Here is a 72,089-nt window from a genome sequence, read left to right as displayed (position 1 = left end):
GAAGCAAGCTCCGAGGCAGTGGTATAAAAAGTTTACTTCCGTTATGAGTAAGCATGGGTACAAGAAGACTTCTTCGGACCACTGTGCTTTTGTAAACAGATTCTCTGATGATGACTTTGTTATATTGTTGCTTTATGTTGATGATATGTTGATTGTTGGTCGCAACGTTTCAAGAATTCAACAATTGAAACAAGAGTTGAGTAAGTCTTTTTCTATGAAGGACATGGGACCAGCAAAGCAAATTCTTGGGATGAAGATCATTCGTGACAGGCAGAACAAGAAGTTGTGGTTATCTCAAGAGAAGTATATAGAGAAAGTACTTGAGAGATTTAATATGGATAAAGCTAAGTCAGTGAATACACCTCTTGGTATGCATTTCAAGTTAAGTAAGAAGCAATGTGCCTCTAGTGAGAAAGAGAATGAAGAAATGCAAAGAGTTCCCTATTCTTCAGTTGTTGGTAGTTTGATGTATGCCATGGTATGTACGAGACCAGATATTGCTCATGCAGTGGGTGTTGTTAGCAGATTTCTCTCAAATCCAGGGAGAGAACATTGGGATGCTGTGAAGTGGGTTCTGAGATATCTTCGGGGTACTTCAAGTCTGAGTTTGTGTTTTGGTACAGAGAAACCTATTCTTGTCGGGTACACTGATTCAGATATGGCCGGGGACATTGACACCAGGAAATCTACTTCAGGTTATCTAATTACCTATGCAGGGGGAGCAGTTTCATGGCAATCAAGATTGCAAAAGTGTGTTGCTTTGTCTACCACTGAAGCTGAGTTCATAGCATCTGTTGAGGCCAGTAAAGAAATGCTATGGATGAAGAAGTTTGTTCAAGAGCTCGGGTTTGTTCAAGACAGGTATGTGCTCTATTGTGATAGTCAAAGTGCAGTTCATCTTGCAAAGAACTCCACGTTCCATTACAGGTCAAAACATATTGACACGAGATATCATTGGATTAGAGATATCTTGGAGTGCAAGATGCTTGAACTTGAAAAGATTCATACTGATGATAATGGGTCTGACATGATGACTAAAGCATTGCCGAGAGGGAAGTTTGAGGATTGTTGCTCTATCGCCGGGATGGCGATATCTTCCACATAGTCGGGAGGGGGAGATTTGTTGGGTTGGGCTTCCCTCCTATGTGGTAAATAGCTCATGTTTGGACCAAGCCAATTTGTATCCACTATATTTTGTTGGACTTCCTCTCATATTGAACCCTAATTATTATTATTATTATATTTATATAATATAATAATATTTAATTAGGAATATATGGATGAATTATGGAATGGTGCGGCAATTTGCTTACCAAAATTATGAAAAGGAAACTTCTCCTTTTTTTTTTTGGTTCATTCCCCATTATATATATAATGTAATATATATGTGATTTGGGTTGTTGGTGAATTGAAGACAAAACAAAATAAAAAACGTGAGAGGGAGGAGGGCAGCAGTTCGGCGGCAGCAGAGGAAGAAATTATCTTCATCTTGTTTCTTCATCCTTTGACTCAAGTGTGATGAATTTTAGCCGTGAATTTGTCTAACTTCTTGGGTGGTTTCTTCATCAAATATTATTGGAGGTCAGCTTGTTTGTTCCAGGCATCTTTTGGGTATTCTCGTACTATTTGTATTCTTTTCATCTTGCTTGTGGTGGTTGAATATTTTAAGTACGAGTTGGTATTCTGTTTAGGCCTGTGGAATATAATAGAAGTCTTTGGCCTATAATTATTTCATTTGATGATTTGTGGATGTTTGGCTCGTGTGGTAGCCTGAAACTTTGTACCCAAGATTTATTATAGTGGATTATTTGGTTGGTGGTGGTCCCGTGGTTTTTTCCCCGATTTGGGGTTTTCCACGTAAATCGTGTGTTCTTGTGTTTGATATTTATTTTTGGGCTATTGTGTATCATCTTGTGTTTGTGCTCCTGTCGGTTCTGTGATTTTTATTGTCGCAGGAAGTGGGATTTTCCCAACAACTCGTTACTAAAACTACTTGATTTTGGTTCAACAGTGACTAAATTAAATTCAAATATTTATCAAATTGATCTTAGATAGTTTACGAGTAGCTTAGCTCATTTATACCCTGGCTTAATTGTATGTATAAAAGATGACCACATTGTAGGACTCGAGTGGTTGAGTGTTTGTAAATTCTAATAAAAGGTGGTCAATTTCTATGGTATACTAGGAATGTTGAGATTGTAGGACCCATTGCGATGTATGCATTCGAGTGAAATTTTTAAAGTTGATTTCATCAATTTATAATAAGGTTCTTCGGCTTACTTAGTTATTTTTGTGTGATATTTGTTTTAAGTATAAGCAAATGTTAAGTGTGGGGTGTTTGATAAGTGATTATTTATACTTAATTTTATCCTTACATTCATGACGTTTTTGCTTGTCTCATTCATTTCATGTGTTTCAAGTTTTTTTTTTTTTCAAAACTGTACCAAAAAGCCTTTAAAGACTCTAACTGCACAGAATTTGGGCCTGGACAACATATGAGGCACATTTTAACTTCAACACAGATGACTTTGGGTTCCACATCGTTCAAGGCCCAAATCTTAAAGCCCAAATGGTTTTTTTTAAACAAAGCCCAAATATTATATTCTATCCGTTTGTGTAATTCTTATAAATCCCACACTTTTTCATTTGGGTAGGGTCAAATTCAATCGTTATGCTGTGGAATTGTGTCCACCTTATAAGTGGCGAAAACTCTTGTTACACAAAGGATAATCATAATAATAGTTTTTGCTCAGTTTTTGATGAAATTTTGGTTGGAGTGGAAGAGAGGTTGTGAGGAGAGAAAAGAAGTGCAATAGTTATGCTCTGTATACGATGCACCATGCGCATGGTGCATACGATGCAAAACGACGTCGTTTTGACTAAAAACGCGCGTCCTACTTAAAAAAAAAAAAAATCAGGTTCGATTCGCAGCAATAGCATTATTGTGGATATATAGTTATGAATTTCTGGATATATAGTTATGAATTTATGGATATTTAGTTCATCATTGTGGATATTTAGTTCATTCATTGTAGATATTTACTTCATTCATTCACTGTGGATATATAGTTATGAATTTATGGATATTTAGTTCATTCATTGTGGATATTTAGTTCAATCATTGTGGATATTTAGTTCATTCATTGTGAATTTTTACTTCATTCATTCACTGTGGATATATAGTTGTGGATTTTTACTTCATTCATTCACTGTGGATATATAGTTATGAATTTGTGGATATATAGTTATGAATTTATGGATATATAAAAATGCTATTGCCGGGAATCAAAATTGATTTCTTCTTTAAGTGGGACGCGCGTTTTTTAACTAAAACGACGTCATTTTGGATCGAATGCACCATGCGCATGGTGCATTCGGTTGCACAGCATAATTTGCGAAAGAAGTGAGAGCATTATGTAAAAAGTGGTTTTTGGTATCTGACATGAGTCCCACCAAAATTAAAAAAGGAACACCATTTCTCATGTGAGGCATAACAACACGCTCAGCTGTGTGCGTTACCATAATTTTTATTTTTTTTTTCACTCCCTCATTCTCTCCTACTTAACTTGGTATCTTAAAATTTGTGCAAAAAACCAACCATTGACGATGCCCTAGGACTATACATAACATACAACAATCAACAATAAATTATTACAATACTTCTAAATAAACAACGATGACAAATCAATACATCAAATCATGGTTATTTTTTTTTGAGAAACACGGATTATATATCAACCTCCTCACTTCATGTCAAGAGGCTACTTGTACGTTTTGCAAGTTCAAAAGATATTAATGTTGTTTTAAAACATCATTGTAGTGTACTACGTACATGGCAAGCAATAAGTAAATGTTTGATTCTCCACGCAGCTTAGCGGTCCTCATCACATTTTACTTGCATTCATGATAGTCTTAAACCATGGGTTACCTATAAATCAAGAAACATAAATAGGCTCTATATATCTTTCACTACATATTCAATTCAACCATAAATAAATAAAGATTATTTTTTCAAAGTTGCTTAAGGTTCTTGCGAGTGGTGGACAACACTAGCGTTAGAATTAAGAGAAAAGGGTGGGGGTGGGGGTGGGGGGTTTCAATATTCTGAAAAATAAAATAAAGAAAGATGCTTTTGTATGAGAAATAATGAAGCTAAAAAAAAAAAAAGATATAGTATCTGCCTTTAAAATAATGATGGAATTGTATTGGTCAACTCCGAATTTCATACCCACTTTTGAACTTCTTTGTTTCTCTTTCCTTAAAGTAATAGTTTCCTATTTTCCATTTTTCTTAGCTATCTTACACTATATTACTCTATTATTATTGTTATTATTGTTAAATAATGTTAACTTACTAGAGAAGTATTTGGCAACAAATAGATGCATGCATTCGAATCATGATCTATATCATAATCTATGCCCTAGATATATATTTATAAAAATTTAGGTTTTAGTGTTTTACAATACTCGCAAGATCAGTAGTTAGCAATAGACGAAGCCTTTCCGAAGGGTCCTCCATAAGATGTAGTTATAGGGTGAAATCATTAAACGTTTTTCTTTTTTAAGTATAGCTGAGTGCCACATATAGTGTTGCAGATTTTTTTTTTTAATGTTTTAAAATCATTTTGAAATTAAATATAGTGAAGGTCGAGTGAGGCTTAGCCCTATAAAGTGGTTAAGTATATGTTTCTGTCTCATGAGAAACATGTGCATATATTGTGTATTGAATCACATATTAGTGCAATGTTCATGGCTAGTGGTCGCATATATGTCAGAATATTATAATTATTATTATTATTAAATTTTACCTATTAGAAAAATTTGTAACGTGATATACTGTAATGTATTAATAATTACTTATTAGCTAGGTTGGAAAGATGTAAATTGAATAATATAATGGTGAAAATAAGAATATATATATATATATATATATATATATATATATATATATATATATATATATATAATGAGAGTATAGATATGGAGTTGAAAGTTGGGGTTGAATGCAATGATGGGGGAAGGAAAGAAAGAGCACATAATGGAAAAATGATTGACAAAAATAGAGAGGCTTCAAAAATTTCATCCCCATCTATCATATCGCTATCGCTTTTACTTGTGTGCTCTCTTAATAATTACATCCTCAAGATGATTCATTCCTTTGATTATTATTAATTAACATAGTTTATTGTCTTGCAATTACTTCTTGTCCTAAGTAATCCGAGAATGTCTGGTGAATCATGATTGTTTATTAGTACTCTTTGGAAAGCATCATCTCCTGCCTACTAGCTACCTATAATGGTTAATTAAGTGTGAGTTTTACTACATGTACTCCCAACTCCTACTCCCTCAATTTTACTTCCTAAATTGGCGAGCTCTTATAAGTTATTTTTTCATGTGGGTCCTAATACAAGTGTCTACATTAAGATTTTGTGTGTGGGAATAAAAATAGGGAGTATAGAGTGGGAGTACACATAGTATTTTCTATTAAGTATACGTACAAGTTAAAATGTCAAAGGCCTTATAGTCAAGAGGCATAATAGTGGCTCTCTCGAATGGGAAGGTATGGATATGAGCCCCAGCGTGGACGGTATTAACTGACTCTTTGTATTTCAGATTGGTAAGTTGAGAAAGTAGTTATGAACAGATACATGGACATTATGGCCCTGTTTGGTAAAAAATTGGCCTATAGGTCAATTTTGGCTTATTTGACCACTATTAATTGTTTGATTTAGTTAAAATATCAATATAAATATTTGGTTAATTAGCTTTTTGCAACTTCAAAAGGCTAAAATTAAAAAAGCTACTCCTAGCAACTTTTTCAATTAGCTTTTTGAGAAAAAGAAATTATACCAAATAGCTATCAGTTAACAGCTAATTTACCAAACACTTTTCTACAATCAACTAATGTTATCAATTATTTATACCCTCTAATTAACACAATCAGCTAACAGCAAACAACTATCAGCTAATAACCATTTTACCAAACATGGCCTATATCGACTGTTGCTGCAGAACTGTCGAAATCATAATATTGTTTTGTTTATTTTTTCCTGTTTTTGTAAGAGTGCTTTTAAAGTGGGATAACAGTACAATAATTACGTTTTATAATAAATTGTTAGAAGTTGTGTTTGGATTGAAAACTAAAGTCATTGCAAGTAATGTATAAACAAAAAGTGAGGTTTTTATTAATTAATATAAAGGTGCGATGTCCATATCTTTTTGGGGTAAAGAAAATGGACAATATAATGTGCTCAAATATAAAAACATATCTGTTAAATTCACTATTTCGTGCTTGATCAAATTTAAAGCATATGCATCCAAAGAAATATATATAATATTTTATACAATATGGTATATCTAATTTAATCTAAGATTATATAAAAGCTTTAGGATCATGATAATGTGACCAAAAATTTTCATTAGGATCATTTAGAAACTCTAAAAATGACTTACAGAAATTATTTTATAAAAATAAAGTGAAAGAAAAATATTTATTCTTGTCAGCGGAAAATGAATTCCTACATTTTTAATCGGAAGACATTTTCTAGATTCTTTATTTTCTCGTATTTATCTTCTCAAGCTAGTTTTCATATTATTATTACCACGTACCACTACCAACACACAACCACAACCATCGGTCTATCACCACCACAGTGCCACACTACCATACCACCACCACTACCACTTATTATTATTATTATTATTATTATTATTATTATAGAGAGAGAGGGAGAGAGAGAGAGAGATTATTTTTTAACACGTGGAGTTAGCTAATTCATGATAACCAATTAAACCGGTTGAAAACAGAAAAATAACAAAAGAAAAATATGAAGAGACAAAAATACTCTTACTAAACAATAGGAAAAGTCATAAGAATGATTAAAAGTGTTCAAAAATAATAGTTTGGAATGTTAAATGACAAAACAATAGTCTATTATTAAAATTGAAATTGTTACAAAAAACAATGGACCTCAGGTGGAATTAACTCTTAAAAAAATGATTAGATTTATAACTCAAAAAAATAATTGAAGAACTTAAATGTTAATTTTTTTCTTACATAAATTTATTAATTGGTCATTGTACTTATATCATGAAGAGTGTGATGATGAGTTATATCTTCTCATCCTCTATTTTTTTTTTTTTTAATGCTATTGACTCTATTACATTGTAATATCTGTTCAAGCATACTTTCTCAACCTATTGAAGCACAAAGAGTCAACACCGTCTTCACTGAGCCTCGATCTTATGAGCTCTTATATGAGACTACATGTCATCTGAGTACAAGGTGATTGACACTCATCCTCTTTTATTATTCTCATTGTTTCTTTAAAAAATAATAATAATAATAATATATCAATCTTACTATATTGGAAAGCTTTAAAAATATCCTCCTTAAATAATATAACAATATTTATAATTTCATTACCCAAAATACCATATCAACATTTTTATTACCATGCATTTATTGTGAACAAAAATAAGAATATATCAATTTGTCCATATATTAAAGCGGCATGATTGTGTCTTTCTCAAATAGGAGGTCACAGGTTCAAACCCTAGTGAAACATTGACTATTTGTATTTTATTAGGTTGAGAAAGTATGTATGAATAAATACTACATTATAACATAGTCAATAGTATTGACTAGAGTCACTAGTACTAAAAAAAAAAAAAAAAAAAACCTTCTAATAAATTTGATAGTAGTAAAAAAAGAGTTGTATAAAATTTGTATGTCTGGTGGGAGAGAAGTGAGTATTTTATTAGAATCCAATAAAACAGGAGATTCCCACTCAACTACATATTTTACGAAAAGAAACCAATTGCAAAAAATAGACGTTTCTCTGCATATATTAATTATTATTTTTTGTAAAATATTTATTTAAAAAAAAAAAAGAAAAAAAAATAGAGCTGTTCAACCCACACACGCAAACACCGCATTTGACTCGCAACTAATAAAAACAAATATAATATTTAATTTTAAAAAAGGCAAATCATTTTTTTTTTAAATGACAGTATGAGAGAGAAGGGTATAGCCGCAATTGGGAAAACCATTTCTCCTTTCCAAACTACAAGTGGGTTTATGAGGCCATTTACTTTTGGGCCCCTCATATCCCTTTCATTCATTTTCTCTAATATAAATATTCTTCTTATAAGTTTCCCTTCTCCCTACGGAACCAAACTTCTCCAATTTTCAATGTTTAAGGCTCCATTTTAACTAAATTCCAACTGTCCCACTTTCCAGCCCCCACCCCCACACACAAAATACACTTCACAATATCCTCAAAAATTCAAAATGAAAATATAATCCCCTGTAAAAAGTGAGAATGGATCATAATTAGGAATCGGAGATTTTATTTTTATTTTTAAAAAAAAAAATCATGGTCAATTATATAATTATTATAAATTTTTAATATTTATGAATCTAGCATCACTTATTTTTTATTATTTATTAGCAACTTGATCTATTAAATGGATAGATCAAATCAGTCGTGACTTTTTTCTTTTTTCAAAAGGAAGAACCCCTTCCCTCACTTTGAGAGGTCGTGACTTTTTTCTTTTTTCAAAAGGAAGAATCCCTCCCCTCACTTTGAAAGGTTGTTCCCACACTGCCGCTGGTGAGTTTTTTCTTCTCCCAACAGTGCATTTGGTCTTTTTTCAAAAGGGACACCGATTTTTTATTATTTGTTAGCAACTTGATCTATTAAATGGATAGATCAAATCAGTCGTGACTTTTTTCAAAAGGAAGAACCTTAACCCAACAGAGCATTTGGGAGGGGATGTAAATCACTTTTGACAGACCATTTAGAAGGTAACTCGACCCCCCTCACTTTGAGACTCGATCCCTGGTTATTCTTTCAAAGTTTCACCTCTATGACCAGTTGAGCTGTCTATGCGGGTATCGTTATTTTTATTTTATTTTTTCATGTGGAGTGTATTTTTACCTGAACCTTCCTATTAGGTAGGATACTGCATGCCTACTAAGTCTTTCTCAAATCCAATTAGTTATAAAACTACATGTTCTTGTCCAAACTCACTAGAATAATACTCATACCTGTTCCATACATGTTTAACACTGTCCAAGCGTACCCAAACTAATCTTACTTTAAACCCAATTTAACATATATACATAAACATGTATTAGGTATGAGCCGAGTACTCCACTACTACTCAAACCCGTCCCAAACTCGTAACATGTATCTTTCTTTCTCTATCTAATTAACTCGATTAACGACTACCTGAACCCTTTTTATTTAGGGTTCTATACAACATTTATAAGGTGTAAGGTAACATGGAGTGAAGAATATTATTGGGACGAATCATATATAGATTTAGTTAAAGAGTGAACACAAACATTTGCAAATCACAAGGGGAAGACTGGTTCCAAAACCGGCGACGCTAGCTATTGGTATAAATTAAATTTAGTAAATTTGGTTTTGTACGTTACGTTACTTTTGAATATATTTCTTTGGGAATTATTCAACGGGCAGTTTATTTAAGATAAGAAAATGGGTATTCCGTATAAGAGAGTTTGGGATAAAAGCGTAATTGAGATTGAAAAATTGTTGACCAATCTTAATTATGTTTATTATATAGATATATTGTGGAAATGAAAGAAATAAAGAAGGGACAAGAAAATATTACAAAATCTAGAAATGGGGCATCATATCATGCAAATTGAAATTGCTTCATTTCGTCAGCTACCCTTCAATCCGACGTGAGAAGCCCGTCGTTTCGCTACCAAGTTGGACCCCCCAAACTTTATTCCTCCACGCCTCTACCCACCCCAATACTCACCCCAACCCCAATGCTGAAATATACGTGTTCTATCTTAATTAAAAATTTAAACTTATTACGAATAAGGGTCAAATAAGTTATTGAACCGCACACAATAATGTAATTAAATCATCGAACTTAAAAAAATTACAATTAAATTCTTAAACTAATCAATTTCATGTGATTAGTCCAATTTGTAAGTTTTTCAGATTTCTAGCAACTCACCTCTAATTTTAAAATATTTTTTTAAATGAGAGAGAGAGATAGTTAATTAGTTAGTTATGTTACTCTTTATTTACTTGTTTGAGTCTTGAATTATGGCTTCGATTTAACCAAATCATAAACTTAATTTTTCATGCATTGGAATAAAGAAAGGTAAAAAAAGAGTGTAAAATGCATAGCAAATACTATAAAAACCATACTAATTTTTCAACTACTTCACACAAAAAAAATGGAAAATATCATACGAATTGAAAAAACAAATAATTCACCTACTATAATGTAAAGCATTTTTTTTTTCAATTCTCATACAAAATATGCAAAAAAAAAAAAAAAAAAAAAAAAATCTCAATTTCAATTAGCATCCGTCCCATCGTTAATTTCATACTCTAAGTAACGAATTAAATAATGATATCTCGAGATAGTTGGTAAGTTGGTCACTAATATAATTGCAAGATTAGAACTTTTCTTCGAATAAGAATAAAACTATATGAAAAAAAATGATCAATATTGAAATAATGTAGTAATATGTGATTTGACATCATTATTATGAAGCGTAGCTAAGTTAATTAGTATATCATTCCCCAACTGGACATAAGGAATTTAGCATCTTAACAATATAAAATGGTATGCATCAATTCAAGGAATCCATCATCAAATGATAAAAAGATTATTTGTCAAATCTGAATTTGCATCTTATCCGATCCGATAACGCATGCAACCACTGAATTTCGTTGGTTTCAGGTTAGAGTGTTCATGCATATATAGGGTTCTTTTTTTTCTTTTTTTTTTTTTTTTTTAAATAATGATATAAAGATTATTTGCCAAATCTCACTTTTGTTGAGAAAACATTAAACCAACCATTTTTGGTATATTTCATTTCATTTCTTCGTATTTACATCATTATAATACATGTTGGTTAGGTATGAAAACTTTCTCAAATAATTGTGAACATTATATTCGAAGCCCCCTAATCTCAGGGTACGACGTTACGTTGATTTCTAGCAGAAGTGATCCCAAGAAGAATATTGAGTGTTGGAAAATTTGGCTTTAAATGACATTTAAAGTAGTCATTTGCGGTATAATTTTCAATGGGAGTCCACTCCCGATTTATGTTGGGTTAATATGGATTGAGGTTTTCCTGAGTGGCTAAGCGAGATGTTTACTTCAATATATTATACCCTCAAAATGTATAATATATGGTTGAATCAGAAATTGATTATATATACAATTCCACGTTTTGAAGAGTTTGAATTGTATGTAGTGTGTATGAAATATATCTTTTTTTGTTTTAATTCTACGAGTCACAAGATATCACCAGTTATTCAGCAAAAACAAATATAATGAAATAAAACTATTAAATAATTCTATCACATTTCCACAATCTTTTACTTCCAAGATCTCTAACTACCATATGTAAATATCTACCATTAAAAAAGTTTGATAAGTGCTAAAACAGCCAAAACACATTCAGTTTGATAGTAACATTAAAGCTAATACATAAATTAGATTCATGCATAGATTATGTTAGTGACATTTTAATTTGTTTGGGTTTAAACCTTATCACTACTTCCCTCTTCTTTCTTCTCCAATTGGTAAGCCAGGCCAATTAAAGATAAATAATAAAGGCATTGTTTGGCAAGCTAAGGAGTATAGGATAGATGGGACTATCAAATAAATTTGTGGTTCTTCTTAATTTGCAACTCTTGGAGTAACAAAGGGTCAACCAATAAGGTTAGAGAGGGCATATATTTGGTCCCCCCACAAAAATAACATATACATACATACATACATATATATATATATATATATATATATATATATATATATATATATATATATATTAATTATCAAAGCTTATTAGCTTAGCTCACCTCATGCATGCGATTCCTTATCCATGACAGCGCAATGTCTTGCTTCTATTTCTGCTGCACTGCCGGTCTTGAGGGGTTTGGCAACCTTAGCTTGTAAACCGCGCTGTCACGCACCCATAACTTGTAAACTAACAAATCCATGACACGGCACCATTTTCGATCCGGTCGAGTTGGTCAAACAATTAGCAATTACAAATCATAAGATTCTAAGTTTAACTCCTTTGCGGTCTTTAGGGCAACCTCTAACCAAGCTGGTTGGACAAGTGGTTTGGCAATCATATATAAGATTCCAAGTTCGAACTCCCTATGGGAGCTATTTATTAGACTTCTTTGTTTGAGTCGTCAGCTATGAGCAACCTGCTAGGCTCATTTACTGTAGTTCTTTGTTGACTAGGGTCACAAGGCATGCTTCATCCGGAGCGCACCTTCGAATAGCGGTTACAAATCTTTCCATAAAGCAAAATTTATCTGTTCATACATACTTTCTTATTAATGTTCCGCATTGAAATTCGAACATGAGACTTCTAATATGCCGCTTGACCATAAGAGTTTTCACATTTATTGAGCTTTAAAAAAAAAAAAAAAAATGAATGAGTAGGCAAAAGTTGTTAGGACATGGAGAGGGGTATTTGAGTAATTTAAAGAGAATAACCATTAAAGGAGCGGCGTGACATAAGCTGACTTCACCCTTACGGGGAGGCAACTCCTTTTACTGCTTTGTAATTAATTAATTTCTCTCTTTTCTTACATTAATTAACCAACATGCCATTCCCATGATCCCCTAACTCCCTTCCAATCCCATAATATCCAAACTACCACCTCCCACCTTCAAATTAATTTTTTTTTTCCATCAATGATCAATAAACCATGGAAAATTTTATATAATTATTTAGGCTACAACGCGGTGTTGCAGTGTAGTGAGTACTAGACACTAGTCTTCTTACATAAAAAGTTATTGAATTACCGTGATTTACTCATCCACTATCCTGTTAGGTCGGGGTGCGAGGAAAATTTCGTCTTTTGTGGACAAGATTATAACATAATATGTGTTTTGTCATAGGTTTATGGGAGAAAGAGAGTATAGTTTTGCAAAGCACATGACATTGTAAAATTTTTCAATAAATCGGAATCATGTCAAATGGACAAAATTGATTATTATTGGAATTAAATCTTGGTATTCGTCTGTTTTAAGAATCAAGATTGTTGTGTATAACATTTAAAAATGTAAACTCAAAGTGACTCTTCAACTAAAGAGGGAACTTAGTAGAATTGTTCATTCTAACATCCGGAGAGAGTCGTGTACGGTCTCGAATTTTAATTTTAGTCGAACACGGAACCAAAATCATTGCTTCGTAATCGGGATTGAACTGGAACCTGACTAGCAAAGAGAATAGCAAGCCGATCCTAACATTCGAATAGAGTCGTGTACGGTCTCGATTTTTAATTTTTAGTCAAACACGAAACCAAAATCATTGCTTCGTAATTGGGGTTGAACTGGAACCTTACTGGCAACGGGAGTAGTAAGAGGTCATATAGTTGGCGGAATTCTCCATTTCGTGAAGAAATGAAAAGCTAAAGAAATAAGAATACATTTACTTAACGTTTGGAGAATGAAAGACGGGAGAAATGAAAAATAGAGAATTAAAGTAAATGCAATTACATGGATGGAAATATATTAAAATATATAAATGTCAATAAGGGTAGAATCTTAACGGGAATTTAAAAAATGCGTTAGTGTAATCGCTTATCATAATAACTTATACATTATGCTTACTTCCTTGCACAACAAAAATATATTTCTGATTTAACCTTCTTTTTCTTCTAAGAGTCCGTTTGAAAAACAGGGAAATATTTTCTGAAAAATGAGTCATTTTTAAAAAACATTTTCATTTCTAGTGTTTGGCTGCACAGCAGAAAGCTGTTTCTAATGTATTGGTTATTTCTATATTCTTATAATTTTATTATATACGGAATATATATTCATTCCCTTAGACGAAAACAAGAGAAAATGAGCATCCTAGTCTTGGGAGTTTTGGTTATCGTATAAGATTTGTGTTAGAGAAAGATTTTAAACGTTTTGGCAGGGGAAACAAGCTAAGCAGCGCCCCAGACAATTTTACTTTAGTTAAAGATGCGTCAAAGGAAAAATGGAGATTGAGTCTTCCTTACGCCAATTACCCTCTCTCCGCCCACTTCTTCAACACTATAAGAACAACCCACACTTTCCCACTCCTCTCTACCCATACCCATCATCTTCTTCTTCTTCCTTTTGTTCTCTACTCCAAGCTCAACTGTTCAAGATTCTATAAAAAGCTTAGCTTTTTCTGCAAATTTTGTTGGTGGTGATGGAGAAGTTGAGTTTTGTGAAGAATGGTGTGCTGAGGCTGCCGCCGGGGTTTCGGTTCCACCCCACGGATGAGGAGCTGGTGGTTCAGTATCTCAAGTGTAAGGTTTTGAGGTGTCCCCTCCCGGCTTCCATCATCCCGGAGGTTGATATCTGCAAATCTGATCCCTGGGATTTGCCAGGTTGGTTAGTCTTTTTTGTTTTGTTTTGTTTTCTGGGAATTGGGGAAAGAAAGTTTAATTGAGGTTTTGGTTCAGGTGATTTGGAGCAGGAGAGGTATTTCTTTAGCACCAGGGAGGTGAAGTATCCTAATGGCAACAGGTCAAACAGAGCCACCGGCTCCGGCTACTGGAAGGCCACCGGTTTGGACAAGCAGATTGTGAGCTCCAAAGGCCACCGCCACCTTGTTGGCATGAAGAAAACTCTGGTTTTCTACAAAGGCAAGCCCCCGAAAGGCACCCGAACCGATTGGATCATGCACGAATATCGCCTCACCAATGCTCAATCCCTGCCTCAGGTTAACCCCGTCTTTCAATTCAGTATCAGAGCCAAACTAAAAGTCCCGTCTTTCGATTTCGTATAAGAACTAAACGCTAAATGAATGGTCATTTTTCAATTTAGTATCAGAACTAAACGAAGGGTACTGGTCATCTTTCAATTTAGTATCAGAACTAAACGAAAGGTCATGAGCTAACTTATCCCGTCTTTTTTTGCAGGAGAATTGGGTGTTGTGCCGCATATTCTTGAAGAAAAGAGGGGCAAAGAATGAAGACGAAAACACCCCGGCTCAGACCCAGACCGAGGCCATCACCGACAACAGAGCTGCGGGCTTAAAGAACAACAGCAAACCGGTTTTCTACGACTTCTTGGCGAGGGAGAGGGCTGATTTGAACCTGGCTCCAGCTTCATCATCCTCAGGCTCCAGTGGAGTCACAGAGGCTTCTTGTAACGACAAAACAGATGATCATGAAGAGAGCAGCAGCTGCTGCAATAGTTTCACCACTTTTAGAACAAAACCTTAGGACTAGAACTCCCCTTTTTTTTTTCTTAGCGTACTAATTTCCAGATCAGTAATGTAACCTTTGCCAACTCTCTTCCAAGAAAACAAAAAAAAAAAAAAACCTGAGCAAAACACGGCATCAATGGTGGTACTATGAAGAGCAAAACACAAACAATACAACACTCTTCTCTTTTGGTTCTGTACTCCAAAAAAAAAAAAAAAATGCTTTCCCTGCACAAATCTCTTTCTTTTGGACAACCGAAATTAAAAACAGCGATAAAAAAGACAGGAAAAAAGAAAAGGGGAAAGAATTTTTGCATCTTTTCACACACATGATTGCTACATTAACTATGTCAAACAGAACCCATTTCAAGAAGCATAAGAATAAGAACATTATCTTTGCAAGATCATCATCCACCTCTTTGGAACCTACAAAAGGTATAATGTACCCACAAGAATATAATCCAATCCCCCCCTGATTCTGATTCTCAAACTGTTGTTTGTTGGTTTGGGTTTCATATTCCTCCCAAGTACAGAAAAACCAGAGAAATTCATAAAACTGTGTTTTCCTGGGCAGACAGACATGCCTAAAGTACTGAAAATGCAAAGACAGGTGTCACAGCATCTGACTAGGATGCCAAGAAATTGCCCTCCAACTAATGTAACCAGACTTCTCACTAAATTTTCTATTTTGTTGAACATTAGATGAGGAAAATTACAATTCTATCACTGCAGTTTTCAAGTTTGGGAACATGTTTTATCCCCTAATTGGTCAAGAGAACAGGAAAACAATCCACCACCATGGCCCATGCCTTCCTGCAAAGTCCATAAAGATTCCTTGCACCTTCTCTCCCTACTATCTTCCAACCACTTTTGCAAACTATTGACTTTATTAAACAAGAAAATACATCCTTAAAAAAGTTGTCTTTTTTCCCCATTAAAATTACTGAACAAGCATGATGCAAATGTAAACGATCTGCACCCCAATCTCGAGAGCCTCCATCTGTCCTTACCTTAGAGCCTACCTGAATTACAGCATCTGCCCAACGGCCTTAAGTACCTTTGAAATCGTGGGCTGTGTCTCAAATTTTTTAAAGTGTCTTTATACTGTTACACATACACGCGTAAAAGAACCATGGGTTTAGTTGGTTGACTCACCCATGATTTATTATATTCATCACAATTCACAAAGATCACTTTGTTAACCAACATGAACATATAATTATTCATTTAATTATTGTATTTTAAAGCCTACAAGCAAGCAAAAATATGCATCAAACAATAGAAGATTATTTATTGTTAAAAGCCCATGTGAACTGTGAAGGTGCCAAGTGTACGGGTTGTAGGTTGAGGACGGCTTAGAGCAAAAACATGATTAGTGTTTGATAGTCCACCATGATTAAACCAATAATAAATAAATAAGCAGGAAGGAAGCAAGAAAGGGTTTATGATTGTTGTAATTATTATTGTTTTCTAAGTCAGAAGAGAAACATAGAAATTTTAAAAAAAGTGCCGACAAGAGTTACTTGTGACAGTGGTTTTAGTATCATCTAAGGCTGTTGGAGTCCTTCACGTCACCGATTCTATAATACATACATATACATATCTCATTGTCATGGTTTGAAGAAAGAGAGAGAAGAAGAAAATGATAGAATTGAGTTGGATGTGTAGATATAATGTCTGACTTAGGGTTTACAAGCCGTCATGGTAGACCACAGAATACCTCAAATTATATCATTATTATATATACAAAAACACCGATATCTTGTACTCCATTTTACTTTTAAAAGGGATTAACATCGTGACCTCATTTTACGAAGTTTCAGGTATGTCGGGTCAGAAATGACTAGCTCCTAACACTTTGAAGGGTATTTCAATCCTTAAAGATCATAATTTAGATCACACCGATACCTGATATTATTTTTAAATGGGATTAACACCGTGACGTCCTGTCAAGAAGTTTAAAACCTGCAAGGTCATAGATAACTAGTTCCTAACATGGAAGGATATTTCAATCTTTAAAGAACATATATTCAGGTCACATAGATATTTGATATTATTTTAAAATAAGATTAACACTGCGACCTCATGTCAAGAAATTTAAAGTCTATCGGGTCATAGATGACTAGTTTCTAACCTTTTGAAGGGAATTTCAATCCTTAAATGTCATATACTTAGATCTCACAAATACCTCGCATTACTTTTAAAAAGGATTAACACGGTAGTAGCCTCGTATCAAGAAGTCTCAAGCTTTTCAGGTCACAGATGAGTAGTTCCTAACCTTTTGAAGGGTATTTTGGTCATTTATTTAGATTACACCAATATCTAGTATACTTTTAAATGGAACTACCACCGTGACCTCATTCCAGAAAGTGTCCGGCCTCTCAATACCTTGGAGGGTATTTCAGTCTTGAAAGAAAGTGTGGGCAATACCGGGACTGGGCAGTTAAGAATGAAATGATATGCATTGACCAGTTGGACAAAGGGGCACTATCTGGGTCAAGTTGCTATCCTTTTTGGACAAAAACTAAGATCATCTGGGTTGCTTAGTATCTCTGCAACAAGGACAACTTAGTCTCTGAAATCCTCATTTTAATTATCATCAAATACTAATATCTCTCTGTAATCTATCTACCCAGACAAACAATACCATAGTAGGCCCCTAAACGTGGAAGAAAGGTTCCTCAAACACACCTTTGTCAGCAATCAACACCAGTTTTTATCAATCCCGATTTCTATAATATATGCCTTAATCTATCGCCTAACTTATCATAATCACACCAAAACTTTTGTATCAAACTAGAAAACCAATTTGGACATGAAGACACACCAACTAGTAGCCCACAAAGATGGACTAAAAAGAGTTTTTTATAAACAGATAAGTAAAACTAAAAACAGAGAGAGAGAGAGAGAGAGAGAGAGAAGGTATGAACAAAACTTTTCAGTTGTTTCATGAATGGAAGCATCAACCAGATGACAAATCATAGCATCAAAAAGTTGCAGACTTTTCAAGTTCACAACTTTTTGTCCAATCATCAAGAAGCTTCACAGTTGATGATTCATATTCAGCATAAGTTTCTCAAAGAAAAAGGCGTGGGTGTCCCGGTGTCCATATCTATGGACACCGAGAGGCTGTCTCTAACAGGGCAAACTCTCTAACAGTTAAACACGCCAGTGAGTGGAAAAAAGAAGGTACTAGTAGAGGGTAACACAAGGAGTGATGGCTGAGAAACCCTATTTTTAACGTGACGTTACACAAAAGGGAACACGAAGTTGCATTCTAACTTCCTCAATGTCTCAATCAATCTTTTTGGTTCATAGAGTGGCTCGACGCATTTCTAACTTTCAGTGACTTCCCCATTTATTGATCCATCAATTTGATATTCCTTCTCCAAGTGATGATGGACCACATCATCAACTAGGCTAACACAACACCATCCTATCTATGGTTGAAATTTCCTGAGTGAAGATAGCATTACTATTCTATGCACCCCAAATTTCAACATCTAATTAATATTAAGGGGCCACCCATCTATTTCTAAGAGCTGTCAAAAGATGAGGACAAAAAGATTGCTTCTGCAGCGGTAACATATGTTGAAACGTAACAGCTAGTCAGCCACAAGCTTCACATCGAATTACAGGGACACAAGGTTGGGGAGAAGGAAACTGAACGTGACTAAAAACTTTTCATAGTTCCTGTCAAATAATAAAAAGTTCTGTAGCACAAAAAACTAATGCACCTTAGCAATAACAATTTAACAGCAATAAATAGACAAAATTATTGTCGAAGTGTAACAAGCAATTATAACACTAACCGAATTATATTTTAAGCACTAAAAACTTTTCATAGTTCCTGTCAAATAATAAAAAGTTCCGTAGCACAAAAAACTAATGCACCTTAGCAATAACAATTTAACAGCAATAAATAGACAAAATTATTGTCGAAGTGTAACAAGCAATTATAACACTAACCGAATTATATTTTAAGCACTAAAAATGAAAATAGAAAACTATGGCCTTAGTTTAATCTACACAAGTCTGCTATCAAGGTTTGGTACTAAACATCGTGAAGAGCATAGAAGATTCTGTGCAAATCAGTTGCCACAGATGAAGTTTAATCAACCCATGCAAATAATAATGTCAAGAACAAGCACATTCTATCCAAGGCAGCTTGGTAGATGTAAAGATGACCTCAAAGCATTGTGCTACTTTTTCTTCTCATCTGCTAACCTTGTTTGCTTGTGGATTGTGATGCATCAGTTTCTCCAGCACCAGCATGTGTAGTTCCAGAGGGAGGAGCTTCAGAACAGGCTCTGAGGACAGCTTCATTCTGTAAGAAAAATATCAAAAATTTCATATTTTTGGGCAATTTAGATGACATAAGATAAAAGGAATGTTACACTCTTGGTCCTTGAATTATGGTCCAATGGTCAATTCAATCCCTCAATGGTTGGCGTAAGCCGATATTGCCCCAAAATTTTCCCAAAAGTGGCAATTTCAGTCCCTCACGGTGACAAAGCCTAGCTACTCTGTTTGAAAAATACAAACATCACAACCATCTAGGAGTAAAACCAGTATATATCTACCCATTTTCCTCTCTTAAATCCTAAATCCTGAAAACAAAAAACAAAACAAAAACAAAAAAAAAAAAAAACAAAACAAAACCAAGCTCTTAATTCTAGCACATAAGCATAGAACTACAGCCAATAAGTAAAATGAAAGGAACACAACCAAAAAACAAGAATTCCCGATGAAGCACTCAAAAGCAAAGTATCAGTTTGAGGAGACAAAATTGTGGCCTTTGACAAGTTAAGGAGTGAACTTCATGTCTATCTAGGATCCGAAGGAGGTAAACAAGGTGTTGACTTTCCAAATAATAAAATCATTAAGGAGCTCAAATGCTCATGAAACATTTCAACCTTCCAAGTTCATCTCACTATAACGGTAAAGAGAATGAAGAAGAGATGAGGAAAATAAAGAGGAAAAAGGAGATGAGGAAGGACATGATTAAGATATAGTGAACTTCATTCCATTGAACTGACCATGGTTGAAAACAGTGAAGAAGGAATCATGGATGGAGTACTGCTCTTTACAATGACTCAACGGAACTTTCTATCTCTGAGATAGACAGAGGGAGAAAATGAAAATCCAACTTGGGGAAGGATTCATGACATAATATTTCTCTAGAAAGGGAGACCTCAGATGATATAGAATGGAATTCACCTTTCGAGGGGAAGAAAAGCCATATACACACAATCTATGGGTGGATCTTCATCATAGACTCTGGCAATTAAGCCTAAACAGAATCCCAATTGAAATTAACAATTAAACAATAATAGTAAACAGAGAGGAATAGTATGGTTATTTCTTTGATATTCTGGCTACCTTATTTTTCTTGCAACTTACTGCCTTACCGGGTATTCACAAAATGTCTTAGTGTGTGCAAATTTAGGGGATGAAGAAGGAAGCTAGTTGAAGGATGTTGTGGAGAAGAAAGAAAGAAAGACGTTTACTAAAATGTGCTGCCAAATTTAGGTTTTGAATTCTTGCCAATAAGAAATAACAACTGTGTTACTACAAGGGACTGAGATCACCATTATTGGGGACAACATTGCCTCGTGTAAACAACTGAAGGATTGATTTGACCATTGGCGTATAAATGAAAGATCAAAATTGCAATTTTCCATAGGATAAATTATCCAATTTAAAATTTTGTATTTATCAAGAAGTATGCGCATAAACCCATAGCTCAAATGGTGAAGGCAATGCATTTGAGATTCTTGCACTTCCCACCAAAATATGATGTATTTTCACCCCCAACAAGGCATGAGGCAGTGAATGATCATGAATAATCCGAACAATATATCAGGAAATATAATTCTGAAAAATTGTAGCAGTGATTCAAACAAATGAATGGAATAAGATTTTTTTAATTTCATGCAATTAAACCATGTCTGCCTACGTGTAATTACTAATTAGCAATTAATGTTACAAACTGATATTTGGGATTCTATGGAAACAAGACAATAAGGTGAAATGAAAATACATACACATAAATATATATGAGGCAATTGCAAATATTAGCCAAAAATAATTAGTGACCGTGTGAGCATTTTGTAGAAAACTAGGTTAACTAGCTGTTATGTCATCATCTGCATGGCAAATAATAGCCTCTCAAATTACAGAAAAGATCTTAGAGAAGCAAACAGAGAGACCTATTGGATAGACATCTCAACCAAAAGGCATAAAAAATTGTGCTTGCATGAATTGATGAATTGTAACTCTACTTACCTATCTCATTAAACTACATTACAAAGAAAAGCATATATCTCCGTAGGTAGGTTTAATATAAATCTTAAGTAAAATTTATCCCATCTGTCGACTCTTTCCAATTTCAGCCCAAGGTAAGAATTTGCATGACAGGAAGGTTGTGACATTGTATATGAAGGCCAAATGTTCAGGATCTAAAAACCTCCACTTTACAATGCAAGAGAAACTGTATGCTTTAACCATTTCCAGGACTTGCAAAGTGAGAGGTTCATGCATTTGAGCTCCCCATTTTATTAAATTAAAGAAAAGGCGGTTTTGATTTCTTTTCAATTTTCATACCTACTATCAAGACATGTTGAAAATGCACGAATACATGTGAAAAGGCTTTTTGTATAAACACAAGACACATGACAGCAAGGATATGACAATCATTGAATCATATGTTAGGGTACATCATCTATGTGTGACAATGTGACATACTATCTTCTACCAAAATCATCTCTGCTCTCTTTACTCTTGATTTCTTGAACTCTATAAACAAAAAATAGATGAAGTAAAAATCATCTTTTGAACTAAGTTTTTAGTTGTGGTTGCTTAAGCAACAGTAAAAGTTGATAGTTCTCCAATACATTGCACTTCTATAACACCCAGAATAAAAGGGTTTAGACACACAATCTAGAGAAGATAAGTAATTTGCAAACTAAAAGTATCTACTTTGAACTGTCAAATAAAGACATCAACAAAAAAGAACCAAAGTTGTATTTGAGGCTCATATACATTTGTAACATAGCAGTATAGTTAATGAACGTGGGTGGTAATCATGGTATGCTAAATTCAAGATATACAATAATGAATCATTAAGGAAACTATGCAGTTAATGACGACCTTCGAAAGAATAACAACTTTGAAACCACAATGCCAAGAGTAAACGACAGGAAGGAAGTAACAAGCTCAAACCAATATCAATATGTAAAGTAAAGCACAAATGCAAATTTATACTCAACTGGAATCCGTAGAACACAAACAAGGACAGAAACTAATAAGAATAATCAAAATCCCTAACCCCTAAACCCTAGGAATTAGAATATCAGCGTAGTTGCAGCTAGAGAAGTGAGAAAGATAGGAGGGGACCTGCCAAACACGACGGAGGCGCTTCTTGGCGTTGGCCTTGCGAGTGGTGGTGAGCTTTATTCGCTTCCAAACGAGGCCGCCGGAATCGTGCTTCTTCACTATTTCCATCACCCTGGTCCCCCAGAATGCCCCCCACGCCGATGCCATTCTCTCTTTGTCCGGCGAATGCGTCGCAGTCGAAATTGTATAGGAGATGGTAGGAGGCGACCGGCGAGATGGAGACTTTGCAACAACTACCGGTGGTGACTCAACGGTTGGGCTGTGGATATTGTTTTGGGCTAACCAGTGAGTTGGGCCAATATTAATTGTTTAGACTTTTATGTATATACACACATTGGGCAAATTATGTTGTGCATCTGTATGCACCATGCATGGTGCATACGGATGCAAAAACGACGTCGTTTTAATAAAACGCGCGTCTTCCCTTAAAAAAAAAAAATCAGGTTCAATTCCCAGCAACAACATATGAACTAAAATTCCATAATCGATGAACTATAATTCCATAATCGATGAACTATAATTCCATAATCTAATCTATGAACTAAAAATTCCAGAATGAATGAACTAAAATTCTATAATCTATAAACTAAAATTTCAGAATCGATGAACTACAATTCCATAATCGATGAACTATAATTCCATAATCAATGAACTATAATTCCATAATCTATGAACTAAAATTCCAGAATGAATGAACAATATAATGTTGTTGCTGGGAATCGAACTTAATTTTTTTTTACAGGGGAGACGCGCGTTTTTTAATAAAACGACGTCGTTTTGGCATCCGTATGCACCATGCATGGTGCATACGGATGCACAGCATAACGATTGCACACATTGGCAATTTATATCGTGCACCACCATGTGCACCCAGGCACAAAAGGCGCAATCGTTATGTCTTGGACCCGTGTCCAGCATGCTTGCTGGACACGGGTAACAGTGCCGTTAGGCACTGTTATCTCCTTTTTTTTTTTTTTTTTTTTTTAAATTTCAGATCACTTTGTTATAGAAGTATATGTTCATAATTTTATTACTATATGTTAATAACTATACATTCATAACTTCATAACTGTACGTTCATAACTCTATAACTGTACATTCATAACTCTATAATTGTACATTCATAACGTCATAACTGTACATTCATAACTCCATAATTGTACATTCATAATTTTCGAAGCTCTATGTTCACAATTTTAGAGCTCTATGTTCATAATTTTATCACTATATGTTCATAATTGTAAGTTCATAATGTTAGAGCTTTTTGTTCATAATTCGATCAATAACTGTACATTCATAATTCCATAACTGTAGATTCATAATCTCATAACTGTAGATTCATAACTCCATAACTGTAGATTCATAACTCTATAACTGTACATTCATAATCTTCGAAGCTCTATATTCACAATTTTAAAGCTCCATGGTCATAATTTTATCACTATATATGTTCATAATTGTAAGTTCATAATGTTAGAGCTCTGTGTTCATAATTTCATAATTGCATAACTGTACATTCATAACGGCATAACTGTACATTCATAACGGCATAACTGTACATTCATAATCAAAAAAAAAAAAATAACGCCGTTAACGGCAAAACGCGCGCGAATTTTTTTTTTTAACTAAATGACGCGTTTTTTTTTAAAAACGATGTCGTTTTGGGCCCGTGTCCACAATTCATTGTGGACACGGGTCCAGGGCATAATTTGCCCAAAACGCGCGCGTTTCAATTGCTACGTCACTCCGTCCGTTCAAACGGTCAAAATCTTATTATGTGTATTCAGTTAAAAGTTTCTGTGTATTGTGTTATGAATTTTTGTATATTCAATTAAGAGTTTTGTGTATTATATATCATGTTATATTATGTGTATTCTGTTATGAGTTTATGTGTATTCGAAACAGAGGATTTATTTATTTTTTGGACAATGCACCAAAATGACGTCGTTTTGGGTAGGGCGAGATGCACGATATAACGAATGATATACATTAGGTTTCCGTCCAAGAGGGAATCTCACTCATTATCTGTACATGATTAGTCGAATTAATTGAGCTTGTCCCACGGGATATTTATGGCTGGTTTGATACACTGTAATTTGATTGTAATTGAATTGAAATTCAACGAACATGGTGAATTATATTGTTTGGTTGGAAGGAATTGCAATTTTGCCGAATTGCAAATCAATGGATGTGAGAAATGAAAAATAGATGAAATGACACTACTACCCTTGATTATTAGTACTATTATTATTACACATTGGTATTTTAGTCTTTATATAACTTATTTCTTTCTCAATTCCAAGAGTTCTATTTATCCCTATCAAACAGCGTAATTTGAATTGATACTTTATTCCCATCGAATTACGACTCCTTTCCTTCCAACCAAACGTCCTGTTAGGCTTTCTCTTCAATGCTTATATTGTATGATACATGTACATTTTAGTATATTATAATTTTATTTTTAATATATTATTATAAGTTCATTTTGACTTACAAATTACAACACACAAAAAATGAATTTTTACTAAAATATAATCCGTAACAAATTTACTAAAAATAAACATACAATACACTAAAAATAAACATGCAATGTATTAAAGATGACAATAGTTTTGTGGTGAAGGTTTATAATTGCAATTGATTTTTAATACCAAAATTTGTAAATTTTATTTATTTTATAAATTGTATTTTATTGAGTTAATACCATATGGGGTCTTCTGAGTATAGTGATTTTGCTACGTTTAGTCATAAACTTTCAAATTGACCACTCGTGGTCATCCGATTTTTAAATTATTACCATATGTAGTCCAAATTAACCACTTATGGTCCTTCAACTATCAAATTTTAACAACCCATAATCCTTCCAGGAGGATCACAACTGGTTAAATTTTGAAAGTTGAAGAATCATTGATGGTTAACTTGGACTACGGAGGGTAACAATTTAAAAGTCGAAGGACCATATGTGGTCAATTTGAAAGTTTAGAACTAAACATGACAAAATCACTATACTCGGAGGATCTCATGTGGCATTAATTCTATTTTATTTGTACAAACGAGGCTGTCAAATTATGTTTCTTCACTATTTTAACATTTCAAGTATTTGATTTTTCATTTCGATTTCAATTCTCATGTGCAAACCAAACACACCCTAAATCTGTTAAAACTAGTCCAATAGTTTGAATCAATTACCGTGACATGAATTATAACAATATATAATCACTAAACTACACACACACACACACACACACACATATATATATATATATATATATATATATATATATATATATATATATATATATATATATATATATATCAAGCTATAAACAAATATATTTATTTTCTAAAAATAAAATATTCAAACCTCACTTCTCCATTCTAATGCTTGACCAGTAATAATATTTCAAATTGAAAGAACGTAACATTTTCAACTCAATACACAAATCATTCGACCGCCCTTTATTAAGATAATCATATAAAAACACTATTATAATAATATAATACTATACAATGAATATAATATTGATATTGAAACTCTAATATAGAATTTTAAAATAAATAAATAAGTGCTAAAAAATTCAAACCTAAACAATTCCTTAACAATTACAAGTACTATTGTTAATCACATGTGCCCTAGCGAATAAATGCTAATTCACATGGCCCCCAATTTCTTCATAGCTAAGAATTCTTTATATCTTCAATTCCACACCGATTAAACTAAATATCCCTATCAAATGTTTCTCCGTGTCAAACCAATCCCACGCCGTGTAAACTGTACTATAAAAATTCTTTACAATGAGCTCAATCAATCAAGAGAGTGACTTAGTTCGATGTTAAGTTTTTAATTTTTTTTTTAAATTATAAATGTACTCCCGCAACGTGTATAAATTTTATTGGATAAAGAACGGTGGATTAATAAAATAAGTGGCCCACTGTTTTTTATATCAATTAGAACATGACACCTTAGTGGGAATATAAAGTAGAGTATATGCAATATTACTCTCTTTTTTTTTTTTTTTTTTTGTGAGGATGAATATTCACGATATCTGAGAATGTGCACTGAATAAAATCCCACATTATAACTTTAGTCAGCAAATGAGCACAATAAGATAAACCAACTTAAATTGTCTATAACTGACTAATTCAAACCAAGAAGGTCATTAATAGGTTGTTTTCAATAAGAGTCCATTTTATAATTTTTTGATTATCAAATCAACAATTTTACATTCAGACCCGACAAAGAATTTAGGAGGATGCCCGACAGAGTATTGGTCAGAGGCTTTTGATCATAATATTGACGTGGGCGACCAATGGAATAATCTTAACTTAATTAGCTTGCTGACTTATTATATGATTCATTCTCGAAGCTGCCCACAATATATACTTCAATATGGACTTGCACACGTTCAAAGTTTGAAGCTAAGCCAAGAATGCATATATTGGCCTGCATTTTATTCTTGGATATTTGGCCTGCATATCATAAATACGTTTTCTGAATTAATTTATAATTGTTGATGGCTATTTGTCCTGCATTTCATGTTGATCTTGAGTTTATGAGAATTACTCCGTATATTATTGAAGGTCTGACCTCTAGATATAGGGAGGGAAAAGGCATGTTTTGACATTATCCATAAAAAGTCTCATGAATATATTTTTATGATAGATAGAACAATTTATGCAAGCAATCCTAGCTGCCCACCCTTGAATTGGTAGTTGGTAAGCATTTAAGTCACTTTCAAATCACTTGCTAGCTGCAATTAATTGTACTTCACAAATCATTCGTGAATGATCAAGTAAAATACGTATATTGCATATTTATAAAATTATTGTATTAGTTTCATAAAAGATTGACTTGATAAATGATTTACCTGATTTGTTTAGAATTAATTATTGTTCAATCTTAATTAATATAGATTTTAATTAGTTTATATATATATATATATATGATATTTTTTTCCTTTTATCTTCGTGCCAAGTGTCAACTAGGTGAAAGTTGACACCATTCTTGCTAACATTAACAAAATAAACGATGGTTTAGTTTTTATTTGGATTTTTGTTAGTTTTAGGGCGGACAACAAGGAAAGAAAAACAATAGGAAAAAAATTTGTCACCAAACCTAAGAAAGGCATACATCTACTAGGGGTGCACGTTTTGCGAATGTAACATAACGTTTGTTAGGGAATAATGTTATGTCGTATAACCACATCCATAGAAACAAATTTGCAGTTATTAGTGCAGGCTCACAATAATGGTATCACTCACATAAATTAATACAACAATCTTTGTCTATTGAAACTTACACATCATACTCAAAATAATAAAGGAACAAGAAAGAGAACAATATATGTTTGATGTATGAACTCATTATATTATCGTTTAAATAGTACAAGTCATGTGAATATAAATCACATGCTATAATAATAGATCTTAATAACTTACCAATATATGGTGGAAATAAATCCAAAAATAAATGATCACGATAATGAAAACTAAAAAAAAAAAAAAAAAAAAAAAAAAGGTATTTAACTTTGACTTTGCATTTTTTTCTCAACAACTTTACCTTTGTCAAAACGGCAAAACCTCTCTTGTAGAACTCTCTCCCCCACCGGCCTAAAAAACACAAAGCTGAAACACTCCCTAAAAACTCACTATTGTTAAGTATTTCCAAATCCAATACTCCAATAGTATTTAGTTTTGTTTTTTTGTTTTTTGTTTTTTGTTTTTTTTTGTTTTGTTTTTTTTTTTTGTTTTTTTTTTGAGATGTCACTTAAGAGAGAGGTCGGAGAAGGAAAGAAATCTGATAAAAATAAAAGAGGACTAAACAATAGTCATTTCTTCTGAGTAGCCGCACCCCAGGGGGCGCGTAGTGCGCTCCAAACGCGTCTTCTAGCGTTTTTTTTTCTTTCAAAAATTAAAAATTTTGTAGGAGAAAAGTCTAATGAAAAATCAAGCTCCTATTTGTCCAAAAATCTCAACATCAATTTTTATTATTCTAAAAACTTAACAAAATACACTATTAGAGATACTCTAACATCACAAGCTATGACAAAATGAATTGCTATCATTTCTCAATTATCTCTCGTGGAACATGCATTTGCTCTTTAACATAAACATCAGATCAAGGTCAATTTCTTATCCAACGCATGTGTACAAGATTTGGAAGAGTGCATGTGCATCCAACATTTTTTTTAAAGCATCATTAATTATGTATAATACCTACCTTAAAGCCTCAAATTTATACTAAATATATTTTTTTAAAGAACATAATAAATTAACATAAAAAAAAATATAAACTCTGTTTTAAAAAAATTAATTTCAATCATGTAATACTTTTACTCTATATAGTTTTTATTATTAGACATTTCTTAATCACACATTGTGCTCATTTACAAATATAAACCACGAACAATGTCATGTATATATAACATTTTTTTTTAAATATAAAGTGGGTTGCCACCTATAAATCTAGCACAAATAAAAAAAGAATTAATTCATGAATCTACTTATCGAATAAAAAATATAATAAGCCGATAATTGTGAAATATAAATCTAAAATAAAAAATTATGCATTAATACCAACCAATCCTCAATACCCCTGTTGACCTCTTACATATTCTAGAAGAAGATAAATTCGGTGTCCCAATGTGGTGCCAAGTTGAAAATTAGCTTGTAATAACCGGGTGTACTCCTTCTAGTTTGATCTAAAATATCAACTAACTCCCAGAATAATAATAAAAATTTTAAAAAGCTTATTCCAAAAATAAATATATTAATTATAAATCAAATAAAAATAAATATTGAGTGACTTTCTTGCGAGCTCACTCACGAATCCTTATCTATTAGGCGGGTCGGACATGATAGAAATGTAATATTTATGCTAGAAAATCTAATACTAATCAGGACAAAATTATTTGTTATTTATAAGGAAAAGTGTAAAATCTAATCATGTTATACTAATACTTTTGAGTGTAGTTATATTCTAAACAAAACAATTAAAATGTTTAATTATAAATTTTATTCATTTATTTTAAAAAGAACCAAATACACCAAGACATATTTATGGAATACAATCAAACACTAAAAATGAAAATATTTTTAAAAATTAACTCATTTTCCAGAAATTATTTTCCTAATTTCAAAACACATCCTTAATAAAAAAATATAATATTAAGATTTAAAAAATGACTTATAATTAAAATTGGAATATTTAATTATTTATATGAAAAAAAATATAATGCTTATAAAAAATTTGACCCATCTGTCTTGTGTTTGAATTTGCCAAAATTATTCCATTAGCTGTTCTACACATTAAATTCTTAGTCAAAACATAATCATTTCTCTTTTAAATTTTTTTTGGTGGGGATTTCTCTTTTAAAATTAAAAATGTCTTTTTTAACAGAATTTTATCACAGAGTATAAAACAAAATTGTCTCGGAAAACTACTTTACGTAGACCTCAAAAAAGGGACGAGTCGCTGTAATGGTGGAATAGACGAGTTGGCAGTTGTAAACGAAGCATCCATCTTTTTGACCCTTCAAGTCTTCATGGTCTCTGTCTCTATAGTTAGGTTTTCATTTTCGAAACAGTTTAGATATCATTCAACCGGCCTGCAATTCCCTGTTCCGCTGTTCCGATTTTGACACATACTTGTATAATTATACGAATCGGAGTAGATATTATATATACACACACAGACGCACACGCAGTCTCGGTCTGTGCGCGTTTAGAGAAGAAGAAGAAGATGATGAAGACGCCATTGAAGACACTGCGAGGATTTGCTGCGACTAGGCACGAGAGAAGAGAACGTAGGATTCGATCGTTGACTCAAGCAGATGAGTTAGCTCAAGCTACACAGGTTTTTTGGACTTCAAGTTTTTTTCTTTCTACCTTAATTTCCTTGCGTTATCTAGTAATTGAATAGCGTTGTTAAGCAAAGCAGTGAAGGATTTGCAGGTAAAGGACTGGTTTTGTTGTTTTTAACCTCGTAATTGGGTCGGATATTGTCTTGATCTAAAACGAAGTTTAAGAAGTGTTCTCAGATTTCTGTTTGTTTATATTTGGTATGAAATTTGATAGACTTAAGAAGGTTTATTCACTGTATCTCTGGAAACTGAGATTTGCTGTGAAATGGTTATTTTGGTAGGAAGTTTTGGAGCAATTAAGACTTCGATTAGCTGTAATATACACATGTTGTTTTCTCAAATTAATTGGTAATGAATTTTCCTTGAAAAGGTCGTGTGCGTTATGATTTATGCCTTTCCAGATGCTGTTCTGGCTTTTCTTGGCACAAAAATTGGTCATGAAGAAAGTATAAAAAAAGAGTAAAGGAGAAATCTTCTTTTTCCTTTTTAGAGTTTGAGGGCCACTGTGAAACACAGATGGCTAACCCCATTTTGTGTTGAGTGCATTGGAGCTATGTATCTTGAATAGCAAACATGTGTAGCACCAGTGATGGTGTATCATATTGAGCATCATCTTAACAGTCACTGAGGTGCCAATGTTGGTTTTCAATGGTTTCTGTGGGTCCCTTTTTTTTTTTTGGGAGTCTTATATTGTAATCAACTTCCATATTGCCGTTTTCTATCCTTGAACTCCCGCCTAATAAAGCTGCCTTATACATATTTGTTCATTTATTCTCTGAACAAATTTGATATTAAACTTATGTCTATGAGATGTGTAGAGCCATACGTTATTGATTTCATCTGGAAATAGTGTATTACAGTATTAGTCTATTACTCTATTATTACTCTTAAAGAGATGTATTTGTTTTTCTTCAGGATATGGTAGACATGAGAGACTGCTATGATGGATTGCTTTCTGCTGCTGCTGCAACAACAAACAGTGTATATGGTATTTATTAAATTATCATATCATTCTATTTTCTCACTCTATTCTCCTGTATCTTATCTACCAAAAAATAACTTTTTAAGGCTAGATTAGATATAAAGACCACATGAAGTTTCAAATTTGATTTTTTAGACCACTTTTTCAAGAAGCTCAAGCTTGGGTCAGATAAACACTATATCTTGATATAAGCATTGAGTTATTGTCTGCAACTGATGTTTGAAAAATTGGCTAAGAGATTTTTGATGTGGTTGATAGCGTAACAGTAATAAGATAGAACCACTTCTGCTTTCTCATTGAACTCGCTGATTTACTGAAATCAGTTCGCACGGAAAGTAAGGTGCAATAGTAATTTCCACCCTGCAGTTGCAAGTCAGAGCATCAGTAACATAAATAAATAAATCATTGATGGATGCACATAGGCCTCTTCACATTTAAAAGGGAGATTAATGGATCCCTTACAAGATTGAAGATTCGAGGAAAATATACCCCGTAGAACCTTGTGATGATTCATTAAACAAAACAGCTAATGTCATCATGGCCTCTGGACATTTAAATGGAAGACTAATATCGGCCTCTTGCAAGACTTAAGGTTCAATGAAAATATAACCCTTAGAACCTTGCAATGATTTATCAAAAAAAATAAAAAAGCTAATGTCATCATGTCATAAAGAATTTGTTTGACTACTATTGGTTATCTAGTTCACAGAGGTTAATACATATGGATGGTTTTACTCATTTACAGTAAAATAGAGCTGTTGTGTATGCCTTTCATCTGGATGCTTGAGTACTAATTTCACATGTTTGTCAGTGTACAGCTCTTCAATTGGTATATATCATTTATATGCATAGTTATTTTTATTGTTGAACCCGTCAATCCGTCATTCTCTATGATAGTTAAGCTTACTCAGAGATGGCTTTGTCATTAGAACTTTTGAGGTTAAACTATAGACCACTGCCAATCCTTTTGTTGGACCTTTAATCTAGCTTTTCATCTCTAATTAGAAGCCATCCCTGTTATTGGACATTTAATCTGGCCTTTTATCTGCCAACAAATTCGAATGTTAAGGTCATGTCTGCTGCATGTTGGTTATATCTTTCACCAATCACTTGGTTTTCTTGTTATGCAGCATACTCCTTTTGTTGCCATTTTGGTGGAAATTTTCTTAACAAACTTGTATATTTTCAGAATTTTCAGAGTCACTACAAGAAATGGGTGAATGTATTCTTGAAAAGACATCATTGAGTGATGACGAAGAAACTGGTAAGAACTAAGAAGTGCTATCATGATATTTATTTTGGATTATGGAAATATATATTCTTTTAAACTTTCTTCAACACGAGTTAGGAAGAAGATCTAATGGTCATTTAGCTCTTTGTAATTGAATTCAATATTTTCTTAAGTGAAGGTAATGTTCGTAGGATGCAATTTGCAGTTTGGTCTGTTTCAATGTCCAAAATAGATGCAATGCACACTTAGTCATTTATTTTTAATTTGATCTCCATGTTGAATTATTTATTTTACTATACAGGTAAAGTGTTGCTGATGCTGGGCAAAGTGCAGTTTCGGCTCCACAAACTTTTAGATAGTTATGTGAGTACTCAGACTTGTGTGAATCATTTTAGATTTTTTTACATTTAAATTTTCCCTTCTAATAATTTGTTGCTTTCTGTTTCCAGCGCTCACATATTAACCAGACAATCACAGTCCCTTCAGATTCCCTCATCAATGAACTAAACGTTGTTGAGGTTTGTCTATGTAAACCTCAATTGTTTTTACATAATGAGCTTGTTGTTGGCTTGAGGTGCAAAAACCTTTCTTCTGTTTCTTCCATTTTCAGTTTTTAGTTTGCTTTACTTCTCCATTATCTTGAACTTTTTCTTCAGCAGTTATGGTTTTTCTTTTGTGCAGGACATGAAGAGACAGTGTGATGAAAAAAGGTGCAAACTAGTGTCATCACTCTCATGTGTAGTATTATCTACTTAGATTTATTCTTACTCTGGCTTATGGATCTCCAGAGAATCATATGATCAATTGTTCAAAAAGTATACAGAGAAGGGAAATCTAAGAGCAGCCAAAGGGGAGTGTTTTTCTTCTCACCAACTGCAAGCAGCTTATGATGAATATGATGAGGGAGCAAATGTCTTTGTATTGCGCATGAAGTCCCTCCGACAAGGACAATCCCGCAGTCTTCTAACTCAAGCTGCTAGGCACCATGCAGCTCAGGTTCCTTTTTTATGTTAAATTACGTACTTTCCTTTCTTTCAGGCTTCAGTATCATGGAAAAAATAAATTTGTTGCACCTTTCATGTTGGATGATAATTAAAATGCTTATTTTTTTCTTCCTAGTAGATGTCGTTCTTCAGGAAGGCTCTCAAATATCTTGAGGAGATTGAGCCACATGTCAAATTGGTCACTGAACAGCAATATATTGATTACCCCTTTAGTGGGGTTGAAGATGATGAGGAGGAGGATGATGCTGTAAATGATGGTGACCATGATTCTAAAGATGACTCTGAATCACATGATGGTGAATTAAGTTTTGACCATGGTCAGAATGAACTGGAATATGTATCAGCCAACTCAATGGAGGTGAGACTTTTGTCTAGCTTTTTACTGACGTGGAACAAGTTTTAGTAGTAGAATTAGAAACCAGTGCTAATAAATAATCCAAAGGAACATTTGATTTAGGAAACTGGACTTGATGCCGATATTTATAAGTTATATTGTTATAACATGGATTTTTGGTAAATGCTGTTGCTTGCAAGGCATTGATGATGGCTGAACAGTTCTTGTAGTTGGTGTCTAGGGGTTGTTTATACCATGAAACAATGGAGAAGGGCTATTACTTATAAATGTGAGAGAATCTGAGATCTGCATCAGGGAATGAAGCCGATCTAAGTTCCATTTATTTATTTATTTTTATGTCAGCATGAGCTTAGTTTCCCTAGGAAGTACTGAAAATTGGTTTTTAAGCTCTCTGCCCCTCTTGGTGTGTTTAGGGAGAGTGGGATGCTGAATACCAACATACAAGTCTCTACATATTAAGTAGTGAGATGGATTTAGTATGAAAATTTTGCTTTTGGGTTCCATTATGGAGAATAACAACATTTGAGACTTTTAATTTTTTTTGGGCAAAATTTTTCTTCGTTATCTTGATTGATTGCTAAAAGATAGAATATTTTTGCAGTTGGATAACACGGATGTCACATTCCCTCAAGTTGCTAAACCTGATTTAGCAAAGGTAAAGAAATTTTCCAATCTTTTCATTTGCTCAATATACACTCATGCTCTTTCTTCTTTATGGTTGAAGAGATTTGTTAATTTAATTTACCACCTAGATTTAATCTAGCTAATGGCAGTAGCAGAATCCATATTTGCATGCTATTTCATGTTTGTAGGAAGTTTCTTGAAATAAATTGGTGTCTAGTAGGAAATGAATCTAAATTTGATTATACCTCTTGGTCTAATTTGTTTGTTTGTTTGTTGTTGTTGTTGTTGGTTTTTGTTTTTGTTTTTGTTTTTTGTTTTGTTTTTTTAAGCATTAACTGCTAGTGCAATCGACATTCCTTTTTGTTTCAAGTATCAGCAGATCTCTAACACAGCCTTACTATGTTTTGGACTTCAAATTTTTTCCCCTATGAACATCTACAGGAGAATTTAGAAAGAAATATTGGTGGTACCCCTTTTGCCTTCCGCAGAGAGACTCGTGTAAGCAGCAAATCTGCACCACTCCATACTGAATTGAAACATGATCCAACTGAACGGGCTATACCAATTAGTTCTTCACCCGCATACAAGATTCATTCTTACGTGTTGCCCACACCAGTCAAGACAGAGACTTCAGTTTCAGTGAAATCAAATCTTGAAGCTCCACAAACAAGGCAACCAAACCTGAGAAGTAAAGCTAACTTGTGGCATTCGTCTCCTTTGGATAAGAACAAGTATGAAAAACCTGGGCCAGCTGAGAAGTTATCTGGGCCTATGATCTTTAATGCACAACCAATTCTCAGACAGGGTGACAATAATCCAAAACCCAGCAGATTGTCTCCTCCATTGTCAGGACGCTCATCACCACAGCTTGATCCGTCTGCACACTCATCACCACAGCTTGATCCATCTGCAGCATCTGATGCTAAAAAGGCCAAAAGGCAAGCCTTTTCTGGTCCATTGATTGGAAAGCCAGGGCCAAACAATCCCCATTTTTCTGCCAGTGGTTCAGTGGTCTTTCAAGGGTTCCCTCAATTTTCTGGGCCTCTCTTGCGTACTCCTTTATCCCAATCTTCATCAACTCCAAAACTGGGCTCACATGCTTCTCCTTCTTGCATTTCAACACCTAAAATTAGTGAGCTACATGAATTGCCTAGGCCTCCAGCCCATTTGCCCTCCACGAGACCCTTACGTGGCATTGTTCATTCAGGGCCTTTGGTGTCTAGGGGTCCAGGACCTTCTCCTACAAATAAAGCCTCAGTGTCTCCAGTTGCATCTACACTTCCAATGCCACCTCCAGTTCTCCCTCGTAGTTATTCCATACCATCCAGTAGCCAAATAGAAACAGCACATGTATCTAAGCCATCAAAAGATTTTGCTTCACCTCCTTTGACTCCAGTAGCCATATCGAATTCTGTAGAGCCTTCACCCCCTGCTACCTGATCTTTCATAACAAATGAAGGTAACTAACAAAATCACTGGTGTTTTGTATAAAATTTTTCCAAAAAAAAAAAACCAAATGTTTATTAAGTATCATGTAGTTAAGAAAATTTGTTGGTGATCAAATTGATTTTTACTTAAACTTGAGCATTTACATTTCTAATTTGATAGCATTACCTAGGAGGCTACAAGTTCTTGTTATCTATCCAACTGTGCCTAGTGTACTTAGCACACCATGGATGTTCTAATGAAATTCCATTTTTTACCCTGTATTTACCTTCTTACTCTGTGAGCATCTGTGATTCTATGGGGATTGGGAAGTGGGGCGTGGGGCATTGCTCAGTGTTTCTTGTCTTTGTATCATACAAAAATATATCTGCATAGTGATACAACTCTCTCTATTTGCTTGTACCAAAAAAAAATAATGGCACTTATTATTCCTTTTGAACTGCTTTCCTCTGACTTTATGACTTTATGTGTATTCTTGCAGGGGTGCATTCTGTAAGAAATGATGCTCATGTAGGGTCAATTTTTCTCTGTGCTTGCTGGGTACAGGTGCAATTGTGAAAATCTGTATATACGTTGTGTTTACTAGTTATATCCATTTTGTTTGTCTTCTCTCTTGCTTTTCATAGCTGAATTACAGGTGTAAAGGCATCAAAATTATACGCCAACATTAGAAAAATTTTGCAATCTACTATGAATTTCAATCATTAATTTCATTTGCTTCTGTCATCTTCCTTCCCCTTTTTATCCAAGCTGTGTTTACTAATTGGAAAAGTTCTCCATTGTTTAGAGAAAGGAGAATTGGAGTAAAAAGCAGCCTAAGGTTTGATGCAACTTAAGTCCTTTATGATTCCTCTTAACTGTTAAATTGCCAGTGTTATGATCTCTATACCGTTTTAGTATATCTACATTTTTTGATGAGAGAAACCTATTTCCACTATTTGAGAGTCTGTACTAGGTAAATATCGCTCTTGTGTAATAGTCTTCAAACCATATAAGAGAAGTACACCCCACTAGAAAGATCATGTGCACAAGTTCGATCGAGAAAATGTTAACTATAATTAAACTTATGATATTCAGGTACGAAAATTATGCTCTACCCAGGTAACAGTTACTGTTTGTTGATTGGGTGCAAAGAACATTTTGGATGCTTGAGAAAACCTCTTTTTTTTTTTTTTTTTTTTTTTTTTTTTTTTTTTTTTTTTTTTTTATAGCTTCATTAGCAGAAGCATATATTAGCATATACTATGTTACAGCAGATTGTTTTTCCTAATATTAGTTTGACTTGGCTTCTAATCTGATCTTCAGTTGCATCCTCCAACGTCGTATCTCACAAAACCCACCAGTTCAGGCCCTTCTAACCTTGGATTGTTCAGAAAGCTGGTGTCCAACAGGAAAACAAAAGTGTCAAATAAATTGCAGAAAAACTGCTATAAACCCAGATTATGTTCAAAGTCCTGCAGATTGTTGAATCACCTTTCAGAGTTAAACTTTGAGAAAGAACCCGTTGTTGGAAACGTACCACACAAGTCATTACTCGACAAGTCCCTGCCACACAAGACCGACAACGTTATGCCTACCGAGTCTTTAAAATGGATTCGTTGTAAGAGTGAGAGAACTTACAGAATCTTGAGATTTGCAAGCTTGGTAAGTTGTCTTGGTATTCTTCCAGTTAGGGTGTTGCCGTTCAGCCGCCTGGAAAGAAATATGTAACATTAAGTGTGTGGCAACCACCAAGGGTGTGACAAATTATGAAGGGGACCATAGTATTTACTTCTTTTAACTTACATGAAGCGCAGGTTGGAGAGTTTGGAGAGGGAAGGAGGGATGGTGCCAGTGAGGTTATTATGGTAAAGATCAAGGCTCACAAGACTCTTGAGCCCACCAAACTCTTCTGGAATGGGTCCTTCCAAGTTGTTCATGTATAGTTCCCTGTCACCATTACCACATTATCAGGGAAACCCACCCACCATATTTACTGATCCGAATCGAAATTTATGTTCCGTCTTAATAAAAATTATGGTCGACTAGGATGAGACTTGAACCTGAAACCTTCCTAACAGTCTCTTAAAAGAAGAAAGTGAACTCACAGATACTGAAGATGCTCCAGCTTCCCCAACTCCGGTACCAGATTCCCCGACAGCTTTGCGTTTCCCAGATCACTGTCACCAGCTATTCACTTTTTAATACCCAATTCCATAAATGTACATGGTACTACTAACCATATTATTGTATGAATATTTTGTCTACTTTGACAAGTTTTCGAACAAACTCTGGTACGTCAAAGAAGTGTGAACACGTACAATGGACCCACCCCAGATGCCAGAACCATATTTTATTTTACGATATTCTGTGCTTTGTGAAGTTGTACCTTATGCTTAACAAGTTGTACTATTTTCTTATACACCGTTAAGTCGTTAACAAAAACCACAGGACACATTTTTACAAAACATATAGCATTATAAACATATTATTGAATGCGTATTTTGTTGGTTTTAACAAGTTTTCAAACAGTGTTTTGCAGAGTTGTACCTTATGCTTAACAAGTTGTACTTCTTTCCTATATACAGTTAACAATCCACAATGTACAGTTTTACAAAACATACGACATTATTAACATATTATTGTATGAATGTTTTGATAGTTTGTTAACAAGTTTTCGAACAAACTATAATACTGTATACTTTGGAGAGTTGAACATTATGCTTTACAAGTTATACTATTTGTTTATGTATCTTAACAAAACATAAGGTACAACTTAACAAAATATAGAGAAGATAAGGAGAATGGGGGGCACTTACAGCCTAGTGACCCTATTGTCAGAGTTGCAGGTGACATGAAACCAAGTACAAGGATCAACCAACGTTGGATCCCAACTCTGCAGAACATTATTAGGGTCTCTCACTGCTCTTCTCAGTGCATACAAAGCATCTCCTGCAAATCCCATTTCTCCATTATTATTACTCTACCTAGCTAGCTAGCTTCAAACTATATAAACCAAACACTATTATTATATATTTGTAGGCAATCAAAAACTACTTAATTACATATATACCTTCTGAGTTTGCATCAGCGAGTGGCAAGGAGATGAGGAGAAGAAGATGGAAGAGAATGGTGAAGATCGCCATTGGAGCTTCAGTTTAGAATGAAGAAGAGTTTAAGTGAAGAGGGAATGTATGAGAGAGAGAGAGAGAATTTGAAGCAAATAGGAGGCAAGGAATCAAAGTTTGTCTATAAGCTTTGTTGTTCAATGATATTGAAATTTATAGAGCCAATAAATAAAAGGAACACTCCCCCCCCCCCCCCCCCCCCCCCAAATCCCTTAAGTCCCCACATCCAAGGTACGTGAGATTGACCTAAAAAAACCAAACCCCTTTAAGAAATTTGTTACAATGCTTTTACTCTCATGTCTTTTTAAAGCAAATTGTACATTTGTACAATAATTTGGTTTAATAATATCATGTGTAATATAACGTTGTACCTTGTGTTTAGTAAGTTCAACTTCTAATCAAATATAAGGTAAGGTACAATTTTTTTAAAAAAATAATGTAGTAACTTACGATATTGTAACAGTTTTCTTTTTAAAATGATTAAAAAGGTAATGACATTTTAGTTCTATTGGCCTAGTTAACATTGTGATGTGATAGAAACATATCATATGTACAAAATTACTAAGACATATACTATATTACCTTTTGCACCGACAAACCTATAACAAATTATAACAATACAATTACAGTCTCGTGATAATAGCAACTATATATACTCAACTATGATAATTCTTAAATAAACGGGACTACAAACCCAACCCACAAAAAAATGAGATTAATACACAAACTTTTTTTTTTTAATGCTTTGGATTATACCAAACTTATAAAAGCTCAAACTCAATTTTCTGAATTCAGATATCATTTATCTATGTATCATGACAATGAAACTTTCAATCACTACTTAATGGTATCCATCGGGTAAACTTAATTCTTATGTAATACTTCGTAAATTATACATAAAAAATAAATTGCACTAAGAAAAATCAATGCAATTCAATGAACTTAACTTGACTAAAAATTAAACTAATAATTTTCTGGTATAAAATCATATTTTACATTCAACAATATTATTAAAAAAAAAAAAAAAAAAAAAAAAACTGGAGAGATCGAGGTGGGGTGAACCACAGTCTGAGTGAGAACAGAGAATAATTGTGAGACACCAACAATTGTCGAGATGTTATTGTCAATTTATAACATTGTCAGTATTATATAGAATATTAGAATTTGTATTATATATTTTAAGACAAATATTATAGACAAGGCAACATAACAAAGTCCTTGATATTTACATTTCTATTTCGAAGTTCGTGGTTGTCGGCTCACTGTACCATATACTACTGCCCATTCCCAGTTTATTTCATTTTATTTTTTATTAACAATAATATTAATATATATATATATATATATATATATATATATCCATGAAAACAGATATTGCTGCACTCATTCAGTACAGTATCCTAAGAACATTTATTTATTTCTATATTGAGATTAATGTTGATAGTACTGTTAAAGGATAATTTAAAAAAATAGTTTCATGAGATGTTGTTTGAGATAGTAGTTAGTGCAATTACAAACAGGCGAGTGAGAACATTGTCACAAGTTTAACCTTATTTATTACGACTTTTTTTTTAGTTTAATAATTTCAAAAATGTGAAATTGGAAAATCACTCTAAAGTAATATCATGAAGATTGTTCAATATGAAATAATAGAGAAGAAAGAAGATATTTTTCTAAATAATCAAGGACACCCTTGATGACATGTTGAGGTTGCAATCAACTTTGATATTTTTCTTCTAAAATCATTGAATAATATGAGCATATCATCTCTATTACGTTTCCTTTTAATAAAACAATGAAATTAAAGTGGTTAAAGTGATAAACTGATAATAATATATTTGAATGGTTCGAATACTCTCATCATACCTTCATTCTTTCCATTAGACTTATTCCTCTCGAATAAACCATAACCAAGTCATTTTAGTCTTTATTAGACAATGACTTATTAAGCTTCAGACATGAAATGACATTTGTCAATGAAAATATATATTCTATCATTTGGTCATATTTGTTGAGTCATTAAGTTACTGGTATTTTGTCATATCTAATGAGTCATTGAATTACGGTGTTTTACATCCTTCTAAATGTTTTATCGGGTCGAAATGTGATGGCTTTTGAAATTAAGAATTTAACATTTTGAGAGAAGTAAAAAATGTAATTGGGTGTCATGGAATACCATCTTTTGAGACGGTGGAAGTCTTAATAATAAGAAAAAAAAAAAAGAAATAGATTCCATTTCTCTCAATCAACTAAATTCATAATAGATTGAACATAACCCCATCCAATCAGCTCACTCAACACTCCATGTGACCCAATTAAGACCATATATATATATGTAAGTATAATATATGATGAGCCAACCTGGTACTTTAAATCCCACTGCCAATCCCTCTTTCCTTAAAAGATGTGAAAATTTGATGTTGCAGAAAAGAAAGAAGCACTACCCTAATTCAATCCATTTTTACACAAATCTTCTTCCTTGCTTTACCAGAAGCCATGATTATATTATGGAAAAGATTGGACTATAAGAAATGAAAAGACTTGTTCCATTTGACAAAAATAAATAAATAAATAAAGGGTTTGGATCATCAATACGGACCATCAATTATGCAATCTTGCCACACGAAGTAAATGGAGGATATTTGACCATTGACCCTATGGAGTGCTTCAACCATAGCTAGCTGTTTCCTTGCCCCACTTATCCGGACAACACACTCACTTTGACCATGCAGACACACTCTAATCAAGCTAGCTAGGTTAATATATATTATCAATCTTTTCTATACTTAGTAGGTAATAGAATAGTAACTCGAGTCTGCAGTATATATTTACGATGACGGTTGATATGTCTAACTTATCTCTTTCAAGATGTTCAATTAACTTACGTTTCAGCCTTGAGAATTCGTGAATTGAAGTTCGATCATTACAAATTTGCAACTGTCTTCTATATTCACGTTGTTAACACTAAATGTTAAAAAGTTGTATTTGAATACATGTCTAAATCATATGAGATTTTTTGTAACGACTAATTAAAAGTCAGTCTAGCTAGTCTATAAATACTACCTCAATGTACTGAAAACAAAACAAAATTCACTAATAAACTGAGTACATTATAGTTCTTTGGCTCACCTCGAGTGACCTCATTTTTTCTACATCGTTCTATTAGTATTCATCTTAATTTACATTGTTGTGCTTAAATTACGAATTATATTGAAATCATGAAGAAATAAACACCAACATTGCTAATAATTAAAGAGTAGAGAATAACCATCCTCCATTGAGTATCAAGAACATGTTGTTTTTGAATATTCTCCAAAGTAAAGACACGGAGAATGACATTGTGTGTGTGTGTGTATATAGGGGTGCCAGCTTCACGCGAGACCGAGAGTCCATGAGAGAAATGAGAACTAAACGCATCTGTCCACATGTTCATATCTAATGGATCAAATGTAATTTAAAAAAAAAAAAAACACAATGATATTTTTGTAAATCACTCGAAATTTGGTGCAAGTAACATGTTGTGTTAAAACTTAAAAGTGCAAGTAACTGGTACATGTTATGTGCACTTAATATTGTTGTTCGGTGTATATTATATTCCTGCACTTGTAATGCATTTTACTTGCACTTAAGTGCACTTTACGAAACTGTTACTTCCAATTTTTACACAATTTACTTGAACTTTAATTAAAGTTTGAATTATTTATAAAAATGTCATCACATTTTTTTTTTAATTTTTTTGATCCATTTGATCTGAACAAATAGACGGCTGAGATGGATTTTCGTTCCTCTCCTGGGCAACGAATTTTAAGTGCATTTTAAGGGTGAAAATTGTGGTAAAAAATGTTTAATTTAGTGACATAAATTTGAAATTTTATATTAAAGGTTTTGAGATCAATTTTTTGAAGAAAAAAAAAAAAGAGAAAGGGAAGTGTAATTATGGAGGATCTCAAAAGGATGCAATGCTGGCATGGTCAAATTCAAAAGTGATCTTTTGGTATCAATAATGTATGGTGACCTACCTGTTGCCCAAGATCCCAACATTTTCCCGCTTCACTTCTTCAAATTACAGATTGTAATATACTTCCTCTGATTTAATTAACAACGAGACTTAAGTAGTATTTTGAATTCAATTTTTTTAATATTAAAATTATTATGAACATATAAAATTTATATATTTACAAACTATATTAAAAGTATTATAAAATAGATAAATTTAAATTTAAAAGTAATTAAAAATACTACATAAAATAAGTAAAAAAAAAATTGATTTGACCAATAAAAAATAAATGTGACACGTAAAATGGGACAAAGGGAGTGTGTGTATGAGTGTGTGTGTGTGTATAGGGAAGGTGCTTAGGAGTGCTCTAAATCCTTAATCATTGATGAACTATTATAGGCTGCTGATATCAGTCATTACTTTTTGTATGAGAGGATTGTTCTCATTTAAACTCACTCATATATATGGATTCAAATAAGAACATGATCTTCTTGTAAAAAGTGACAAATTATAACTATATACATATGAAATAGATTAAATCGATCATCACTTTTTATTTAGGAGTCTGATTTTACCTGAACTCTTCTTTTTGTATATATATGCTTGACGGTAAATATGTTACCGGGAATATTGTTATGAGACTAATAAGTGACATTAGTATTTGCTTTGTGTTTCAGTACAGTATATTGGACGTCCTCCCAAGCTGAGGGGAACATCTACTTATACAAGGGTGCTAACGGTAACAACATGGGACATAAATGGGGAGCTAAGCCTTTAATTCTCTCTCATCGATGGTGGCTTCAATGACAATAAAGGTGACACCTGTTGAATTTCTGTCTGTTGAAGTTCTGTCCGTTGGGTTTTCATGTGATGCCGAATCAAATATGGCACCGGGTCAAATGCCCACTTATGATCCGGGTCGGGTGCCAGCCCTATTATCCTGTCAATGCTATAACTTTTTGGGCTTGTATACATGGACTTCCTCAATTTGTTGGTCCGAAAAACAAAACTTGATACTTATGGGCTTGTGCTCGAGCCCTTGAGACATATAATTGGATTGTAAAAGATGCTTGCCCGGAATGTGCCAGCAACCCAGCACTAGTGTTATTGGAAAATGAAAATTTATCTTACATTTTATCTAAAATATTTAAAATATTCTTACAATTACAAAGTATAAGTTCATTACAGTGGGTGATATTGGTTCCACCATTTAGAGGCAACCTTAATTGTTTTTTTTTTTTTTTTTTTTTCCTTCTTCTTTTTCAAATGTAAAAACAAACAAAACAAAATACTTTGATTATGGAGTATTATTTGATACAAAATGAAATCACCAAAATACATTGTTGAAACTGTTTATTCAAATTACTTGGTGGTCCGTCACAATTATATAACATAACATAACAAGGATGACGATAGCGATTTTCATGACCACATTTCACCACCTAATATACTTTTGCGTCTTGGATTATTGTCGTCGTTACAATTCCTATACAACCAAACGCGACTATAATTAGAAAAAGCACTCAACAAATTAAATACTCCGTATGAGTATTATATTTAAAAAAAATCTTTAAATTATAAGTTTCAATCATGAAATTTACACTAACATGCAAATACTTATGCGGGATAAATTTTAAATATATAATACATTTTTAATAAGTTAATAAGTATTACATTTTTACTAAAAATATATTTTTTGTTTCTTCAAACTTTTTAGTGAAAATATAATATGTTTTTAAATGATAAGAAAAATTCGCAATCACTATCCGATAGTGTGTACTATATAAATTACAAGTGTTATCTATTTCACACAAAGAAGTCTCACACTCACACAAATCATCCATATTTTGTATTCAATATAATTGTTGTACTCATGAACATGTAACAAATTACCTGACTTATTTTTGTGGACTGACCCTGCCAAATGATTGTCTGCAACATTCCTGTAATAATAATAATACCAATAGTAATACTAATAATAACAATAATAATTAACAATAACAATAACAATGAAATCAGTAGGTTTTTTTTTTTTTTTTTGAAAGGAATGAAATCAGTAGATTAAAAGTCCACAAATTAAAATTAATTGAACAGAAGAAAAACAAACATTATCTGCAGACTGCCATAAGATATAAGACCCAACACTTCGATGGGTATTATTCCGGACAACTTGTTATTATTCAATCTCCTGCAAATGAATAAAACTTACCTGTGAAATTAAATATAATGTCGAGAATCAAATGAATAAAATTACTAAAGTTAAAGAGATAAAGCTCGATGACTTACAAAAAACGCAAAGATGTTAAGTTGCCAAGACTTGATGGAATTGGACCCGAGAGTTTGTTCATATACAAATCCAAACTCAGAAGCTTATTTAACTTTCCGAATTCCACTGGAATCGCTCCGCTGATGCTATTGTTGTATACTTCCCTGTGAGGAACGCGCGAAATAAAAACTTCATCAAGTCTAATTAAATAGTTTATCGTCTTGATTCATTATTCATAACATGAATTTATTATCTGATCGATTTATGGGGAAAGAGGCTTTGTTGAGGTACTAATTCTAGTATATATGTAGCTGAAAAAAAAAAATGCAGAAGAGCATTGAAGTTCTTACAAGTATTGGAGATTGGATAGGTCTCCCAGCTGAGGTATAAGAGGTCCTGATAGTCCAGCACTCTCAAGATCCCTTAATTAATTGACAACAAATAAATCTCAAATTCCGCTCTTGAATTGTCACACTAGCTATTATATGTTACCAGAACTTTTATACTGACAAACAACACCGGTGTCTTATGTACCATGTATGATCGATCGTATATGTCATTTAAGTAATATCTATCGAGTATTGTCAGACATTAACACAACAAAATATATTATACATGTATGATTGTACCCGATACAAAAGATAACTAACTATACTCACAGTCTAGTCACACTATTTTCGAGATTGCAAGTGACATGAAAATATGTACAAGGATTGACCAGTGTCGGATCCCAGGTCTTGAGCACTCCATTGGGGTCTTTCAGCACAGCTTTCCATGCATTAAGAATGTCCCCTATATATGTATATATGTATGTAAACCACCAAATGAAATACATATAAAAACCACCAATTAAGAGAAGAAGAGTTTTTTGTAAGATTTGAATTGGTTAATTGGTACCTTCAGTGTTGGATGTTGCAGTTATAGCAGTTAAGCAAAGGAGCACAAAGACAAGGCCTCCAAACCTCCCCATCATCCTCCAATACTGATACAAATAATTAATGGTCTTCTACAACCACCTCTTTACACTACTTTTTATATTAACTCTGAGCTCGTTCAATATTTGTTTAATAATTATAATAAACTCAAATCAAATAACCTGGTGTGTGGTTGAGTGAAAGAGACTCAACCATCCTTATAACCAAAACTCAAGGATTCGATCCTTGGTTTTGGGTATGGAGCCACCTTAAATTTCCAGGTCAGCTGTCATACTCAAAAGATCGAGGTGTTTACAATCTAGCGAGAGATTAGTCACTGTGCCCGAAAGTAGAAACCTGGGTATACCCAAAAAAATTCAAATCAAATCTCATCACTCAATAAAATTTTCCTTGTTAGTAGTCAATTAATACGGTGCATTAGAATATTCCTTGGGCTAGAAATGTTGCAGAACACTCGAGTTGACTGACTTGAGAGTGTACTTTGATTAGTCAAGTCCTCTGATATTTTTGGTACGAGAGGAAAATTTTTAGAATTGGAGTATAAAATGAGATATAAATTAACCTAAATGGGTAGTCCGAGTGGGTGTAGTATAATTCTCTTATCAAAATATTAAGCCCATTGTATAGAGTCTTTCTAATACGATTTACCTCTTATGTATAATTTGTGGAAGTCTTTCTAGTACGATTTACTTCTCATGTATAGTTTGTGGACTATTACACTGGAGCAGTGTATATAATAATGGTTGATGTTTTGAATTAGTTGGTGTAATTGGTTATGGTAAATTAAGGCTGCTGTAGAAACTGGGAATAAACTAAGATGTTCAATTAATCTTATGGGCGTTTTAATTAATGATTCCATATTGAATAATCGGGAAGATTTTAATTAATTAATTCATGCTTTGAATTGAATTAGAGTCATATGATACCTTGCACACAAGTAAGGTCTCAGAAATTATAAAAGTCTTGGTCAAATTAAAACATGAATGCATTCAAAGTATTTTAGGGGAGGTGGAGAAATAGATAATGTAGCATCAATCAAGGACGATGTTAGAATTTTTTTTCTCTTTGAAAAAGAAAAATTAGACAAAAAAAATATTGATTTTTTTTTTTAATACTACTGACTCTATTACAGTGTAGTATCTGTAACTATTATTGATCCTAATTTTTTTTTTTGTTTTTGAAAGGATTATAGATCCTAACTTAAAACATGTTGTTTGCATGTTTTCCAAACACTTACTAAGAACATATATATCTAACATGGATCAGAACCGAAGCTTAAAGAAGATTATGTTTGGTATACAAAAAGCCGCCGCGAATCGGCCATCCAACTTCATCGTCATCCTCCTTGGCGACAGGCTTATTCAGAACACAGTAACCCTTGGTCGTGGAACAAGAGCTACCATTCATAAGCCCTGTATCTCTTCTCTCATGTCTTTCCATTTCCATTTCAGCTCTCCTCCTCAGATTCTGCCTCCTTATCAAGTAATCCCCACCGTTCACCGTCGGCCGTTCCCTGTCAGGCCGCCTAGCGCAGCGGAGCGGCACCGGCAAGGCGTCCAGCCCCATCAGCTTAGCCACCACGCCGGGCTTACACCATATCACCCTCTCCCCGCCGATCTTGCTCGGCAGATACCGGCTTCTCTCCACGGCGGCGGCGGCGTCTTGGTTCCGGAATGAGGATCTGTACATGGCGTCTTTGCCGTCGAGGGAGAACCGGGGGTACTGGTTCAGCGCGTTCCGGGCGGTTCGGAGGATGTCGGAGCTGTTAACGCACGACATGCGGTGTCTGATGATGGGGTCTCCGCCGCCGCGGCGGTCGTCGTCGAGCTTCCCTCTCCGCCGCGCCGCCGCCATCTTCTCCTCCATGTCTAGCTGGAACAGCATTTCCTCTAAGGTAGTGGGCTGGTGGCAGCTGTCCATCATCTCACTCTCCTCCGCCTGCGACGGCCGCCTGGCGGCGGCAACCTCGGACGACATGTCGGAGGAGAAGCGGCGGTGGGTGTCGGAGCTTTGCTGGTTGAGGGTGGAGGTGGAGGCGTCGCCGTTGCAGAAGTTTCTGAACCCTCTTCTCATCTTGGCCCCGAAGGAGTTCTTGAGGAGGAAGAATGACATGTCTTTCATGGTTTCAACACAGATATTTGGGTCTCAAGAAACCATGTTAATTAAGGTCTGATCTATTGTGTGATGGCCGGGGAATTGAAGAAGGTTTGTAATAGAGCGGTGTGAGTCTTTCATTGATGAGACTTCAAAGCAATCACATGAAAGGGGAAGAGTTTCACATGATTAATGTTGCACTGCTTTCATGGATGACACTAAACACCTCAAAACCTTAAACACTCATCAATCAAACTAATTAATTTAATTGCTAATTACAAGATTCCAAGTTTAATTCTTAGTGAGAACGACCTATTGGCCTTCTTAGTTTGAGCAAGTCAGCTATGAGCAACTAAATTGGTTTACCCTCTTGTGTTCCATTGCTGACTAGAACCACAAGTCGAGATTTACTTAGTGCACGCCAAACTGACCTGTGCTCAAACCAAAAAGGTCAATAGACCATTTCCACTGAGAGTTGAACTCACCTTGTGATCCTTTGTAAAGTAGGATCACAAGACGAGATTTATCCAGTGCACACTCACTGCTGGAAATTATGAAATTTCCGACCATCTGAAAGTGATCTTAAATCAAGTCGAAAGCAAAATGTGATCGGAAATAGCAACAAAGATTTTTCAGGATACCAAAAGTGGTAGGAACAAGGTTTTTGACTTGATTTAAGATAACTTTCAGATGGTCAGAAATTCCATAATTTCCAGCAGTGACTCTCGAGTGGTGGCTGCGAGTTTCTCTCCATACTAAAAAAAAAAAAAAAAAAAAAAAAGGTTACATTGTTAGATCATACCATGATTGTTCAACCTGAAGTTGAGTGGGTGCAGGTTCCCTCTTCAAGCTCTACAACAGCTGACAATGAATGATTAAAGCAAGCTGTGTGATTTAGCTGGCCAGAAAACCACTAGGAAAAAGAATACAAAGGACACAAGGAAGAGCACATGGGGAGTGATATAATAATAATCATCATAATCATAATAATAATAATAATAATAATAATTGGTATGATATAAGAGCCTACAAAAGATTACAATTATAAGCAGACAGCAGTAAAGAAATATTTACAAACATCGAAAAGGATTACAAGATTTAAGACGAGTCATGGAGTACATAAAACACGACGAATCATCCATCGGGAGCTTCAGCAGCCTTCACAAATCGACCCTTGACCCGCTTCCTGGTATCAGCTCTCGCTTTTCTTGATTCGTATCGGATGTGTTTGTCATATCTAGAACAATAGTAACTAACATGTTCAGATATGGCATTGGACAAGTTCTTCTTGTAAAGGAGGATGTCAATAACAAGAAAAAGCAAAGATGCTTAAAGGGCAAAGATTAGGTAATATCTACCTCCTTGTCTTCCTCTTCTCCTTGTACCGTAGCATTGCATTTCCTCTGTTTTTCACGAGCATCTCCATATCGGCTTTTGTCATTGATGGTGTTGCGCTTTCGCTGTCCACTAAGATTGTCTGGTCCATAAAATGAATGTCTTTTGAGTGGCATTTCGGTTTAGAGTAACCCGAAACCAAAGGAGGCTGTAATCTTGGTATGTTGTTGCTCTCCGATGTAGCTGGCCCTTGGCTTGCTGTTGGGTTATTAGAAACGTTCTGCACGCCACAAAAACACGACTGTTAGATCAAGAGTTTATCACTACGCCAAAAGTTATAGCTGGTAGCAAGGTTGAAAAAATCGCTAGGCGCCCTCTAGGTGCCTAGGGATCGCCTAGGGCGCCTATAGCGATTAATCGGCACCTAGAGCGCCTAGGTGGCCGACTGCCTAGCGCCTAGGCGCGATTTTTGCAACATTGGCTGGTAGTGAAAGACTGAAAGCGCAACTTTATTTCCTTATACTTGCGTAACAATCAGCACCACGTTTTCATGACAGGATGCTGGACCCAACAACAACACTTGACACCTTGAGGACAAGATGCTACCGCCCAAGTATTTAAAACATTAAATACTATGATAAAACCTATGGAAACATTCGTTTTGCTAGATTAATTGATCAATCTTAACGCCATAGTTATCATTTCAACCTAAAGCATTGGGGATTTGATGTGCTACAATTTAGTTTGCGGGGAAGATAACGAACATGAAAAGACTTACACCGAAAGCTGCTAGGTCCTCATGAGTGACTGAGAAGTTCATTCGAGAGAGTTCTGATCCCTTCGGGTTTGCCAAGGATGCTTCTTTTAGGAGTTCACTATAGCTTTTCATCATATACGCCACATCATTCGCACCATAGCCCACTTCTATCGGGCTAGATTCATCATGGTCCCTCAACTGCCCGAGGTTAAAATCCCATATCTACAAAAGCGGCAAATAAGTTTGTCAGAGGATGCAATCAATCAAATTCCAGAGAATATTACTGGAGCAAGCAAAAGGTGGAACAAAGCACAAACAGAAAAAGAAAAGGGTGGAGAGTCGGGTCCCTAAGTCCCTTTGTGTTTTCTTAAGCCATTTGTTTATCACATTACACATCAAATTAAAGCGTAAAAACGCCCACCCCACTTCCTCTTGAAAACCTATAAAAGCAAAAGGCTTTGTGAGAGTGAAGAAGACACTTCACTTAGCTTCATTAACTTTTTTTTCCATCACTGCTCACTGCATCTTAGTGATCGAAAAAAGGCTTCGGGGGGAATCCTTGCAAAATAAGGCACTATATGCCCATAAAGAACATCCACCATAATCATAAAAGTCGTTTCCAACAATTATTCTGTAACTTTCATCAACCACATTAAGCCAATTGGACAAGACTATGCAAAGTCAGAAACACCGCAATGTGGTACGAACATATGACATCCCAATCAGTAGTACAGAACTACCCTAAAATAAAAAAAGTCATTTTTCCTTTGTTTCCATTGTCATGGATCTTCATGAAAAAATCTACTGACAGAAATATGGGAAACTAAACATTTTCACCAAGTCTTGAAGAGCTGATCAAATAGCAGTAGTAGCACCTAAATGGATAAAATTATATGGATTGAACCTACACAGATTACCAGGAGGTTTGGTGGATATATATGCTCAACCTTAAAGACATCAAATGATATCTGACAACCTTAAACCCCCACACAGATTACCTGACAACCTTAAAGACATCAAATTTTTTGCTAACATGTTTCAATATATTCTAGAAAGTGTTGGGAACTTAGGATCAAGCCTTTCCAAACAATAAGATTGCAAGAATGCTAAGAATATAGAGTTTAAGGAGCTGAGAAAGAAAACCTGAGGACTGCGATCACGAGAGGCGTTGTTCCATAACATGTTCCCTTCGACCATCCGATCATTTTCTTTCATGGGAGTCTGCATCATAAGCAAGGAAGTAAAGGGCACATTTTGAGGTTGTTGTTGTTCTGGTTGGAAGTGGTGGTTTAGCGCCGCCGCAGCCCCATCGCCGCCGTCCGCCGCATTCCCCTGCCAACCACTGCCGCCCCCATTTGGCGTTCTTGGCACAATATCCTCTCCTCCGGCGGCGGCGCCGCCGTCCAGCGCTTCCCGCTTAAACAGCTCCACCAGTTGTTTTAGTATCACCGGTTTGTTCTTCCCGCAGCTCGGGGTCTGCTTCTTGCTGGGCTCACAGCCGCCGGCCGGATTGGAATATACCACCGGGTTGTTACTAGGGACCATTAAGTCTTGTAACAGAACTGAAGGGGAGATTTCTTTGGGCATCCAGGGGTCCAGCAACCCGGTCCAGGTGGGATTCGGACCCGGCAATTGATTCGATTTTTTCTCCTCAATTTCCAACCCCCAAATGCCGGCGAGCTCCGCCGCGACCGGGCAGCCGGAGAACGCCTCCACGGGGCTCCGATCGTGCGCGGCGGAGACGGCGCAGCTAGCGTGGGCGTCCCAATCGCATTCCTGACACAGGACGAGATTCTCGCTGGAACACCGGACGGCGACCGGCTCCGCGCCGCAGTTGTCGCAGATCTGCGACCGGAGATGCTTCCGGGACAGCGCGTTGGCGGCGTGCACGTGCTGGTCGCAGAAGAGGCAGAGCTTAGCGGCGTCGGCTCGGCAGAAGAGCACAGCCGGCTGGTCGTTACAGAAATCACAAGGAACGGTCTTCCCCCTGCCGGATTTCGAGCCGGCGCCCACCATTTCAGCTCCAACTCCGTCGGAGCTGGGATGAGTACTCGCTTCCATTCTGCCCTAAATGTAAACAAGATTAAAGACTCTTCCTTTTTCAAGAAAATGAGATAACTACAAGGAGGGTTCAAGTGTTTGTCACTCCATGCTAGCCCCCATACGCAATTTCCACTTCGATTATGATTTATGGGAGCTTTGCTTTGGAAAGGCCCAGACCATTTAATTCATTGCTTCTTCTTCTTCTTCTTTGATTATGATATATGGGACTCTTACTGTTACTTAACTTTCACTCCTTTCTTTTTTTTTTTTTCTCCCAATACTAAGATTAAAGTGATTAGATTTAAAACAATGAACCTAAATACTAATTATCAACAACTCCAGTTAAATTGGTCAAGTCTTTTATCAACAAAAATTAAATACATTACGTGCACACTCTCAAATACTGATTGTAAATTTTCTTTATCACTCAAATGTCAATTAAATCGAACTTTGTTTTTTATTACTCTATCAACTCTACCTGACCAAATTCGAATGAATCTCACAAGTGATGAGGACAACGAATGCTATATGAAGTAATTTCTCAAAAACTTGTTAAAACTCTACCCAACACACGTCTTATATTAAAGTTTGGTAGATGCATAATTTAAGTTTGAAAATCAAAAAACTGTTCAAAATAGCGTTTTCGATCAAATTTTTTATAAAGTCATTTCGCACGTAATCAACTATCAGCTAACAGTTAATTTATCAAATATTTTTCTATAATCAACTAATGTTATCAACTAGTTAAACTCACTAACTCATCAACTAACAACTATAAGTTATTTACCAAAACACCCCATAATAATTTCAATCACTCAAAAACGAAGCAAGATAAGCCAATATATAATAGTGTATATTACTCAATAATAATGAAGGTACTATATCCAGTGCATGCAGCACATATAAGTCACAACCTGTACTATGTGGAGTATTCCATTGGCCCATTGGGAAATTTTAAAAATGTATTAATAAATTGATTATGTGACTAATAATAATTGGTATTGATCATTATCGGTATAAGATAATCAAGAGTAAATACCCAAAATAGTCCTTTGACTATAGCTAAATTCACAAATTAGTCATCGATTTTCAATTTCAACCAATTAAGTCCTTAACTTTGTAAATTTAACACAATATGGTCCTCTGTCTATTTGACCGTTTGTTGACTGTGATTTTTGATGATATATATGTAATTTCATGGTCCATCGTCGGTTTTTTAAGGTTCTGGTTGCATTTCCAGACCGCACTGTTACATTTGAATCCACTGTCGAAAGCAATCTATCAAATCTGGTCGTCTTTCTTCATCCTCCCTTTGAATTCAATGTAGTTAAGTTCGAACCAGAGCGAAGAAGACGACGTGTTTCCGAATCAGTGCAACGTCATCCTGGAGGCCTCCACGTGCTCCGACGAGAGCTGAAGGATCTTCTGGAGATCGTCGATCACGGTCAACAAACAGTCAAATAGATGGAGGACCAAATCGTGTCAAAATTACAAAGTTAAGGACTTAATTTGGTGAAATTGAAAGTCGATGACCAATTTGTAAATTTACCTATAGTCGAAGGATCATTTTGGATATTTACTCGATAATCAATTAAAAAACAAAAAAAAAAATTATATATTATACCAGCCCTCATATTTTATGGGATGAGATTAATCCACATAACTCAAATCTTAATGGGTAATTACAAATAATTATGAGATTTTATACCTATTTTGTTTCTAAAAATAATTTTGTATTTATATTCTGACATGTTGATTAAAATGCAGTCCCATGTATTCAATGTTCATCAAGATTTTCGATACAAACCGAATCTCGTATCATTTAGTCGTGATTCGTAAGTTATTTGATTTCATTATTTAATAATTAAGTCATTTTATATGTTTACACTTATAGTTAATTAATTAATTATACACGTAGTAGCAAAAGAAAAACAATAAATCTCTCCTTTAAAAAAAAAAAAAAAAAATCCTAGTGACTCTATTATAAGGTAGTATATGTTCTATATTTTCTCTAATTAATACAGTCAATACCCCACAACGTGATTTGATCCTGTGACTTTCCCTCAATAGGAGTCACAAAAGTGCCATCTGAACACAAGATGTTTGACAATAATCTCTTTTTTATGCAGTACAAATTTGATTTAACGTGGTCTATTTCATATACTCCGTAGTAATCCTTTGATTAAATACTTCGTATTTAGTAATCACACAAACATATATAAAGTTGTCTTAAATAAGACAGATTTGAACCACATGATCTTGTGGTCTAGTGGCATCAATTTGTTCTCTTATAGGGGGGTTATGGGTTTGAGCCTCTGTGAAGATGGTATTGATTTTTTGTGTTTTAGTAAGTTGAGAAAATATACTTCATAATACTTTTTTATAGATAACGCCAAAATTCAAAAAGCTCAATCCTCAAAGCAACTTTTACAACCTGCTTTTTGAGAAAGTCATTTGCATGTAATCAGCTAACAGCTAGTATACCAAACATCTTTTTAATTACAATCAATTAATACTATCAACTTGTCAAACTCACTATTTTAATCAACTAACAGCTATTTATAAAACACCCCAAATATGTTTTTGTTGATAATTAGAGTAGGTTTAGGAAGAGAAGGAAGTGTATGGGTGTGGGTGGGGGCCAGGCTAGAAAATATCTTTCGCTTTTTAGCTGAGCTGGCAAGCAGACATGTTTTAATATGTTTACACTCATCTAACCTGGTAGTTAAGCATGTATTGTACAGCCACTTTTGACGTACAGGGAATTAATGCATAATGGTACGCAATCACAATCACAATCCACATGTTTATGTCACCAAACAAATGGGAAAATTCAACAAAATTACGTATTTTTCATCCCTTCTCTCCCATTTATGAAAAAATATATTGGCATTATTTAAAGATATACTTTAGAGTAAAATTACCCGTATTGTAATTCTAATTAATAAAATACTATAAAAAGATAAACCAGTTAAGTTATTTATAACTAATTAACTTAGATTAAAAAGACCAACAGACAACCATTACATAAAAAAGTTAAAACTTAAAATTATTAATTAAGAAATCAACTGTAGATCCTATCTTTTCTTTCCCCCTACAAGACATGACACTAACTTGTTTTCTCGCTACACCACTTACACATGCAATATTTGTGTACCCACAAAATTTTGTCCATTTCGCATAATAAAATTACTATGAAATACTTCCCCTTTTAACCGATTTCTTTTCCCCCATTAAAATGGAAAGTTTTTATATTTTAGCGAGAATTAAACTTGTGATCTGTTGATACAATATTACCAACTTAATTGTCCTTAGCTTACTTATAGTTATAGATTGAGTTAATTCTATTTTTTGTCATAGATGTATATGTGATAGTACAATTTTAATCTTTTTTTTTCAAAACATCCTTTTTAATTCTAGTATTATTGTGACATGATCATTTTTTGTCTTTCGTCAATAAAATTGTTGAAATATTGTTAAATACAATGACATTTTGATCTTTTTTTTATACAATGTGGGTTGACCCGCTATATATTTGTTTTTGAAAAAAATCATAATTAAATACCTAAATGCCCTTGTATTTTACGGAATTTAAACAATTTTGTTTATGGATGATAAAACATGGTCATGCCACAATAATACTATGACCAAATAGAGATGTTATGAAAAAAAAGGACTAAGTTTATTGCCACCTATAAATCTAAGACAAAAAAACACTACTGAAAATTATGGAATTTCCGACCACCTGAAAGTGATCTTAAATTAAGTCGAAAGCCTTGTTCCGACCACTTTTGGTGTCCGGAAAAACTATTGTTGCTATTTCCGATCACTTTTTGGTTTCTACTTGATTTAAGATCACTTTCAGGTGATCAGAAATTCAATAATTTCCAGCAGTGAAATATAATTAACTCTTATAAATTTATTATTACTAGTTACCACACGCACATTGCGCGGATAGTTCAATGGCCAATGTGTATTTTTAAATTAGTGTTTCATAATTTATCAAAGTATCATTCAATATCTTGGCGTATATCAATGCAAAATTATCAAATTTTCTATAAAAGTAAATATTTCAAAATTATACAACATAATTTTATTGATGGAGGACCAAAAAATAGTCATGTCACAATAATTAAAGAGATAAACACCCATGTATTTTACAGAATTTAAACAATTTTATTGATGGAGGACCAAAAATAGTCATGTCACAATAATACTAAGATCAAATAAAGATGTTTTGGAAAAAAAAAAGGTCTAAAAGTTTATTACCACCTATATATAAATCTAGGACCAAAAATAGAATTATATCTCTTATAAATTTAAGGCGTGTTAAAAATTAGTTGTTTGGTTTTCTGAACATCATTTCAAAGATCTTTTATCATTTGAAAAGTCATAGGATTTTATCTATAATCATATGATGAGAGATAGTAACATTTGATTTGGCTCTACCAACAACCCTGGCCTATCACGTCTTTCATCATCTTGTTTTATAAATTTTAGAGGAATTATATATATATATATATATATATATATATATATATATAAATCAAAGACAACAAGATCATCATGTCAAAAGTGATGATTAATCTCAACCGTCTATAAATGTTCATCAAAGGTCAAAAGTTTTAATGAAAATGACATGTGATCAATTTTATAATTATTAAAAAATTTTTAAAAACATAGTTCATTTTTTTTTAATAATAATTATATAATTAATTTTGTATTTTTTTTTTTACTAAGATCCTCAACTATTAATGAGTTCTAATGAATGATTGTGATAAATCTTTAGTTTTTACAGAATGACCAGCATATTCTCATTTCAACACTTATTATACGTTTCAAAAATTAGGTACTTAATAATTTATTTTGGGATTTTTGGAGATAAAGACACAAATCATTGTGAACGTCATGATGAACATTACTCCAAGAACTGTCGTACTTGGTTAACATCTATAATCATAATTTAATGATAAGGAATACGCCGTATGTTGTCATATATTTCGTAATAAATTTAAATTTGAATTTCAATAATTTTTCATCTTTATCTATACATCTTGTCATATTATTATTATTATTATTATTATTATTATTATTATTATTATTATTATTATTATTATTATTATTATAAAACATGTAAAAGATGAGAGTAAACCTACCTCATCTTCCATTAATCTGTACGGTACGTTTTTTCTAATTAAATGCATACGTAGGCTCTGTTTTGCAAACCTAGCTGAAAAGCTATAAGTTAGGAGCTGAAAGCTGAAAAGCTATAAGCTTGGAGCTGAAAATTGAAGATAGAATTGTTAAGCTAACTGTTATGATTGAAAGTGTTTGGTAAAATTAGCTTTTTGATAAGTTGATAAATGTAAAAAGACTAAAAATGACATCTTCATAAAATTTAAATTAGTTTGTTTACATATTAAAATTTAACATTTTATCTTTTAAAAAAATTAACATTTTAAAATAAAACTATTAGCATAATCATGATCTAGCATCTCATAATGAAGTAGCAATATTGTTGCAAATCTCATAATAATAATAATAATAATAATAATAATAATAATAATAATAATAATAATAATAATAATAATAATAATAATAATAATAATAATAATGATAATAATATTTGCGGTGAAAGTTGCGGATAAAGGATAAGAGAAATGATTTTAATTGGGAAGGGTAAATTATGTCATTTCTTTAAAATAATAAGGATAAAGATGGAAAAAAAGTTAGGAAGCTAGGAGCTTATTTTGAAACGCTATCTAAAGTAGCGTTCCAAAATAAGTTCTTATTTTAAACTAGGAGCTTATTTTGGAAACATTACCAAATAGAGCTTATAACTTATTAGGAGCTTAAAATAAGCTATAAGCTCCTAAATAAAGTCTGCCAAACAGAGCCGGCGTAGAGTAGTTGTGTGTCCTTTTAATATATTCAAAAATACTACTTAGTCACTTAGAGCATATGTAATAGTTATTAGTATGCGTTTTTTGTTGATTTTATTGCTAGATACATGTTGTAGAGAGAAGAAAATATGAAAGAGAAAAAAAAATGACCCAAAAAAAAAAAGAAAAAAAAAGAGAAGTATTCCATTACACGCCCTAAAAGGCGCCTTCGTTCCTCACACACGACTTTGTCCAATCTGCTTTGTTTTCTTCTCTCATCAAGTGCCCCCCCCCCCCCCCCCCCTCCCCCTCCCCCCCAAAAAAAAAAGTGTTGATCTTGCGGGAGTAAAGTCCAAGAAAAAATCACCATTCCCATAACCCATTAGCTAAAAACCATCTCTTATTCTTTTCACTATTCCAGAAACTCCAAAAAGTGCATTGATGTAGATGCTCTTCGACTCCATATTTTACTCCTATTACAGGGCGTTTGGTTGGAGGGGGGAATTACGTGGGAAAGGAATTGCAATTCCATCGGAGATGAATTGCTGGGAATAAAGTGGGAATTTAAATTCCAGTGTTTGGTTTACAGAAATAGAATTATTGGAAATTTCAATTTCAATGTTTGGTATACACGGGAATTGAAAGAGAATAAGTAGTATAAAGTCCAAATGCACATTGTTGTTGTGGTATTAATTTTAGGTTAATACCACAACAACAGAGACGGTAATATATGTGTCGATTTTATCACCATCTTGGGACAAGAAAGAGATTGGGGTAGGGATGGAAACATGTTGGGGCGGGGAGCGGGGAATGGGATCCCACTCCCCCGCCCCGAATTCTTCCCATGTTTCCTGACCCGGACTCGTTCTTTGGATGAGGAATTAAATTCCATCCTCGTCTCCGTGAGATTTTTCGAAGAGATTTTTTATTAAAAAAAAAATTGTTATACACTTTCAAATTTTATTGTACAATACAAAATAATATTTTGTTTAATTATATAATTAATTTACAAATTTATATATTTAAATATTCAATTAACCTAACTTCCAATCATCTCAAATATATCTAGTACAAAGTAATTACAAATATTAAACAATACTTAAAAGTTTCAAATTGTTGAAATCTTAAATTCTTAACCATAATACAAAATATTCATACATAATAACTTTAAAAAAAAAGTTCAAATTAAATTATGCAATGGAAGAGATGAGCCTACAAAATGGAGAGATAATGGTAGAAGTGTTGGAGATGCCCTAAGAGTGACAATGCAAAGAGTTTGTAATTTTGCCTTTGGGGCTCTCCTCATTTATTTTTTTATTTTTTTTTATTTTTTTGAAAGGAGGGCTCTCCTTTTCTATGTTCTAAAAAAAATTATTATATTGTGGATTAGGGTCCACTATACGTGCTTTATGAACTTTGGTCCAGATTATGTACTTTCTATGAACATACTATATACATTCAGTTAATATATTATTCCGTATATATTTTTAATATGCGCATAATTTGTTAATTGAAGATATATAATATGTTAACTGTAATTACATAATCTCTACAAGAGTTCACAATGTGCATGGTGGAAGTTGATGTATGATATAATTTGCAATAAGTATATATCTTGCTCAATTATATTGCGGGTTTAACACAACTTTGTAAATGAATTTGGTCAAACACACAATACTTATTTTGCATTAAAAAAAATAAAATTGTTTAAGTTGTCTAATTGAACATGACTAACGAGAATTCTAAATCAACTGTCATAGTTGAACACAACGTTTTGAAACGTGTAAATAGACAAGTCAAATTTAAAGATTTAGTTGACAATTTGTCAATTTGGTAGTTAATTTCGGCCAGTTGCTTCAGTTTGATCATAAATGCAACCACTTTTTTTTCCCTGTGGGAATTAATTAATTATCATAATCCTCTGTCTAAATATATTCACCAAAAGTTCATTTTTGTCTTTCACATTTTCCACGTCACTACCCACAATTTAGAAATTAAAAGGAAAAAAAAAAGTCAACAGCTTTTGAAGAGTCAAGAACCAAGATCGAATCAGAAAGTGTGGACATTAAATTTTTTTTTTTTTCCAAATATTGGATTCAAACATTTGAAATCTTGAAGGGCTTTTCTACTTTATAATTAATAACGAAGACTTAGGTTGTTGATGCATCAAATTCACAACTCAAATTCTAGTTAGGTTGATTATCAAGAACTCCGTGTTTTCAAACAACTATCTAATACTATGATCATAGTAATTTATAAAAAAATATCCTTTATTTAAATTTAGAAATTGGTTGAAAATCTAAAATTCGGATTATTAGAAGTGTGAAAATTTGTTATATGTATAAATTTATTAGAGTTAATACTCAAAATGATCATCAATTATGTCATAATTTTTAATGATCATCGATTATTAATTTACACAAAATGGTCTCTTAACTACACACTTTTACTTATTTTAGCATTCAATTAAATTTTTGCATGGTCAAGGGACTATTATGGATTAATTAGTTGTTGATGACCAAATTAACAATTATGAGATGATTGAGTGACTATTGTGGGAATTATTTTAATTTATTAATGTAAATAATATTATCTATTTATTTCTAAAATTGTATCCATAAATTAAAATGTGTGTGTGAATGTGTACTAAAAATGAACTTTCAAACAATGAACATTCAGTATACTAAAAATGAACTTTATGTTAGTGGTCCATCTTACAATGTAAATTATAGTCTTCGGAATAATGATTGATAACTAATTCCATGAGCCCTCATATGAATGGCTATTCCCTTTGCAATTTGCAAGGGGAATAAAAAGTTTCTAAAACATAACAATAGAATATGTATATTTCGAATAATGTTATTCCATTCTCAACATATTCTATGAACCGAATGTGATGTAAGTGATTTGCATGTTGCTACAAGTCGTTGTGGTGAAGTGTCATTTGGTGAAAACAAAAAAATGAAGTGACGATTTATAACCAGGATTTTTGAAGACTATCAGTAAATCTTGATATAACTAGTAATAGAGTGATCAATGCTTACTAACAATTTTAAAACTAAGAATGATGGCGCCTATTGCATAGAAATTGAATCCATTATTACCTTATAATTCTACAATTAAAAAGTATAATTTTTAAAATGAATGCATAAATTAATTATATGATAAACTTTAGAGATGATATTTAATTAGATCATGATAAAATGCAAAGAAAAAGAATAAAACAAATGAATTGGAAAATGGTATGAAAAAGCAAGATAAATGAAAAGCCGGTTTAGTCCTTTCAATTCAAGTTTGGAGGCTCCCTAGGCCGGAATTTCGTCACACATGACAACATCCCCATTTCTTTGGCACTTTTTGCCCATTCCTTTTCGTCACACATGACAAGGATCAATATCAGTTGGGATTTTTTATGAGTTATTTGTGAGTTCTAATATTCATCTCATTTTTCACTATCTCACTCAATCACAAATAATTTTTTCCACATCAATTTTAAATTTTTTCTTAATTTTTTGTGGACCAACCCTTTAACTCACTATATTTTAATTATTTCTTTATCTACTTTATAAATTACAATTAATTGAATACTAACTTACCACATGTTAATTAATAGTAATACATATTACATATTAAATTACCACATACTACATTAACATACCGAAATTGAGTACAAATAACACATACTACATTAACATTAAAATTACAAGAATTTAAATTACAACATTTTAAAATTAAAAATTAAGTTACAAATTATGAAGACAAGTGGATACATATACAAATAAAAAATAAAAATTAAATAATCGTTGCCAGCAACGGTCGGAAATGTGGTCGTTGCTGGCAACTGATATAATTTTGGTTGTTGCTCCGAGCAACGGTCAAAATTTAATTAAATTGAGAATCGCCCAGGCGGGTATGTGTATCACACGCGCCCGCTGGGTGGGCAGTGAGACGCAGTGTCTCACTGCCTTCTTCCTTCTTTTTTTTTTTTTTAAAAAAAAAAAAAAATTGACATTCTTCCACTCTTTGCAGGGCAACTATTTTTCAAATAATTCCTACCCACATCAGTTATTATTATTTTGGGCTTGAGAGATTTACTGTACTAAGAATTTCAAATTATGCTCTAGTGTGGATTCTCTAATAATAATATTATGAAGTACAGTGCAAAGAAGCAGAGAGAGGAACAAAGATTAGTATTGATGTTTTTTAAGTGAATTTCACAAGGGGAAATTTAGGTATTTATAGGGATAGTATGAGACTAAATAAATATTATTTATACAACAAATGATCAGTTGCTAGGGTTCGCTAAACTGGTTAGTCATAAGTGTATATAGTCAGCCACTCTTAAGGTTGCATGGTTGAATCCCTAATCTTTACCGTTTTAAAATAAATTCATTCTAAATAAATATATATATCATTCTCTTTTTGTGTGTGTGAGAGACGACCAGTCACTAATTAATGTTATGCATTAAATAAAATCTCACTTATGTGTAATAATTTGTAAAGTGCACAAAAAAAGATCAATTACACTAAAAAAATTATGCACGATAAGCTCGACCCACTCTCCTTTTATGCTTTCTAAGGAAATTGTACATATTAATACCTCCTAAAAAGCTCAATTAAGAACTAATGCCCCGTTTGGTTCGCGGAAAATATTTGAGGGGAAATGGAATTGAAATTTCATAAAAAATAAAATAAAATTACCGGGAAGATTAATTACATTATTTGGTTGGTGGAAATTAAATTAATGAGAATATCAATTTCATTGTTTGGTTGAGTTTGAAATTGTAAGGAATAATGAGTATAAAAACAATTATACCCCTAGATAATAATAACAACAACAATAGTAATAATGGTAATTAAGAAAAGTTGGTGAGGACATAATAATGTCCTACTTGTTTTTCATGGAAAACAAGATACCAAGGGGAACCACGAAAAATGTTTTCCTCATTTTTGAGAAAAATGTTTTCCAATCAAAAATATTTTCCATGAATCAAACAAAGAAAAATCTAGTTTTTCTCAAATTCAAAGAAAACATTTTCCATTAACCAAACATGCCCTTAGGGAGTTCTAACAACAACAACAATAACCCAAAAAAAAAAAAAAAAAAAAAAAAAAAAAAAAAAAAAAAAAAAACTAAGAAGTGATGGGTAAAAAAAAAAAAAAATAGAACCGTTGAGTTAGGTTTTCAATAAATTTAAGTTGTCCTCTATTATTATTATTATACCCTAAATAAAAATGAAAAAAAAAAAGATAAAAAATACATTTGAACTTTTTTAGGAAATAAATAAATTGAATTATTAAATTTAAATTATTCAAATAAACAATTGAATATCGCTTTCATAGATACTAACTTTTTTTGCTGACATGACATTTTTGGTATACAATAGTTATGTGATACGGAGTTAATATGATATCATTTGAATTTGCAACATACAATTTCAAAATTATCATTTAAAAAAGGGAGAAGTGTCAAATATGCCCATGAACTATTGTTAAGTGCTCAATTCCCACCTTGAACTAAGTTAAAGGCTAATTAACCACACTTACTTACTAAATTTGTTCAATTAGCTTTTTTGTAGATAATTGACTTTTTTTTTTTTTTTTTTGCAGGTTACCAATTCAATTATTAAAAAAATAATTTTAAAATAATTTAAAAATTATTATATATATAAAAAAAAAATACAGCCACCGGCTGTCCTCAACAGCCGGTGGCTGTATTCTTTTTATTTTATTTTATTTTATTTATTTTAATAATTAAATAGGTAATTTGTTATTAACCTGTAAAAAAAGTCAATTGAACAAATTTAACTCGTAGATGGATCTATTTGACACTTAATTTAGTTCGTGATGAAAATTGAGCACTTCGCAGTAGTAAATGGGCCTATTTGACACTTGTGCCTTTAAAAAAAAAAAAAACAACAACCTTTTAATTATCGAGAAAGAGGGTTAAATTAATAATTTTATTTTATTTTTTGAGTTTAAATAAAAATGGGAGTGTTGGATTAGGTGAGCATAATTAAGATGGGTGGACAACAGCGAGGTATTCAATCCTTTGTTTGGTTAGTTGAGGGACAAGAAAACCATAAAAGTAATACTTTAGGATTGCAATCCTGGATAATATGACATCCTCTCGTATATTATTGTTTTCTAAATGTTCCTTCTCATTTTCAAACCCCATTTTATACAATTACTTATTTTGCTGACCGACATAACTCGATAAATGGTCCACACAGTTGAGTAGATCACGCTCCAAAATAATATCATTTTGATGTTTAAAAAATTTCTCGTTCTACACGTGTGTTAGAAAAATGAATATTTTGAGATAGATAATACATTTTATGAGTTAGAATAATGTACTTTATGCATTAGAATAATGATTTTTTTTTAATACGATATTGTATTTTATGAGCTATAATAATATACTTTATATATTAAAAATAATGCATTTAATAATTAGAATAACATATATAACTCACCCACAACCATGCTGCTAATCTCATTATTCTATAATTTATGAAAAGTCATGAGGAGTTACTCGAATGTTCATATGAATAAAACTTGTTTTGTGATTCTAGCTAATACAAAGTTACAAGAAGATATATTAACTTAAGTTGTTCATAGTTAAATCGGATAAAAAAGGTAGTCTTTTTTTAGTACATCAAAAAGGTAGTCTAATTATTACTCCGTATAAATTAAAAGATTTGTATTTAAAATGATAATTAAATTGTACATTTATTATTCATATATTATATGCTCAACATCCCATATATATGTGTCACGAGAATAAGAATCAATAATTGATTTGATTTACATTCTCTGCGCGCGATCGAAAACCTTTAACTATACAATTCAAACTCTCCTAAAAAGGGAATTGTTAATATACTAGTGCAAACTCACTTCAATTTTTCTATTAAGAAAAAAAGGCTTCTTCAAAACTTTCGTAACCTAAATGAGTATATTTTGAAAATCAATTTTTCATTAACCAATTATTCATATTATATATCGAATTAAATCCCTCACATAAGAGCAACCTGAAACCACTTTCATCCCAGCATATCAAAAATGGACTCACTCAAAATTATGCTTAAAAATGTTCATTTTACAAGCTAAAATAGCTAATTTTCCAATACTTTTACTTTAGTAGTGACTCTCACTTGGCAGTAAGCAAACTGAAGCTTGCTAGCAATGCTAGAGATCCATATTACTCCGTACTATTTATCTGAAGCTATAAGAGATCTTATTGTTACTGGCATTTCCCAGTCATGATATTCTATCTAAGGCCCATTTTAGGCCCCATTTCAAGTCCCACAATAAAGGCAAATTATACCGTGCACCAGGGCGCACAATGATTTGTGCGTCCTGGCCCAAAACGATATCGTTTTGCACCTTTTCGCGTGTTTGCTGTTAACTCCTTCAAAAAAAAAATCATGTTTGAATGTACAGAATTATATAATAGAATATACATAATTTTATACCTGAAAACACAGAATTTTATAACTCAAAATTCCCATGTTTCGAATGTACAGAATTATATAATAGAATGCACAGAATTTTATACATGAAAACACATAATTTTATAACTGAAAATTCTCATGTTTAGAATGTACGGAATTATATAATAGAATGCACAGAATTTTATACCTGAAAATACAAAACTTACCAAAACGACGTCGTTTTGGGAGGCGTGGGACGCACATTGCTATGTGCGCCCTGGTGCACGGTATAACAATTGCACAATAAAACTTAGTTTGTTGCCTTATTTAGCCGGAGCGTTATGCTGTGCAACCGTGTGCACCATGCAAGGTGCACATGGAATTGGATCCATAATTTCTATACTATAGATCCATAATTTCTATATTGTAGATTCATAACTTCTATATTATAGATTCATAATTTCTATACTATAGATTCATAATTTCTATATTCTGGATTCATAATTTCTATACTGTAGATTCATAATTTTTATTCTATAGATTCATAATTTTTAAATTGTATAGTTATCAAATTATGAACATATAGTTCAGTGATTTGTGAATACATAATTTAACAATTGGAAATATGAACATTAAAAATTATGAACATGAAGTTTTGTAATTGTAAATATAGAATTCAATAATTATGAATCTATAACATAAAAATTATGAATTTATAACATAGAAATTATGAATCTATAATATAAAAATTATGAATTCAATTCCGATTGCACATCATAATTTGCCTGTTTAGCCTGCTAGAAGAAGGAAGTAGTAGTTATATCGTGGATCAAGTTCTAAATTTTTAATTCTTGAAGATGAGATCCAACTCATAATGTTCCAACACACTATTACCAAGACACATGCATTGTAGTACCACCTCGTAAGAATCAAACAATGCAACTTCGCCATTAAGTTTCATATTTTAAAAACAAATATTGTATACTACTTTACAAAATTTGATTGAATGATTGAAGAATAATTTTTATACCAAAAAGTTTTAAGTCTGTCTTATTTATCCACAATTAAGTATAAAAGAATTTAAACTTTTAGTTGAAATAAACACATGTTTTAACCTAAGTAAAATAAACAACTATATTTGGTCCTGGATTTTACAAATTAATCATATGATATATTAACATCAAATAGACTGAAACTTTAGAAGTATATAAATACATTGTGGTATGAGATCCTTTTAAAAATTATGATCATAGATGGAGGAATGGGCCTAGGCCCAAGGTCAATCAGGTCATTATTCAATATAGAAGTTAATTGGGTCCAAGAAATAATCAAAGTCCATTGGCCAGATTTTTGGGGAGGGGAACAGATAAAAGTTAGGGTGCAAATTGGATTGATGAGCAGAGTTAATCTAATCATTTATTTGTTCATTTGTTGTGCCAATGATCTTCTGGTCTAGTGACATGAAATAGTTCTTCTAAACGGCATGTCATTGGTTTGATCTCTAGTAGGGAGGTATTTACTCTTTATACTTAGTAGATTGAGAAAGTAGCTATAAAGAGATACTGTATTGTAACAATGTTAGTAGTACTAAAAAGAAATCATTTATTTGTTGTCAAAATTACTCCCAATATCCAATTTTATAATGTGTCTGGTCCAATAAACCAACAATAGATACTTTATAAATTACTCATAAACAATTGACTCTAAAAAATGGGCAAATTATACCATGGACCAGGGTCTACCTTTCATTGTAGACTCTGGTCCAAAAATAACCTTAAGAGTCTGTATATATAGTTGACACATTCTGTACATGTAGTTGATAGTTTCTGGACCTATAGCTATCATATTATGTGTCAGCAATTATCAAGTTATTTGTTTATATGTACAGAAACAATTAATTGTAGGTGCAAAATATGCTAACGGAAGGTACATAATTTTTGTATCAGGGTTCATAATGCAATATAAACCCTGGTATAATATCTACTATACTAATAAGTGCCCAAGAGAGTTAGACCTATAATGAGTAGAAAAAATGACGGTCAAAATTTTTAATCAAATGAATGGCTCAGATTGATCAGATTTTAATTTTTTCTTAAGATTTCCTAATTTATCCTTAATGAATATGATTATCCGTTAACTTTTTCGTTAATTTCTGTTAGTTCACCGTTAACTTACTCATTGATTTCAATAAAAGGTCTTAGGTTTGAACCCCATCCCAATTAAAGTTGGCATAATTAGTACTCTATGCTACTCTTATTAAATTAAATAATAGTTTAGTAGCTACAACAAAAAATAATACATATGTATTTCTTTAATTTAGAATTATGTGTCTACAATGTCTTTATTAAAAAAAAAAATTATTCATTATCAATTAATTAAATAAGAGAAATAATTTCATTAGTTATATTGTATTTATTTTTCTCCAATGTAAAAATTCTTTACATTCAAATTCATCAATTGATTATATTCGCTACATTGTCCCTACAATGTCTTTATTAAAAAAAATTATTCATTATCAATAAATTAATTAGGATAAATAATTTTATTAGTTATATTGTCTTTATATTTCTCTAATGTAAAAATTCTTTACATTCAAATTCATCAATTGATTATATTCATTATATTTTCTATTATCTTTTTTGTGCATTATTTTTTAATTAAATATCAAAGTTATAATACAAAATACTGATATATATTTATTTATTACCAAGTATTTTATTAATACCATGAAAAAAAATTAAAAATATAATTAATAAAGTCAATCATATTAACTACTTGAGGGATTTGTTGACAAAGAGAGTATTCAAATCACATAACAAATTGAAGTGAGAACTATCTCGCAATGTACTTGTTTGACAATCAGCAATAGCGGTTAGCGTTAGCAGATTATATTAGCGAATTTGACCAGCGAATTATATCAACAGTTGGTCAAAAGATATTTGAAAAAAGCTGTGTAGATTAACATGTAAAATGACCTAATGGTATAAATATATTCAATAATAATAATAATAATAATAATAATAATAATAATAATAATAATAATAATAATAATAATTGTTTTTTTAATGTAATAATAATAATTATTTAAATATATATATATATATATATATATATATATATATATATATATATATATATATATATATATATATATATATATATATATATATATATATATATATATATATATATATATATATATATATATATATAATTAAGCCAAACATATTAACGACTTGGGGATTTATTGATAAAAAGAGTATTCAAATCACACAACAAATTAAAGTGGGAAACTATCTCGCAATGTCCTTGTTTGCCAATCAGCAATTAGCACTTCAATATTAGTATATATTTAATATTTTATGCCCTAATTTTTATTTGATCTCCCTTATGTCCCGTATTTGAATTGGTTTCAACCACACCTATACAATTATTTTATTGACAATTATAATCAATCTTGACTATATTATCCTGCATTTGTAAACTTAGAATTGCCTATTTAAATACGCAAATTTAACATTCAATTATCTATGCATGAAGAATACCAATATAATCTTGCATTGATATACTTTAAAGTACTTATTTTAAAAAAAAAAATTATTGGACAATATCCCAATCACGCAATGCGCGTAAAAACCTAATATGTTAAAATGTATTAAAAATATATAATATAAAATTTAAAATAAACTTTGGTAAAATAATTAGTTCGACTAAATACATAACATTCAAAGTTAAGCATCAAAGATTATAAATCAAGAACTTTAAAAATCATTTGATTTTTATGCATTAAAAAAAAAGCAAATTTAGATTAAGTTTTTTTTTTTTTTTTTCGTTTAATTAATCGTCTTTTGATTGTTTAGAATTTAGATCAAAACAAAACTTAATATTTAAATTATATTTTTGCTTTATTGGTATTATTTAGGTCGTTATAGTATTAATATTTTTTGTATGTATTTTTATAGTGGTACAATTGTACATTACTTTACAAATATTATACTATTATTTTTTTTATCGAACAAAATTGTTTTAACATCATTGTCAGACCTGCGTGACCTAAATACAAAGTTGTTGATCATAAATACAATTACACCTGGACTCTAAAACGGTAGGACCATTTTCCAAAGAATTGACAATTTTGACATACATCCCACTGGCTCCAATTGAACAAGTTTACATATCAAAATTTTATCAATGCATGAAAACTTCTAAAGAAATTTGTAAGCTAATTTTTACTATATCATTATAACAATATATATTGTAACTATATATTTTGAATTATTTATTATCATCCTATATTGACAGAAATTGTAACAATTGTAATGGACAAACTCTCAAAATAATTTGTCTCAACAACGAATGTAAATTAAAAAAAAAATCAATGATTTCATTATTGTTGATGAAAAGTATGTACGCAACTTTATTACTCTTATTAAATTAAATAAATTAGTAGCTACAACAAAAAATAATACATATGCATTTAATTAATTTAAAATTAGTTGTCTATAATGCCTTTATTTTTTAAAAAAAAATTATTCATTATAAAAAATTTAAAAAGAGATATCATTTCATTAGTTATATTATCTTTATTTTCTACAATTCAAAGATTCATTACCTTCAAATTTTTTAATTTATTATATTCACTACATTGTCCATTGTCTTCTTTTTACATTATCTTGTAATTAAATATCAAAGTTATAATACAAAATATGTTATATATATTTATTTACCAAGTATTTTTATACAATATAATAAATATTAATATTTTAATTTGTTCAATACTTTTAGATGATAACCTACGACACACATCTCACAACGCATGAAACATGTAGGGGAAAAATTACCAGTACCAAATATCAATAGGTACTTGTAAGATAAAGAGTTGATATATAGTATAACTAAGATCCCATCATATACACAAGCCCAAGATAAATCTAAAGCTTCCTACACCATAATCTCATTGCACGATGAATCCATCTATTCTACCACCAGTAATCTAATTGCACATGACACACTACAAATAAAATAAAATCAAATAAAATAAAGATGACATGTACTGAAGATGAAAACAATGGCAATGCTACCCAAAAAAGAATTAAGAAGAATTAGAGAAATTTAAACAAAAAATAGTATTTATTTAGACTATCATTTTTAGTGACAATATAATCAACCTCTAATATATTATCTTGAATTTATATACTTTAAATTATCGATGTAAATAAACAAATCCAATATTTATTTACCTAGAACATCTCCAATATAATATTGCATTGATATACTTTGAAATACTTAATTAAAAATAATCATTGGGCATTATTACATTCGCGCAAAGCCCGTAAAAAAACTAGTGGTTCAAATAATTATCAAATTAGTAGAAATAATGGTATTAGCAACATCCAAAAAATAAAAAACATGCAGTTGGATGTACAAATCATTAAAAAAAAAAAAATGCAATAAGCACTTTCAACATGCACTTGTTAGCTTGTAGTTGATGCTAGCTACTATGTCACGCATAATAGTTGACTGAAAATAGATTAACATATATTAGAGTTAATAATATCATCTATCTTGAAAATGAAGGGTTGGGCTTAACGTGTTTTTTAATTATTTTTTTAATTCGTATTTTTAATTCTACCCATAAAATTTATCGTTTAAGGGGTCAAATCAATCGTTCTCACTTAGTTTGTTAACATCACAAAATAAAAAATAAAAAAAATTTAGACTTTCGTATTTATAAATAATAAATTTTATTTTTCAAACATTAAATTAACTAATAAACATTAAAATTAAATCATATATAAATCATTGCAAAAAGAGCATTAAATGTTGCTAGTAATTTCATCGCAAATACAATATCAGTTCTGATACGACTAGGGAATTCTTGTCCTAAATTGGTGCTCTAACTAACAACAATGAAGTAATGAATTTTTAGTCCCAAAATATTTGGTTGAAAATAATTTGCAATGTGCATTTTCAACGGATTTTAGGTGATTTGTAAAGGGATTTTGTCTGATGTGAATCGAGTTTTTTTTTTTGTTTTTTTTTTTTTTGTTTTTGTTTTGTTTTTTTTTTTTAATCCTTGGTAGTGTGTAGTTTTAGTTGACTGATTGGAAAAGTATGTGATTAAG

At 32.6% G+C, this 72,089-nt stretch overlaps 6 protein-coding genes and 2 long non-coding RNA genes across 10 annotated transcripts; 4 read left to right on the top strand and 4 right to left on the bottom strand.

The window, feature by feature from the left end:
* Window positions 1–14,084: 14,084 nt before the first annotated feature.
* Window positions 14,085–15,433, top strand: LOC109176165 (NAC domain-containing protein 83-like). 2 transcript variants are annotated; one of them, XM_019325609.1, is made up of 3 exons: window positions 14,085–14,392; window positions 14,468–14,722; window positions 14,901–15,433. In XM_019325609.1, exons 1-3 carry the CDS (start codon window positions 14,212–14,214, stop codon window positions 15,230–15,232), a joined length of 768 nt encoding a protein of 255 aa, XP_019181154.1. In that variant the 5' UTR covers window positions 14,085–14,211; the 3' UTR covers window positions 15,233–15,433. The 2 variants fall into 2 exon arrangements, with proteins under 2 accessions (XP_019181154.1, XP_019181155.1); XM_019325610.1 differs by having other exon boundaries at window positions 14,468–14,727; window positions 14,927–15,433.
* Window positions 15,434–19,115: 3,682 nt separating this feature from the next.
* Window positions 19,116–22,905, bottom strand: LOC109175281. The gene is made up of 2 exons (XM_019324518.1): window positions 22,612–22,905; window positions 19,116–19,540 (listed from the first exon to the last, which is right to left on the bottom strand). The coding sequence occupies exons 1-2, from the start codon at window positions 22,756–22,758 to the stop codon at window positions 19,436–19,438; spliced, it is 252 nt and encodes an 83-aa protein (XP_019180063.1). The 5' UTR covers window positions 22,759–22,905; the 3' UTR covers window positions 19,116–19,435.
* A 7,144-nt stretch (window positions 22,906–30,049) lies between these two features.
* Window positions 30,050–36,864, top strand: LOC109176006 (uncharacterized protein At2g33490-like). Its single transcript, XM_019325409.1, has 11 exons — window positions 30,050–30,466; window positions 31,389–31,461; window positions 32,645–32,719; window positions 32,988–33,049; window positions 33,136–33,204; window positions 33,368–33,396; window positions 33,475–33,682; window positions 33,809–34,048; window positions 34,647–34,700; window positions 35,111–36,128; window positions 36,597–36,864. Exons 1-10 carry the CDS (start codon window positions 30,353–30,355, stop codon window positions 36,107–36,109), a joined length of 1,923 nt encoding a protein of 640 aa, XP_019180954.1. The 5' UTR covers window positions 30,050–30,352; the 3' UTR covers window positions 36,110–36,128; window positions 36,597–36,864.
* A 516-nt stretch (window positions 36,865–37,380) lies between these two features.
* LOC109176008 (somatic embryogenesis receptor kinase 1-like) lies at window positions 37,381–39,357 on the bottom strand. Its single transcript, XM_019325410.1, has 7 exons — window positions 39,168–39,357; window positions 38,914–39,046; window positions 38,203–38,274; window positions 37,901–38,044; window positions 37,736–37,807; window positions 37,589–37,660; window positions 37,381–37,492 (listed from the first exon to the last, which is right to left on the bottom strand). The coding sequence occupies exons 1-7, from the start codon at window positions 39,238–39,240 to the stop codon at window positions 37,417–37,419; spliced, it is 642 nt and encodes a 213-aa protein (XP_019180955.1). The 5' UTR covers window positions 39,241–39,357; the 3' UTR covers window positions 37,381–37,416.
* On the top strand, window positions 37,659–38,470 carry LOC109176009. Its single transcript, XR_002053336.1, has 2 exons — window positions 37,659–37,759; window positions 37,912–38,470. It is a non-coding gene; the product is annotated as an uncharacterized LOC109176009 (long non-coding RNA).
* A 5,138-nt stretch (window positions 39,358–44,495) lies between the features above and the next one.
* LOC109175531 (somatic embryogenesis receptor kinase 2-like) lies at window positions 44,496–46,500 on the bottom strand. The gene is made up of 7 exons (XM_019324799.1): window positions 46,383–46,500; window positions 46,145–46,277; window positions 45,836–45,907; window positions 45,506–45,649; window positions 45,327–45,407; window positions 45,113–45,162; window positions 44,496–44,705 (listed from the first exon to the last, which is right to left on the bottom strand). Exons 1-7 carry the CDS (start codon window positions 46,456–46,458, stop codon window positions 44,662–44,664), a joined length of 600 nt encoding a protein of 199 aa, XP_019180344.1. The 5' UTR covers window positions 46,459–46,500; the 3' UTR covers window positions 44,496–44,661.
* A 2,974-nt stretch (window positions 46,501–49,474) lies between these two features.
* On the bottom strand, window positions 49,475–52,844 carry LOC109176236 (zinc finger protein CONSTANS-LIKE 14). Of its 2 annotated transcripts, XM_019325695.1 has the most exons (5): window positions 52,632–52,843; window positions 51,750–52,595; window positions 50,628–50,828; window positions 49,873–50,129; window positions 49,484–49,751 (listed from the first exon to the last, which is right to left on the bottom strand). In XM_019325695.1, the coding sequence occupies exons 1-5, from the start codon at window positions 52,665–52,667 to the stop codon at window positions 49,649–49,651; spliced, it is 1,443 nt and encodes a 480-aa protein (XP_019181240.1). In that variant the 5' UTR covers window positions 52,668–52,843; the 3' UTR covers window positions 49,484–49,648. The 2 variants fall into 2 exon arrangements, with proteins under 2 accessions (XP_019181239.1, XP_019181240.1); XM_019325694.1 differs by having other exon boundaries at window positions 49,475–49,751; window positions 51,750–52,844.
* LOC109176238 lies at window positions 50,783–50,923 on the top strand. Its single transcript, XR_002053356.1, has 2 exons — window positions 50,783–50,847; window positions 50,883–50,923. It is a non-coding gene; the product is annotated as an uncharacterized LOC109176238 (long non-coding RNA).
* Window positions 52,845–72,089: the final 19,245 nt, after the last annotated feature.

The sequence above is a fragment of the Ipomoea nil genome, unplaced genomic scaffold (genome assembly GCF_001879475.1).
Source record: "Ipomoea nil cultivar Tokyo-kokei standard unplaced genomic scaffold, Asagao_1.1 scaffold0688, whole genome shotgun sequence".
Lineage (NCBI taxonomy): Eukaryota > Viridiplantae > Streptophyta > Magnoliopsida > Solanales > Convolvulaceae > Ipomoea > Ipomoea nil.
This window is presented reverse-complemented; position numbering and strand designations above follow the sequence as displayed.

Coding starts and splice junctions, on each gene's coding strand:
- LOC109176006 (XM_019325409.1), top strand. CDS start 30,353: ATGATGAAGACGCCATTGAAGACACTGCGAGGATTTGCTGCGACTAGG. Junction 32,720..32,987: donor GAGTGATGACGAAGAAACTG/GTAAGAACTAAG, acceptor TTTACTATACAG/GTAAAGTGTTGCTGATGCTG. Junction 34,701..35,110: donor CTAAACCTGATTTAGCAAAG/GTAAAGAAATTT, acceptor GAACATCTACAG/GAGAATTTAGAAAGAAATAT.
- LOC109176236 (XM_019325694.1), bottom strand. CDS start 52,667: ATGGAAGCGAGTACTCATCCCAGCTCCGACGGAGTTGGAGCTGAAATG. Junction 50,829..51,749: donor CTCGTGATCGCAGTCCTCAG/GTTTTCTTTCTC, acceptor CCGCTTTTGTAG/ATATGGGATTTTAACCTCGG. Junction 50,130..50,627: donor AGGACCTAGCAGCTTTCGGT/GTAAGTCTTTTC, acceptor TGTGGCGTGCAG/AACGTTTCTAATAACCCAAC.
- LOC109176008 (XM_019325410.1), bottom strand. CDS start 39,240: ATGGCGATCTTCACCATTCTCTTCCATCTTCTTCTCCTCATCTCCTTG. Junction 39,047..39,167: donor CGCTGATGCAAACTCAGAAG/GTATATATGTAA, acceptor TGGGATTTGCAG/GAGATGCTTTGTATGCACTG. Junction 37,661..37,735: donor CTTGCAAATCTCAAGATTCT/GTAAGTTCTCTC, acceptor CTTGTGTGGCAG/GGACTTGTCGAGTAATGACT.
- LOC109176165 (XM_019325609.1), top strand. CDS start 14,212: ATGGAGAAGTTGAGTTTTGTGAAGAATGGTGTGCTGAGGCTGCCGCCG. Junction 14,393..14,467: donor TGATCCCTGGGATTTGCCAG/GTTGGTTAGTCT, acceptor GTTTTGGTTCAG/GTGATTTGGAGCAGGAGAGG. Junction 14,723..14,900: donor CACCAATGCTCAATCCCTGC/CTCAGGTTAACC, acceptor AAAGGTCATGAG/CTAACTTATCCCGTCTTTTT.
- LOC109175531 (XM_019324799.1), bottom strand. CDS start 46,458: ATGATGGGGAGGTTTGGAGGCCTTGTCTTTGTGCTCCTTTGCTTAACT. Junction 45,163..45,326: donor TATGGCAGTCTGCAGATAAT/GTTTGTTTTTCT, acceptor TTATTATTACAG/GAATGTTGCAGACAATCATT. Junction 44,706..45,112: donor AGTCCACAAAAATAAGTCAG/GTAATTTGTTAC, acceptor TTGGTTGTATAG/GAATTGTAACGACGACAATA.
- LOC109175281 (XM_019324518.1), bottom strand. CDS start 22,758: ATGGCATCGGCGTGGGGGGCATTCTGGGGGACCAGGGTGATGGAAATA. Junction 19,541..22,611: donor GCCTCCGTCGTGTTTGGCAG/GTCCCCTCCTAT, acceptor TTTTTCTTACAG/AATGAAGCTGTCCTCAGAGC.